The sequence below is a fragment of the Melanostigma gelatinosum genome (assembly GCF_949748355.1).
Source record: "Melanostigma gelatinosum genome assembly, chromosome: 3".
In the NCBI taxonomy this organism is placed as follows: domain Eukaryota; kingdom Metazoa; phylum Chordata; class Actinopteri; order Perciformes; family Zoarcidae; genus Melanostigma; species Melanostigma gelatinosum.
Genome location: NC_136636.1, coordinates 7,040,355 through 7,111,243, shown reverse-complemented (window position 1 = coordinate 7,111,243; position 70,889 = coordinate 7,040,355). Strand labels below are relative to the sequence as shown.

The 70,889-nt window shown below is 44.0% G+C and overlaps 4 protein-coding genes across 10 annotated transcripts; 1 reads left to right on the top strand and 3 right to left on the bottom strand.

The window, feature by feature from the left end:
- Positions 1-22,508: 22,508 nt before the first annotated feature.
- LOC306775574 (potassium channel subfamily K member 15-like) lies at positions 22,509-24,839 on the bottom strand (the record flags this gene model as incomplete). Its single annotated transcript, XM_079266031.1, has 2 exons — positions 22,509-23,482; positions 24,557-24,839. The coding sequence occupies 2 exons, from the start codon at positions 24,837-24,839 to the stop codon at positions 22,509-22,511; spliced, it is 1,257 nt and encodes a 418-aa protein (XP_079122157.1).
- Positions 24,840-29,137: 4,298 nt separating this feature from the next.
- On the top strand, positions 29,138-32,155 carry LOC306797553 (opioid growth factor receptor-like). The gene is made up of 8 exons (XM_079296891.1): positions 29,138-29,647; positions 29,925-29,987; positions 30,082-30,117; positions 30,222-30,276; positions 30,675-30,753; positions 30,831-30,897; positions 30,986-31,134; positions 31,237-32,155. Exons 1-8 carry the CDS (start codon positions 29,141-29,143, stop codon positions 31,604-31,606), a joined length of 1,326 nt encoding a protein of 441 aa, XP_079153017.1. The 5' UTR covers positions 29,138-29,140; the 3' UTR covers positions 31,607-32,155.
- A 1,039-nt stretch (positions 32,156-33,194) lies between these two features.
- Positions 33,195-53,762, bottom strand: dido1 (death inducer-obliterator 1). 2 transcript variants are annotated; one of them, XM_079265446.1, is made up of 17 exons: positions 53,692-53,762; positions 52,195-52,289; positions 51,085-51,203; positions 49,892-50,966; positions 48,638-49,025; positions 47,255-47,605; positions 45,326-45,572; positions 42,266-42,869; positions 42,008-42,167; positions 41,738-41,854; positions 41,477-41,599; positions 40,981-41,143; positions 40,379-40,883; positions 39,991-40,138; positions 39,792-39,881; positions 39,495-39,690; positions 33,195-38,209 (listed from the first exon to the last, which is right to left on the bottom strand). In XM_079265446.1, exons 3-17 carry the CDS (start codon positions 51,164-51,166, stop codon positions 33,771-33,773), a joined length of 8,688 nt encoding a protein of 2,895 aa, XP_079121572.1. In that variant the 5' UTR covers positions 51,167-51,203; positions 52,195-52,289; positions 53,692-53,762; the 3' UTR covers positions 33,195-33,770. The 2 variants fall into 2 exon arrangements, with proteins under 2 accessions (XP_079121572.1, XP_079121573.1); XM_079265447.1 differs by having other exon boundaries at positions 41,525-41,599.
- An 873-nt stretch (positions 53,763-54,635) lies between these two features.
- zmynd8 (zinc finger, MYND-type containing 8) lies at positions 54,636-68,601 on the bottom strand. 6 transcript variants are annotated; one of them, XM_079296978.1, is made up of 22 exons: positions 68,511-68,597; positions 66,078-66,393; positions 63,796-63,863; positions 63,515-63,666; positions 61,288-61,509; positions 60,963-61,076; positions 60,475-60,540; positions 60,186-60,278; positions 59,999-60,086; positions 59,658-59,713; positions 59,494-59,571; positions 59,259-59,374; positions 58,662-59,173; positions 58,449-58,583; positions 58,130-58,285; positions 57,453-57,983; positions 56,799-57,305; positions 56,419-56,615; positions 56,009-56,089; positions 55,824-55,902; positions 55,474-55,713; positions 54,636-55,314 (listed from the first exon to the last, which is right to left on the bottom strand). In XM_079296978.1, exons 3-22 carry the CDS (start codon positions 63,818-63,820, stop codon positions 55,139-55,141), a joined length of 3,624 nt encoding a protein of 1,207 aa, XP_079153104.1. In that variant the 5' UTR covers positions 63,821-63,863; positions 66,078-66,393; positions 68,511-68,597; the 3' UTR covers positions 54,636-55,138. The 6 variants fall into 6 exon arrangements, with proteins under 6 accessions (XP_079153104.1, XP_079153105.1, XP_079153102.1 ...); XM_079296979.1 differs by having other exon boundaries at positions 66,106-66,393; XM_079296976.1 differs by lacking the exon at positions 66,078-66,393 and having other exon boundaries at positions 68,511-68,601.
- Between the last annotated feature and the right edge of the window lie 2,288 nt (positions 68,602-70,889).

Here is a 70,889-nt window from a genome sequence, read left to right as displayed (position 1 = left end):
GAAGAGGTGCGGTACACGGCTATAGGCAGGCAGAACAGGCAAAAGTACGGTAGAGGGAAAAAAAACAGGCAGAGATATCAAAAAGCAGGAACATGAAACACAAGGAACTCACTGGAGCGTTTGACACCGTGGACGAAGGCGAACTGGCACAGAGACAGGGGAACACAGGGTTTGAATACACCGGGGAGGTGTAGGTGATTAGACACAGGTGGCATCAATCAGGGGGCAGGGCAGACAATCACAACAGTGGTGGGAAAAAACACACACAAAGGCAGGAAGTGAATTGACCTGAAACGAGGGGAGAGGTAAGTAAAGCAAAGTAACACAGGAAACACCGATAAATGATTAAATAACAAAAGCATAACTGAGGAGACAGGACAGTTTGTTTACTTAGCTGGTCCGCTCGTGTGTGCATGTTAGTGTATGTGAGTCCCTCTGTCATGTCCCACTGGCTAGCTGTTTGCCGCCGCTCTGCACAGCACTCATAGAGCGGTTACTGCTCATAACACCATCCCACAGCGTTGCCACAAAGGAGCAGCGCTTCACCCCCAGGTTAGCGCTGTTAGCACTGTCTGCACTGTTGCTGCTGTTTGCACTGTTCGTCCCGTTACCACCCGTAAGTCACCAGCTCGGCAGTCGCCATGTTGACAGCCGTGTGGAGGCAATCCCCCGATCGTATAGGTTTGCTCTGAATTTTTTATTTATCACCTTTAAACTCCTCACATTTACTAAAAATAAAATCAACAAAAACAAAGATACAATTATATACAACTTCTGCCAAGAGCTAACTGTGCTGACGGTGAATACAGAAACACGAAATTCTTTTTGAAAGAACTCTTCAGTGCTGTGGGTGAAATGAGTGGGTGGATCCTGGGATTAATGCTGCGGTGAGACGGGGCAGAGAGGGAAAATTTCAAAGCAATTTCAATTACTCATTGACAGGCACTGAAACCAGCCATGAGTTGTGCATCCTTGGCTCATGCACAGCTTCAAGTATCTTTGTCCTCTCCTCATCCTCCTCTCAATCACATGGTGGTGTCCTCACTGTAAGGCAGCAGCATCTGATTAATATGCAGCTGAAATTAACAGCTCTCTTCGTCAGAGAGCATCACACCTACATCTGGAGTTATTATATTTCTCGCTTTCGGGCAAGTATGTTATTAACGCAGATCCCATCAATACACTGGATGTGTAAATTACTGTGAGATAACGGTTGACTCTTCGTTTCTAAATGATCACACTTGTTGCGTTTACTGCGAAGCAATTTATTTACAATTAGATAAATCAGCTGTTATGAAACCAAGCGAACAACATTTCAGCCCCTTTCAGCAGGAGAGCAGCATTAATCAAGATACACTTAATTATGTCGGGCTTAGCCTCACTTTAACTGCTGCTATGAGTAATGCAGACAGATAATGAACAAACTCATCAACGCATTGTACCTCAGAGGGCCTGTTATCAGGAAATGAGAACCCCAGAACTATTTGTAGCAACCTGTTGACATGGTCACAGCAGGAGATGGAGTCATTTTGGTTTCACACTGTAGGCGCCGCTAAGAGGGTGAAACCTGCATGAAATCAAGCTGTGTGAAACAGAAGAATAGCAGGAGTCACACCTTCCCTTCAAAAGGCCCTGAGTCAAACTGCACCCAGCAAACTTCGCTCAGGTGCCTCCGACCAATCTGAAGAGTGAGGGCAGCGTCCGGGGGAAAGATGTGGTGAGGTTAACACATACGACCGTTTGGCCACAGGCATATCTGCTGCGTAAAGTGGTAATAATATAATGGGTCCGAGCTCAAGGTTTTTTTTATGGCAGGACATAAGTTTGCAAACGAGCACACGTGTGCATTTGTTCCAGGCCTGAAGCAGGAGCGGAGGAGCGATGATGTGTCCTGCAGGAACAAAAGACAGGAGACGTCAATTGTTTTTATTTGGAATGCTGTTCTCGGTCTAAACGAAAGTCACCTCCTTTTCTCGCACCGTTGAACCTTCCTTTTCACGTCTAGTTATGAGGGGGTTCACATATCAAACGGCTGAGATAGCTGACATCTTACAGCTTCTGAATATGTGCAAATCTGTTGAACAGTGATAGTTAACTTATCAAGTATTGCTGTAAGGCTTTGTGAATCACAACTCACATTCAGTTATCTCCATGAAAAGCTTCCTGAACGTTCTCTCTCAGTAACACTGGTATTAAGACTGATGTAGTAAGCCAGCCTGTTGACCTATCTATCGTTTTACTGCATACATAAACAAAATATTAACAACAATACATACTGTCGGCCTACATTATATAAACACTTTTGACCATTTAACCTCATAAAAATATAATTACATCCTGTTTTACTGCATTACTTTCGTGCAGTCATGAAACTAACTCACTCAACCACACTTTGCCTCGTTGTATTTCACACAAAACACAGTCAAACGGTTGTGTTCAAGCACAGATGTCACAGTGACAATAAATAAAAGGTTTCTAACCTGACCGAACACGATTAAAACGTCTTAAAAGTCTTAAAAATATACGGCGCTGAGATGACACACATACTAACCTGTTTGGTAACACAGGAGACGTTAGACGTGGAAAAGGACGGATGCTTTTGAATGAGAGGCAAAGTGTGGAGAATCAGCCTGGAGGACACCAGAGACTGTCCAGTGGTTTGACTGATTTTTCTCCATCTCATCAGCAAAGCAGAGGGGACCCCCCTAGTTGCCCATCACATCATGATTACTGCAGAAAAATAAATGAGAAAAAGAGAGAACATGACCCCTGATATCGAGCAAAATGGGCTCCACCTGATTAAACTGAGCATGTAGATGCAAATTTCCAGTAGGGATAAGGAGATAAGTGAAGCGTAAAGAGACCCATTAGAGGGGAATCTCAGTGTGAAATAGAACAGTAAAGTGTCTTATTATCCCAATACATATGAAGTATTGAACATCTTCATCTTGTACACATTAGATCCCACTCTATGTTGCATTAATGCAGTCATTACAGTTCTCTGCAATGATCACAGAACTCACAACTCCTTTAAAATGGCGAATAAAAACACAATATGTCATCTGCACAGCCAAGCCCTGTTAGATGTTGGATTTCAATGTTTTTGGAAATACACATTTTCTTTCTTGCAAAGTGAGAAGTTGATGCCACGCTCATGTCTGCGCCATGAATATACAGCTAGAGAGAGCAGACAGTTAGCTTAGCTTAGCATAAAGATTGGAAACAGGGAGAAACAGCTCGATTTGGTCTGTCGAAAGTTACCCACTAACATCTCTAAATCATGTACTGTTGTGGTGTTACAGGTTTAATATTTCTTGGTGGATAGGTAGATGTTGCTGCCTTTGGTCAGAGTCGAGATTCTCTCCGTTTCCAGAGAGAAAACAGGCTTTGGCTTGTAGCGTCACATTTAACACACAGATATAAGTGTGGCTTCAATCTTTTCATCTAACTCTCAGCAAAGAAAGCACAAAAGCGCATTTCCCAAAATGTCGTCCTCTTCCTTTAAGACTGGCATGTTTACTGCGGCTGAACTCCGTGTAGCTGCTCATTATTTTCCTGGCTGACAGGGCCAATGAAGTCTATTCAAACCAGCCATCACAAAACAGTCTTTTGCAATCGCGGATTAAAATACATGGCAGGCTTTAGAAAGAAAATCATCTGCAACAGACATAAGAAAGGAGCACTTCTCTGTGGCAGCATGGAAGCCAAATAGGGGAGGCACAAATCGCTCAAACGGCAAAAGCCTTTGCACGGTGGAAACGCTAAACAAACACGAAAGTGAAATTGGTGCTCATAATAGCACCAAATAAATCTTCAGATTGCTGTTCAGATAAATGACCATTATATTGCAATACAATAACCCGTGATGTGTGCATGTACAGGATACATTATCACACTGGTGCCAACAGACAACGGACAATAGAAAGACTCTAACTCAGGGCAGAAAGAAGTCTTTACTGACTAACAGGGTTCAGTACACGGGTAAAAGGTATCCCACTACACTGGCCGGAGTCTAAATAAAAGGAAACAAGATCTAAATCACACAAGGTACACACAAGGTACACACAAGGAACAAACGGCTGAACCGCTAACGATGAGAAACTGGCAACAGACATGGGCACAAAGTCTGAATACACAGGGGAGGAAGGGTAATGAGGAACAGGGGAGAGTGATCAGGGGTAGGTGATCACACAGGTGGGGAACCAAAGAACAGACTAGCCGCGGAACGTAAATTGAACTGTTTTCCCTCGTCGTTTGACGAGTAAGAAAATGGAGATTGTTGTTCATTGTTGTCGTGACAGCACACGTCAGTGGGGCCGTAGAGAGAGTGGATGCAGCTCCGGAGCTGCAGGGAGTGAGGCAGAGGAAGCATTGACCACCAGCCCGCTGTTCGTCATTTTCTGTAACCAGTGTAGCATTGAAGCAGCGCCAAACTAGCAAGACAGCTAACTAGCCAGCTGTCTGCTAGTTAGCTAACAAAACCGCATCAGTGTGTCAGCGGCTTGCCGTAAGTCGGTGTAGTTCGTACAGAAGCTAGCCCGCTGCAAGGTTGCAATGGCAAAAGTACAAATAACAATGGCTGCTTCATCCGGCTACGTTGATTTGAATGGGAACGTATGCCTTCTCTCCTACTGCAGACCCTCCCCTTATGTAGTCAGTAGTAGAACGTTTTTTACCCATACTTTCAAGTTTATGAAATGTTAGTGTTTCAATAAAACGTGGTTTGTTTATTAAAGCTGTTCATTAGTTCTGTGATTGGGTGTTTCGTTTTGTAGTGACTTTAAAATGTCATTTCTTTAAAATGTTTTATTCATTTCATGATTTTCTCATTTGTTTCATGAAGTGCACTTCAAGCTGGCCGTAATATTGCGGAGACAACTTTCATACAAAATTGGAGACATAAGAAATATTGTTCACGAGGCCAACACCAATATGAGGCAGATGGAAAAACTTTTTTTTTTCTGCTTTTGTTTTTACAGAACGTCTTTTCATCCAAACTCAATTCCTCCCAATAATGACCAGGTTCATGCTATCATGACAGCAGCATCATATTCATCAAATGAGCATCACTCAGCCAGTTCATCGTTGCACTGAGTCGAACAGAGGAGGAAGAGAAAAACAATAATGTTTCTCAGCTCTAAATTGTGTTTGCTGATAGCGCTGCTGCTTGGCTGGCTGTTGATGGATATTACTTTCCATGCTGTTCCCCAGGCCGCTGTGTGAAGCAGTGCCTTTTGAAATGAGCGATCGTGTGATGCTCCTCTTAAACTAGTTCAGCATGGCATCATTCATCATCTGCGGCACAGCCAGCAGGGCGCGGCAGCGTCCCCATGTCTGCCAGTCACAATGGGGTTACAGGGAGAATTGCTGTATGCAACCTCGCAATGCTGCACTTTGCACTGGGCCACTGGGATAGCGCTACTTCCACATTTCACATACGTCAGAAACAACTGAACCACAGCGGTAGCTGTTTCAGGAGCTGTTTCAAAAGAAGACATTTCTCCTGAGGCCGGAGAACAGTGCAGCGGCAATGTACCACCTACGTATGTAAAAACTGGGACTTTAACAACATAGTGCTGTTCTTGAACACACTTAGCCTATACTGCTTTTTCACAGTTATGTCAATATATATTGAATGGCGTCCAAGTCAATCATTCAAATGGGCATGATGAAGTTTTTCCTCATCTACACCTGCTGTTTGCCTTTTCGGTCAGTTTGTTCCTGCTCCAGTTTCAGGCTGCTACTACTTTTTCTGCAAGCACATTTAAAATCCACACCTGCCAACTCTTCAGTTTGTGTTTATGCGAGTGTTGTAGAGGAAATGATTTGCATGGGGAGCAAACATATTGTTAGCAGTTAATTCAAGGCTGACTTTGGAATCCGCTGCATTTTGGAAAGCGTTACCCACAGTGTGAAGGGCAAAGCTCAGTGCTTCTCAGGCACATCGGAATTCTTTTTTCCAAAAACCTTTTCAAGTGACTTTTTACCACATAATTGTCTCTGAATTTAATGGACTCAACTTGAAGTGCTTTCTGAAGTGCAGCTGCTGCGCCGACCACTTTGTACCTGCTGCATACATGGAGCTGCAGCTTTGTGGGTGGTTGTTGGCCAACGACAAAAAAAAACGACATAAAACTGGCCACCTTTGGAATGTAAAACAGTTTCAGAGTAGTTTAAAAAGGAACACCCACACTGTTTGTTCTAGTACAAAAAAAGTAAGGCCTGGTTACACCTGCATTTAAATTAGATTTCAGTGGAATTGCCGTGACCAGTAAACCATCTTCACTGACCTTATGGAAAACATGGAACCTGAGAGTCCAAAACAGCAGAATCGCTTATTTAACCACACAAAAGATAAATACTTTACAGACTGTTACGAGACTGAGTCAATGGTACAAATAAGCCTCTTGAATTACATGTGTGAACTTATTGGCTTGTTAACTGAGTTAATAGCTTTCTAAATGGGAGTTAGCGAGCGTTGTACCTCGGAGCGCTATTGTGAATGATTTACAATCGCCCCATATTCCCAGCTGGCTTGCACATTAGCGGTTAGCTTGCCAGCTTCAGTCGTTTGCCAACCAGCTCTGCAAGTCACCACATCACAGAGCTTCTAGAGCCACACATTTCACAAAGACACATTTCACTGTACACTGGGATCTAGAAGGGAAGGAATATAATATATGTATTCATGAGTATGTTTTCATTGGTGTATAATCACCTGAAACTGAGAGTAATTGTGTTTTGGTAGCTTAGAATGAGCACTTTATATCTACATTGGTTGTGAGTCCTCTTCACAGCGTCTGCATGTTGCACCGCCATGTTTCTACAGTAGCCCAGAACAGACAAAACAAACACTGGCTCTACCGAGAGCCTTTCGTGTGTTGACACTTGAAGGCCACCTTAGTGCTCCTTCATGCTTGGAAAAGGAGGGGTGAGCAGAGAGGCACTCAGTTGGTTGCAATCTGCACCCTCACCACTAAATCACACACACCATACCTTTGAGCTGTTATTAAACCCTAAATTATTAATTGCGTTGAATAAAATAGGTCTGGTTCTGTACACACGAACACACGTTTGAGCATTGTCATATGAATTGCCCACAATAAGTATTAAGCTCAGTTCTTTTGTTGAGCAGTTATTCCTCAGGGTGATAAACAACACAGTATTTTATTCATGATTCATTCACTAGTATTTACATTGATGAACCACTGATAAATGAGCTTGGTGTTATTTAGCGGCTTTTGTTTGACGTAAAAAAGACAAGTTGCGGGCACAGCCTTATCCTAGCTTGATTATGGTTTATTTAGTTCAGTGTTTTCAGTCATTAGGCATTTGTTAATTATTAATTTTACATTTTTAATTGATTTCTCACTCACTCGGTGCCTTTTGACTCACTGGCTTGAGTGTTTTTTGTTATTTCTTGGAAGTAGAACGCTTACTACAGTGTTTGCTTGTTTTAGCCAATTTACATATACTTTAATGCCGCCTTTTTTTAAAGCGTGATTTTTTTGTGGAATACCACATTCAACTCTGGTGGACTTGGCAGGAGGGCTGCATGTTCGACAGATAAGCAGCAAAAAAACGCACTTGTGTATGATGAAGTGCCCTCTAGGGTGCCCTTCTAGTGGAGAAAACAACATGCAGTGCACTAATGGGGGCCTTTAAATGGAGAAAACATGATGCAGTGCACTAATGGAGGCCTTTAAATGGAGAAAACATGATGCAGTGCACTAATGGAGGCCTTTAAATGGAGAAAACATGATGCAGTGCACTAATGGAGGCCTTTAAATGGAGAAAACATGATGCAGTGCACTAATGGAGGCCTTTAAATGGAGAAAACATGATGCAGTGCACTAATGGAGGCCTTTAAATGGAGAAAACATGATGCAGTGCACTAATGGAGGCCTTTAAATGGAGAAAACATGATGCAGTGCACTAATGGAGGCCTTTAAATGGAGAAAACATGATGCAGTGCACTAATGGAGGCCTTTAAATGGAGAAAACATGATGCAGTGCACTAATGGAGGCTTTTAAATGGAGAAAACATGATGCAGTGCACTAATGGAGGCTTTTAAATGGAGAAAACATGATGCAGTGCACTAATGGAGGCTTTTAAATGGAGAAAACATGATGCAGTGCACTAATGGAGGCTTTTAAATGGAGAAAACATGATGCAGTGCACTAATGGAGGCCTTTAAATGGAGAAAACATGATGCAGTGCACTAATGGAGGCTTTTAAATGGAGAAAACATGATGCAGTGCACTAATGGAGGCCTTTAAATGTAGAAAACATGATGCAGTGCACTAATGGAGGCCTTTAAATGGAGAAAACATGATGCAGTGCACTAATGGAGGCCTTTAAATGGAGAAAACATGATGCAGTGCACTAATGGAGGCCTTTAAATGGAGAAAACATGATGCAGTGCCACTGGCTGCCATACATGCTTTACACGCTGGTGCCCTTTTTATTTATTTTCACCCCTGCCCCTCTGACAGCCTGAGTCCGCCACTGATACATAATAATGCGAAATAATCTAACTTTGGCAAAATAACCCACACATTATGTGTAGGCAGTGGATTGCCTAAATATCTCAAACAACCATCTGCAAGTCGTTTTTCATATTGTGAACACACTTTACCAAGGTGCAAAAACTGGCTTTTGATTATTTGTCCATATTCAGCACCTGGTGTAAACCTGTAAGATAAAAGCCAAGAAGAAAGGCTGCATTTGGCTCACAGCTCTGCTTCTAAAGGCTGCTAGCACACACCTGTCTTAACACTCAGCTGGCACTGGTGAGCGGGAAGCATTTGATCATAAGACATAAGACATAAGACATAGATGTGCCGTTCAAAACTAAACCTGTGAGATGAAAGAGCAGCAGGAATGGAGCAACGCCACCTCAACCTGCCTGTAAAAAGGCTTTACAGCGTAGTCTAAATGTATGTGCCCTGTTTCATTTGCAGATCGGGATTGTGGTTCTGGCTAAAATATAGAATGTTCTTTCTTTTCTTTTTTACCACACCCCCAATGAATCTGCTCTGCATTTTCACTTCTTGTCGATGTGAATTCTGGCCGAGACACTTTAAAACAAGTATTGCTTGGCATTGATCCATGAGGGCCTGCAGTTCAATTTCTTGTAAGAGTCAGCATCTGACAGCTGTTCTATGAAGAGAACAACACACACACGACATCCCCTTACATAGGACTGTTCCTCTAAATACCACAGAAGTAAACAAGAAGACTGATATAGAGATAGTGGGATTATCGGAAAAACAGACTTTAATCACTGGCAACACCTCTTTGCAACATCAGACCCAATTAAAGGAGCAAAGATTATATATATATATAATATATATATATATATATAGATATATATATATATATATATATAGATATATATATATCTATATATATATATGGTGCCTTTCATTTGCAGATATCGCAAAGCGCTTCACAGTTATAAGATTAAAGTGCATATAACGTAGTAAGACAATGAGATTTAAAACAACCACAAAGTGTTCTTCAACAAGCTATAAACTTGAACAAAAGCCAGTCTACACAGGCTGTGAGCTGTTTATTAAAAGTGTCTACAGTCCAGTGGGAGTGAGTTCCAAAGTCTGGGAGTTACAGCCTCAAAAGAGCGATTGCCTTTGATGGTCTTAAAGTCTGGAGTTTGATACACGAAACTCGTCCTGGCCGGATGACCTCAGTGACCCGCCGACAAGCTGCAGCACTGTAGTAAGTCAGTAATGCGAGAAGGAGACAGGCCGTTGTGTTGATTCAAAAGTGATTAAAAAAAGAGGATTTTTTCCATTTCTGAATTGTGTAATAATACCAATTTCTGGCATCGCAAATGTATCAGCGGCAACCATTTGTGAAGCGTGACGCTGCCACCATTTGCCATCTTCGTTGGAGCGGCGCTTGCTTTTCTGAGATAAGCGGCTGGTACGAAGCCCCGCAGTAGCCCTGACCACTCGTAAACGATCAACAGATGTCCCGAGGAGTCAAGTAAACAGATTGTCAGCTCATATTCCACAGGTGGTCGAGCAAATGTCTGCGCTGTGCTGGTAATAAACATGTATAGACAGTGAGTCAGCGTGTATGTGGGACGTGTGGTTGATATCAAGCAGAACAGCGGCATATACGTATTCTGCTGGACTCCAACAGAGAGAGACCTCTGGCTCTCAACTCTGTTTAATCACCTCTCCAAGGAATACACAGCTCCACTGAGCAGCAGGTCACACACACACACACACACACACACAAACAGCAACTTCAGTAACAGAACCTTTAGCTACATAACACAGCAGTAAGCAGGATATTCTGCAAAGCAATAGGGAAGTACATTAGTGGCTGCTGACTGGTGAAGTTACCCCGCTGATTGTGATTCGGAAACATTTGAATGAAATGAAACTGCGGTCAACATAAATGAAGAGAAGCCTGTGAGCGACTTGAGTTCACCATTGTACTTTAGTGCAATATTCTTTAAAATGTCCACTCTGTGGGGTTTAAGGGGATCTACCAGCAGGAATGTAATATAATATGCATCACTATGTTTTCATTTGGGCATTAGTGCGGCCGAAACTAGAAATCGGTGAGTTTTCGTGAGCTGAGAATGAGCCCAGGGAGTTCGTCCTCTTCATAAAGTCCGTCCGTTGATATGACGAACTTGTTAAACAGTTACTAATATACACATCCAGCAGACACGGAGCAACGCCGTTATTCATCTGGACTTATGTCTCTGTCTCTGTCTTCACTCTGTTTCTTCTTCAATGGCTAAATGATGTGTTAGTTGTTGTCTGCCGTTGCTGGGCAGGTTAGCATACAGTGGGTTGCCAAAAAAAAGGTGGCGGCTGTGTCACAATCAGGCTTTGCCTTATGTGTTGTGTGTGTGTTTTTCTACAGCTCCTCACTCTTCAACTCAGTCACTCCCTCAGCGCCAGTCCAACTCCCTTCACCTGTCCCTTATCTGTAATCAAGCACTCCCTCGGCAGCACAACTCTCCGCACCTGTTCGAGTCACTTCTTAAAGCCCCGTGTCTCACTCACTCACTGCCAGGTCGTTGTTTTTCCCCTACCTACCCGGCCGTGTTGCTCGTCCTGTTCCCAGTTTCCCAGTCTGACTGTTCCGTCTCGTCCTTGGATTCCCTGTTTGTTTTTGGGTTTGTTTGAATTAAACCTTTTTTCACTTCACCTGACTGTCTGCTCCTGTGTCCTCATTATGTCCCGTGACAGGCTGCTACTGAAATGACCCTGGCGAGAGCTGCTTTGCATTACAAATTGCCATTTTCCCCCTAATGATAATCGAAAAATATGAATTAGTACAGCATTAAATTGGATCATCTTTATTCCCCGGCTAAGACGCTGGGTTTTAAAACAGTTGAGCAGGATTTCATCACAATGACAAAAAAAAGGTCCAGTTGTGGGAACATCAAATGGACAATTGAGTGATTGACAGTCATTCTCATTCTTTTGGAGTTGTGTTTTCATGGTCGCCTCCAATATTCACTCTCTGTTCCTTTCATTGTTGATCTCTACCAACTCCTGAGGGAAATATCTGGCTCTGTAGCCGCAAAATGCGCCGCTATTTCCCCCGGCTAGTCTCTAACTGTTTGCTGTCTGCAGTTTGTTGCTGAGCAGGTAATGTAGGTATGAATGAGAGCGGTGAGAATGAACGAAAACACAATGAGCTGAAACTTACTATGACGCTACGTAAAGGCATCGGGAGTTGCAGATTTGGGTGATGATTCTCTGAAGGTTTATAACTAAGAGTGAGCCCTTTCACGTTGTCATTGATACATTATGATAAAAATGTTAAAGATTAAGATTGTCTGGAGCGAAACTGGAGAAACACACAAAAGCAGCTCAGCACTTAAGCAACTCAATAAGTGAAAATTGTCCACTTAATCTGATCATCTGTGTGAAATCACAACAGATCAACACGAGGGATTCAGTCAACATTTCTTGGGATTTCATGTTTCTAGTTCCCGTCACATTTTGGAACTGTTCTTTTCTCTGCTGCCATCAACTGTGATTTCAGTGTTGGATTCATGCAACCCTCCCTCCACCTCATTCACCTCCAGATTTCATCACCGATGGGTCCTTCTGCTGAGCTCATCAGTATTCCCGCTCCACATCACATCCATCCAGATGTTCAGCCATTGCTCTTCACCCCTTCACCACCAGTGCTGTCTGGACTCCATCGGGGAGATATTCCTGCTGAGCTCACGGCATCACCACCCCTTAAAATAATGTCATCATGATATAGACAAACATTTATTATTAATTCATTGAATTACTCATAAAGCCTGTTTTTAATTAATTCCCTCTTGATTGAACTACATTAGCTGTACACATCTATATGCATTGCTCAAAACAATATACACAAATGAAAAACATGTAGGCCTATTAAAAATGTAGCAACATCAAAAAGGATTTTTACATTTATCGTAATTCATAAACGTACAAAACATACGGTTAATAAGCGCTCCTCAAAGCCACCAGACTTCCAACCCTGCATGGTCTGGTCAAAAAAAATTCACAGTTCGATGTGAAAATGCTTGCTGGACCCCCCCCTGCCTCTCTCTGCTGTTGCTCAGTGCTATTCCGAGTCCGCTGAACTGGTCTGCCGCTGTGCGACAAAAGTCTGAACAAACTTTTGAATGACGAGCCCTTTAGATCTCACAGGAGTGAAGATTCAGCAACTTTCTCACCTCAAATGTGATGTTGGCAGACTGCTGAGGTGAAATAATTCAAAGTTCACTCAAATATTCCGCCTGTTTCCTAATCGAGGGAAAGGAAATGCACCGTACGCATAGGATTGTGGGTGTTTTAAAAGCCCTGAGGACTCAGTCCTCGGAAGGATGCTCGGAACTCATTGAACAATCCTTCGGCGTGACTCGATGGCGAAGCATTCTTGACATTCAGCCATTGAATGTCATGTGTATATGACAGTAAAAATGGTTTCTTTCTTCTTTCTGAAGGATCCTTCTTTGAGACTTTGACTTTGCCCCATTAGCTAGCCAATGGACGCTGCTCAACACTGCGCTGATACAGTGTTTACCGCAGACAACAGCATCTTAACACTGTTAGTTCTGTCAGCACTGTTGCTGTTGTTTGCACTGTTAGCACAATTAGCCCTGCTGGGAGCGAAACCCGTGTGGAGGCAATCCCCCAGTCATAGATATTGTCAGAATTTGGAATTTAGCCCCTTTAAAAAAATACATTTCAAGTGATTTGGATATAAAATAAAATTATAATTTTGATTCGCAGATCCGCAGTGGCCTTAAATCTGATGTTTAGCGCTCTCCGTTGCAGCGCCGCTCATCAAAAGGCTGCAAAGAAAGACGGCTAAACCACGAGACAAAACCCAAACCAAGGCATGCTTGCATTTCTTTGGTGTTTCAAAGTGTAAGATGTTTTTTTTTTATCTCTTAATGACTTGCACCTGGTGAACAACTGGTGTTTTGTGTGTTCTGAATAGCAATTATGTGGCGTGTCAAAGAAGCTATTATGTAATAAGTCATTTTCCATAACAATCAGGTTCTCTGTATTGTTTTCCCCTGACACGTTCACACATTCCTCTCTGTGGTTATCACAGATAATAGCTGGGCACTGACCTTGTGCTAAACAAGACCTGATTCTTATTCTTACTCTCGCCTCCTCCACAAGACGACATGTGTTAGTGTCAAATTCAAGTGCCATTATGCAAAACGTAACAAAAATATCTCTGAGCCACACATTTAAAAACACAAAGTCAGCATCCTCACCCCAAATTACAAGATCTCAGCTTTCCTGAGTTTCTTGTGGGTTCGTCTTCCTGTTCGAGAGAGTGAGTGACTCGGAGGATCTCTGCAGGTGGCGGAGCCGTTTTGGGGACGGTGAGCGATGGTGTGTCGTGGGCCCATCTTTAATTCAGATGTCTCACGGCTCGGTGGTGGAGAGAAAACAAGAGACTTAAGACACAAGATTGATGCTCAAGTGGGAGGCATGCACAGCCAGTGTGAGTCACACAGCTGAGGCGTCATGCAACAAAACAAGCGGTAGATTTGCGGTTCGTATGTCATTCCGAATCGATGGCCGGGCTGTCTGCTTTGGTTGTTTTTATTCGTAAAATCACATCAGACGCTGTCTTTTTATGGGTTTGGTTGTGCTGAATTGTGGCTGACATATTAACATCAAATACAGGTGAAATCAATATTTGAGAATTTGTCGAGTGAAGGACACTTTCGACATGGCTGCAAACCTACAAGAGGGCCCTGGGGCAAACAAGAGAGCCTCTTCCTCTTCCTCTTCCTCTCACTCTCTGAGCACTGGGTCAACTTCAGGGAGCTGTCACGACGACAGGCAAACACGTGGCAGAATCATTTTGGAGCCCCGGAAACCAACCACTTCTGTGTCAGTTAGTTGAAGAAGCATAACAACTGTATTTTAAATGACACATGCTACAGCCTAGTATATGAATATGAAGAGGGGAACTACCTTTAACTTTAGTTCATCTATCTAGAATCATCTATTGGGGACTTTGAACATTCATAATTGCCATTCTTTGGCCCGTCATACAGAAAGACAAGCCCTCATAGTTTACACCATAACACGCCACCGATACAAGCCCTCATTACCACAATAAACACATCAACTCTACAAGGCTGGATCCCATGTTGTGCGAGTCTTTAGCGTTTTGTACATTTTTCATGGCGAAAGCATGGAGCTTATAGAAATGCTGTGTATGTGGACACTTACCAACACGGTGTCTTGTATTCTGGTCTTCGCGCTGAAGTGTGTGTGGCCATCATCCAACGCTCCCGAACCGGCAAAACAAAGACGTCCTTCAGGGGGTTGACGGAAGGGAACTGCAAGGAGAGGTGTGACTGGAGCGAGACTGCATGTGCTCGAATGAATTGTATGTACAGCGGTTCCCATGTTCCCCCGGAGACAGCACACCTCAGAGATTTAAACACAAAGGAAGCACATGAAAGAAACACAAATCAGAATAAAACGTGGTGTAATCTCATTTGCCTGCTAAATCTGATTACTCCCAGCGTCACATATTTTCACATTTTTGCAATTCCATTTGAATCCTGCTGTTCCAAGTCCACTGGCAAAAAAACTATTATAAAAATGAATTGAAGTCGAATGGACGCCATCAGTACAAAAACACGATGAACTGGTGTTTTTGTATGATGTCCTTCAAGAGACATGGTTAATCACAATACCACGCCCTGAGAGGCTCGATTCATTTTAATGGAGTTTAAGATCATTTCCCCCCCTTTGTTCCACCACTGTGCTCATACCACAGTTCTTCTCTTTCATTTGAAGTTGTTGTTCAATCAAAGACAAACGCTTCCATGAATTGGTATTACTATTATGATAAAAAAAAAAGAGAAAACAAACAAAACACCCTCCGATTACTTTGAATGAGCGGGAGAGTTTATGAACTCAAGTCAGAACTTTACATTTATTTCTGATCTTTTAATAGCAGCAATATTATGATAACGCGATAAGAAGTGCCTGTAACTGACATAATGTCCCGTATGGGAGGCACTTAAATAGAGTCATTACACACCGCATGTTTTTATCTTAGACAGCAAGAAGGAATAACGACAACCTGCGAGTGACATCTTGTGTTAAACTGTAAAAAAATGGGATGGATGTGTTGTATGGCAGTGTATACAAGGTGCTGAAATGTCATGATGGTGTCTAATAGTATCTTAGGTGTGTGTTTCTTTTTCTGTGACAACCTGTTTGAGTTTAGTTAAGCCGCTTAGTCCTCGGGAACACTCCCTTGTCACATTCCAGATGTTGAGATCATCCGAGACGGACAACAATCGTGTCATCCAATATCTGGCTTCGCATATCCAAACTTCCACAGCCAAACTAATTTACTGCTGCCACCAGCACTCTTCATAGTTGCCTTGGAAACGAAAACTTGCGGTAGCTTGTCTGTTTAGTGAAAGTGAAGTAATTGATGCATTATATGCTAATCAGAAATAACAGTGTGGGTAGGACGGCGCGGATGTTCACTCAGTTGGCATACCAAGCAGATGCAGATGAGTGTAAAGCTGTCGGTTTCCTGGGCAGACCTTTGATGATGAATGCCAGACGCAGCGCTGCTGATGGAAACGTCTGCTTCCTGCTCAGCAGACCGGCAAAAGGCGCAGTCAATGGAATATTAAAATCATTCTATGAGAAAATGAAAATAAAATAATCGAGTGTCGGAGGCGGGGAATGGTGGTGCGATAGACAGCAGTGATTGTTCAAAAGGAACCATTTCATCCGCCCCGGGATCAGATGCTGCTGTGGTCATCGCTGATCTTCTCAGTGCAGGTCAAACGTATTCGTTGGTGGACGATTGAATGTTCTGCTGGAATGTAAGATTATTTTAATTGGTTGTGAGACTCAATAAGGTCCTAATGGAGGAACACATGCAGGGAAATCTGCCACAGGAAACCGCATCACTTTTATGTCACCGTGTGGACGGAGACTTGAATGGCTAAAAAGATTATCCCTCTTTAATGTTATCATCCACTCCCAAAAGTCTGTCCCCCTAATGAGCAAGGCTCTATATGGAAAAAAATATGCAGCGTTTCCTCGAGATACAGTAGCAATGCTTTTAGGCTCCTGACAGGGGGAAAAAAGAGATGAAAATGGAATTAAACTGAAGTGCAGGATTGTGAATTATTTAGTGCAGAGGCCGTAGCAAAGATCTGACTACTTGCTCATTTAGGAAGATGAACAGATGTGGCAAATCACTTTGCTGTCAATCTTTTACAGTTCCGAGCTGAAGAACTATGAATAAATCGGATGTCATATCTCCACTGGGAACTATTCTTTATATCTTCCTCTTTCCCTCTCTTCCCTGCACAGTATGTCTAAAAATAAAAAAAGGATGCATTTGTTATCCAACTCGACTGAGGGCCATTGTGTTGCACTTTTCTCTGTGGCCTTATCGCCCCGACAGCAACTTCTGAATCAGTCTTACTGATTACAGGAGGAACACACATTTGTGCAAGTTCCATATAGAGCTGCACATAATGAGGAAAAATATGCCGCCGCTGCCGGACAGCAGATAAGTGTGACCTGTACGACAATGGGAGGGTGCCAGCCACAGAGTGAGTCAAATAGACAACTGTCCTCATCTCGCGATGACGTACCTCTTCAAACTGGACATCTGTGTAGTTTAACATTGCTGAGGCTCTTGTGTACCTTCTCTGTCACGATAAGACTTTGTCCCATCTGTCCTCGAACTGAGGGCCACTCAGACCCAAATGAAGACACGTTCACACAGACATTAATCTGCCACTGGTCGCAGCCTTGCTTTATGGGCACCGACATACTGTCTAAGGAGGATGACAACCTCACTTCACCACCTCCTCCCATCTCTCTTTCTCCCATCTCTCCCTCCATCTCCGAGCCACTGTTTAGACAGGAAGCCGTGTGCTCAGAGAAGCTGTTGTCTTGTTAAATGGTGCATCTGAGGAGGAAATGGATAACAGCCAACCTTGGTAATTGTACGGACTCAATCACTGGGAATGATTTGGCTCAAAGAGGCCACTCTCCTTTCAGGCGGCTTTATTCGGTAGCGCTGTCGTGCCTTACAGAGCTTTGCTTCAAATTCCCCATGATGTGAGAAACAAGAGTCCCCCCTAGAGTCCCCCACAGACCCCCTAGTTGCCGCGTGAGGCTAAATGCTAACATCAGCATGTCAACATTGACTGCTAACCGGCTGAGGTGTAGCAGATATGTTCAACATCTTAGTTTAACCTGTTAGCATGCTAACGTTTGCTTTTTAGCGCTCAACACAAAGAACAGCTGAGCTTGAGAATGTCATTCCTTTTGAAGCATGGCCTTGCATTTCATCCTGAGGGGTGCTTGAATATTTGTAGCAAATCTTTCGTCAATCCATCCAATAAATGTCAAGTCATTTCACTTTGAACCACAGACTGTTTTAAGAAGTGGAGGCAGTCACCGTGACGTCACCCATGGTTACAGTTTAGAAGCCTTGAGTTTGGCATTTTGGCTGTCTTGGTTTTTTGTAACCAAAACTGACATAAGAGGGAGAGATAAGTACAAACAAAAACTGATTAAGACATTTGTAAGCGACCAAAATAATAATAACAATACATTTTATTTATAAAGCGCTTTTCAGAATACTCAAAGACGCTTTACATTAAAATCATCATATAAAAAAGCTATACACTAAAAATGTAAAACACAATATTGGTCACACATTAAAAGCAGTTCTGAAAGGTGAGTTTTGATTTGGGATTTGAACATGGAAAGATCGGTGCCGTCTCGGATGTGTTTGGGGAGAGAGTTCCAGAGTTCCAGAGTTCCAGCATACTCTGCTTTATGGTCTATTTTAAAAGGGACCGTAATTTACTAAATGATTTATTGAAGAAGACTCGAGCCCATAAACTCATGTTTACAATGTTTACTGAGGTAGTAAATCAAGTGAGGAGTAGGGTCGTTTTCTCATAGACTTCTATGCAATCTGTCTTTAAAGGCACCTCCACATCGGCTCTACTTTTCAGACCCGGAGGTGACCGTCCGCTCTGAACCACAAATGTCAACCTCAGGGTGGCGCTAGAAGAAGAATCATTGATGCACATGAATGGCTCTGCAAAATGATATTACAATGAACCCAGGAGTTTGATATTTGAGTCTGGACCAACCACTGCCAAACATACCTGTGAAAACACTTCTTCTGCAGGACATACATTCAGTGGAGCATTTTGCATTGAAATGGAAAAACGAGGGAGTGTTTGAGAGTGTCTTGTTTGATTCGTAAGTCAAACACCCGACGCACACTAATGTGCTTACATGAAGGCTTGCGTCTCGTTGCTGGGGGGTGACATGGACATGATGAACAAACACAGAAAGTGGTTTTATTCACTTTACTGATGATAACTGTTATCAAATTGGGATGTCGTTATTGCAGAGATGTCGGCCCATCAATTAGAGGCTGATTCAACCTCTCCTCTATATCTGTATATTATCCTCAATTAAACTACAAGTGATCAAGCCGCAGGATGCTTTTGACAGAAAATGGCAAAGCGACACAGAGTCAAACACAGCATCTGATTGGAGAAGACAACCACGGAGTAAAAACAGCCTTTATTACACTGTTCGACACCAGCAGCAAATTGGCTGGAAATTAAAACTAATGAGTAATTACCCAACCAATGAACTCCTATTCATGTCTGTTTTCTCAATGCTCTCCAACTGAATCCTAATTTCTACTTATTTAATCAATCTGAATAAATACGACACTTGTTTTTGGTTCCTTAATCTTTCATTGTTTTCACTGTGAGCCACGGAGAATCTGCGTTTGCATCCTGATAAACATCCAGGAAAAAAATCTCCGGGTTCCTCTTGAAAGACTGTGAACGCAGCGCACGGCAACATATTTCTCCATTGTCAAAACATGGCACCCGCTATTGGTTCAGTTTATTTATACATTCGTGAATACTTAATATGCATGCGGCTTGTATTATGAACGTCCTTGCCCCCTATTTCTGCCATATGAAATGTATTATTTACCCTTTACAAAGAGAAGAGTTGCACTCTGCTTGAACCGACGGCTTGTTTCCTGTTTATTCTGGTATCCCTTACCATGCAACTGCACATGAAAGGCCCTTCAACACGGGCCGGTAATGACTTAACAGGGTGTGTTCACAAAGAAAAATCTTTAACAATTTAATCAATTATTCCCCCACTCGCTCGGCCCTGAACAGCTATGATACAGCAGAGGATAAACATGCAATGCTTTGGTGAATTCAACACTGTAATCAATGAACAGCCAGGTAAACTGAAGGTTATTGTTGTTGTTTTTAATGAACTCGAGCATTGCTGTGTGGGCTTTAACATTTTGAATTACAAGTTTATCGATTTTCAGTCACTTCCTCTCCAACAGAGCTGAGCATAATGTGGGGGCAACCTCAGCAGAGCTATACTGAGGAACCTGTGTGAAGATTCATCGTTAAAGAAAGCAAGAACATAATATCAAAATGACCGGACTTCCCGCAGGACTGCTTTTCCGTAAATGTGAACAGATGGCTTGTGTGTGTGTGTGGAAAGCAGACTCACCGACAGGATATGTTTAAAGAGATCACTACCACCACCCTCAGCTCACCACCTGTAACAACATACACAGGTCTTTGTGTCACAGTAAAGCCACTCTTTCTGCATGTGAAACTCATTTTACACCATCATATGCCTCTTCTGTGTTGGGTTTTTTTTGCAAATCGGCCTGTGTACAAACTTTTTAAGCAGCAGTCACAGATATGAGGAGGCATATCTTATGCCTCACAACGGAATAAAGTGAAACACCATCTGCAATAGTAACGGGGTAATTATGTAAATTAGACACCAGCTTTTCATCGTTTACAAAATAGTGATCTTTGTGTTCGTTGTTCAGGCGTATCCTTTCTGGTTGACAATGGAAGCTCACACGCGTCTTCACGCTCGACTGAAAAAGCGTGTGCTCGTGTATCCAGCATCCGAACATCTATTCCCACTGAGGTCAGAGTTCATGCTGTCAGATGAAAACAAGGTCCCGCTGTCGTGCTTTAATTCCTCTGAGGACAAAGTCCCATCTCCTGTGTGCTGAAACACACACACACACATATGAGAATATAAGGCGTTTTTACATTACTGGTGTGGTTCCATAAATTCCAAAAGAATTCATCATCACTTTATCATGCAAAGACAAAGCAAGCAGGACTGCCTGTGTTGCAGAAGTCCTCCTGGTGTTCACATAGACCAATGCTGCCCCCTAGTGTCAGAGCTGGGAACAGGAGGAAATTAAACGCAAGTCACTGCTGGTTACCACTAGAGGTTCCTGTTAATAATACAATGAAATGCAAAACTTAAGTGATCCTCCAGTTGACCCTCCACAGGGAGGTCAAAGTACAGGTCAGATGCAGATTACTGGAATATTAACAGGAGCAGATAATAATTGCAAATGAAGCCATCTTGGGGAGTTGGCAGTCGGCAACCTCTTCTGATTTTAAAATGAGCCGTCGCGCTTCAGTGACTTTTTGTCAGTGGTGCTCTTCATCGGGGCAGATGTAGATGCCTACAGTGCAGGAACATGGCTCCTCGTGTTAATGGACAGTCTGTAACCACTGGTTCTTCTTCACGGCGCATCAAATGTGAATGTAAATTGGTTTGTGATTTGATTGTTAGAATAACAAGCAGCACAGTTGTCGTAATTGAGGTCAAGAACCTGAGAACTGCTGCTCTCAACAACGTGTCTACCCTGCTGATTTAAGTGGAAAGAAAAGAAATGTTGATGTGATTCTGCAAATATGGCTACAACTGTTAAAGTGTGTTTTCAAGACCGGAGATCAAACTATGAACAATTAACATACTCCTCTTATTTTCTCTTGTGCCAGATGAAACACGAAGCTACAAATCAGAGATTTAACGGGTCACTGACGCACAATTTTAATATTGCATTTCAGGAACGTTGGGTAACTCACAAACTGTTTCCTGATTGTTCGTCTAGCTCCAAAAACAGAGCAGCCTACATTTCCAATAATGCAACCAATAGCATTGTTTTGATTGAGCCTCCCTGCCTGGTTCATGAATGCCCACCTTTTCCCACCCATCTCCAGATTGTAACGCAGGCTTTCTGTTACATATTTTCAAACCTTAAGCCCAGTTCAAGTCAACCCTAATGATGTCATCAGCTGATGATGTCATCATGTTTTTATCTCAGACCTTACAAAGCTCCTCCAAAGCCACAGAGGCCGTTTTCACAGGCTGAGTAGCATGAAACGAAAAAAAGAAAGTTTTTTGAAATCTAAAAAAAGTCTGATTAAATTCACAATTTCCTTGTCTCGTGGTTAGAATTAAGAATCTAGTGTGAATAATAGCGCTGTGTGATTCAACCGCACATCTAAAAAAAAAGGCAATTAAACACTCATTTGGAGACATTTCTAATTTGCGAATTTGCTTTGTTGACACACTCGTTCGTCACAGAGAACGCGGCCTGGACGGGATGCCGCCTTCAGACAATCACCGCTCACTGTACCGTACGTGTCAGTGTCCAGTTTTCCACTGCACTGAGCAATGAGGATGGAAATGTTACCACGGGAACCAGCTCCGGAGCGACGGTGTGTACGCTTCTAACGGGAGACGCTGATAATTACACAGTGGAAATAACTGAAGATCACAGGTGACAACACGGCAGAAAGTATGACCCTTAAATGCCGATAACACACATTTCCTGCAGCTTTACATAACACGGCTTTTTGGGACAGTAATAGTGGAAAACATGGGTAACACACACTTTAATCCTTTTCTTTAACACATTTCTCTTTACAATAACAGTTCATGTGAAAAAATACATTACAAACTGCAAAGCATTTTCATGATATGCTACATTGCTACATTCAATGCTGCATTCATGACTACCAAAGCCATCGAGCAGAAAACCAGAGGTCTGTGGTGTGTATAAAAAGTCCAGAAGAAAAGGCCACTGAGTCAAAAGGTCCAGAGAGTTATAACGACTTCCTCCTGGTGCGAGGACGCTTCTTGCCCTGACAGAGAGCGACGCTGCTCGGGGAGGCCGGTGACGAGGCGGTGCAGGCGCTGCAAGAGGCATGGTCCACCCTGTAGGAGATGGAGTTGTAAAAGACGGGGTTGCTGTGGCCGCCGCCCGCCTGGTCGCTGCGGGGCGGGGAGGGGCTCTCGTAAATGTCCGGGCCACAGCACACGCAGGAGAACAAGGCCCTGAGTCTGCTGGGTTCTGAGAGCTTTGGGTGCTCAGATAAAACAAGTCTGCGCTCCTCGAGGGGAGAGGCGAGGAGATTCATACAGCTGGTGCCCGCCTCCATGGGAAGGCTCAGGTTGCACAGGCTGCTGCGTCCGTCTTCGCCGTCGTCTTTATAGCTGACACCGGCAGTTTCTGCCTCCTCCCCCGACACCTCCCCATCCCCCTGCGTGTCCTTAGGCTGCGTTGCCTGCTCCTCTACCACGGCTTCAGGCCTCGTGTCAGGCTCCTCCGTGCTGACAGTGAGAAACCTCAGGACCACCAGGTTAAGAAAAGCCCCAATGACCGTCAGCCCCACCAAAATGTACATGAAGCTGAATGCCACGTAGGGGGGTCGCTTCTGGAGGGCATTTGTCTTCTGCAGGGCCACAAAGTCCCCAAATCCGATGGTGGTGAGCGTGACGAAGCAGTAGTAGTAGGCATTAAAGAAGGTCCACTCCTCGAAGTGGGAGAAGGCCGCGGCTCCGATGCCCAGGGTGCTCACGCACGACAGCAGACCCACCAGGACCATGTTCCCCATGGACACCTCGGTCTTCCGTAAACCCAGGCCCCGCTTGGCTCTGCGCAGGAGGTAGCGGACAACAGTGTTGATCCTCTCGCCCAGGCTCTGGAACATGACCAGGGTCAGAGGGATGCCCAAGACTGCGTAAAACATACAGAAGGCCTTGCCGGCGTCAGTGCGTGGAGCAGCGTGGCCATAACCTACAAAGTCACAGCATATTGCAGGTCACATAATGCCGAGTACTACTGCTGTTTAATGTCTAGAAGGATTCACAGTCACCACCAAGTGTCAAAGTAGGTCTTAAACACTGATCAAACCAGAGCAAGTTTGATTTACTACATGGAGCTGCTTCCATGGTGAAACCTTCACGAATCAATATTTTCACATCATCACACGCCTCTGCTTAATGTGAACCTGCTCATTGTGACACAATCACTGCGAGTTTATCACCAAACTAATTTTTTCCCCCAGAGGACGGGCATTTCCAAAGCTAGCACCGACTGTAGCTGGTGGAGAAAGACGAACAACGGTCTGCGTGTTTTGATGCTTTTCTGCCCCCTACTGGCCAAAACGTGACGACTGCAGCTTTAAAGAAGAGTGTATGGTGGGAAACGCGTAGATGTTCCCACTTGTTCAACTTTTATCGATTGGAGAAGTGATTTTTCGATCACATTTGAACACCATGTTTCGTACATTATCACGCCACCAAACCACTAACTGCATTCCCATACACTGTTTACAGTTTAAGATCGGTCTGATCAACATTCATTCATTCAAAAGTATTGAAAAGTCCACAGAAACGTATCAAAGTTAGTGTACTTTCTCAAGTTTGAGGTTTAGGACGCAAACAGTGTATTTTTTGTTTCCAATGTACGCATGCGGATGTAAAGAAGAGAAGCGAAACATATTGAGAAGTTTTGAGGAATTTATAGAAGTTTCATAATGTTTTGATATTTCACAAGAACAGATTTTTGGGTGGAATATCCCTTTAAGGGAGCGTAAATGTCCCTTAAAGGGATGTCGTTCCTTGTTTACAAGGTGCTAATGGATGGGAAGTCGTTAAACGGAAAAGCCAAAGTTCAGTTCCTCGCAAAATCACACACAACTTGCATGTTGCATCATGTAACACCTAAAGTTTCAATCTGCTCCTCTAATAAGTGGCCCCTTAGGGGCCCTATATCAGGGCTCCGCCTTTAAACAGCGGACAAACACAAACACGCTTCTTGTTTGTTTGTTTTTCAGATCAGAAGCGGGAATGGAGAAATCATAATTACCAATTGTTGTGATAACAGTGATGGCAAAATAAAAAGAGCTGGCGAACTTCCACTGCCTCCCGGCGCGGTGCGGCTCCGACTGGAGGACCAGTCTCTCGATGGCTCTGTAGTCCTCCTCCGTGAAGCCGAACTTCTTCTTCAGCTCGATCAGCTTCTGCTCCAGCGCCCTTTTCCTGGAACTCTCGCTGTCCGACTCCAGCGCGTCAAAGACGGCGGCTCCCATGAGTAGGTAGCAAAGAATGGAGAGGATGAGAGAGAGGGTCCTGATGTTCTGCGTCTTCATCCTCAACTCCGGAGTGCCTCATTCACTGAGGTCCAGGTGGACTCGCTCACGTGGAGCCGGTCTACAGAAGTCCGTCCCTCTCCGCGCAAAGTGTGTGGCGCTTCCTGTTATACGTCACTCTGATGGTTGACCCTCACCGCGCACAATGCGCACCGTGCAGACACGAAGAAGAGGGAACTGCGCTCACCTTAGACCCTGACTCTTAAGATGTACATGCACGAGGACGATTTTGTGACATCACAACACAATACAGTGCCATGCAAAAGTATTCAACCCCCCCCCCCCCCCCGCATTACCAGCTGGAATTAAAATCCTATTTTATTTGGATTTATTTGGTCAAATTTGGTAAAGTGAAATAGAAAAGAAAAATAATTAAAAATTGTTTTTCAAGGTACTTCATCTTTGTTTTTAGCAAAAATATTGCATAAATAACTAATAAATAAGTAAAACCATTTAGTCATTTGATTGCATGGGCATCTAAAAGGACAGTGGTGTCCGTGGCATTATATTCTTGGTATTCACAACACAAGCATTGTCAGTGCTTATGAATTTGCAGAGAGCTTTTACAGAAATAAATAAAGCGTAAAAATGTTAATGGCCTTCCGTAAGCAAAAATAAATCAGTGCCGGCTGGCTGTAGAAGCCTGGAGAGATTTTTCCGCCACTTTACTCCTCTTGCACTGTTAATTCAAACAAATGTTTTCCTTTTCTATAAATTTACAAGGCAGCCACAGTCAAATAAAATGTGCTAGTTCTCAATTATCGTCCCTTTCTGTCCCCCTTTATATAAATATTGTGCATATGTTGTAAAGTATTTATGCTGCAAACTTTTCAGACTGACTCCACCAACTGTTAATCACTGATCCTGTGTTTGGAGAGGTTTGGGATCCACAAGTGTCAAGAGTGTCTCTGTGTGTTTGTGGTGTGTGTGTGTGTGCGTGTGTGTGTGTGTGTGTGTGTGTGTGTGCGCGCGTGTGTGTGTGGGTTGTGTCTGCTGTGGCTGCCGTGGAGATCACAGCAGAAACAGCTGTGCTTTCCAGACTCTACTCTCTTGATTATTTTGCCCTGTGAAGCATTCATGTGCGGAGTATTCACAATAAACGCTCGGCTAAAGTGTTACTCTGAGCGATGAAGCGTTAGCTGGTGGAGGCGCTGACCTTTATGGCGCACACTTAGTCCCTGAGTGATTCAGCAAGCCTTCGTCATTAACTAAGTCCACCACACAGACGGAGCAAAGACACTAGAGACCATCTGAGTGTCTGTATCCGTGAAGACGCACAGAGGCCTGGTTCATGGAGGCTCTCGGTGGCATCTGCTGGTTTGTTTCGCTCAGCGTCACAGCAGAGAAACCACAAAATAGACTGACTGCTGTAGCTCAATGCTGCAAGATATTTCAGTTTCATATCCTGCATGAAGTTCCCATCTATTTCAGGAAGACATTCCAATTTGTGGGACCCATTCATGCACTAAACCAGGCCATAAAGAGCCCGAGATCTGTCATTTGAATCCACATTTATTGCCTCCATTCCATAGAAAACATATGGCTATCTCTGCGCTGTGTTTTTATCTTCCAGGGACAGCGCATGGACCTCATCCCGCTTTAGTAAATACAAATAAATCTATTGCCGAGCAGATGTTAACAGTGCAGCATGCAGACAAGTCTCGATTTTTTCCACTGGCGGTGAGAGCAATTAACTCCTTTTGAAAGGAGTCCCTGGGAGATAATAGCCTTGCCATAGTCCACTTAATGAGAGCACACGGTGCTTACAGCAGTATTATTCAACATCACTTCTTTCCGTAGATTTCACATGGTTTGCAGGAAACAAATAGACCCACAGAAGAAAGAGTCACATCAATAGGATTGGCGATAAAGTATTTTGTAGAACCCAGAAGTTAGCATTGCATCGGTTGCCTTGACAAAACGCCAATGGGATTTTCAATTGGATTTTGATATATGTATATATGTTAAGCTTTTTTGTCCAGCAACATAGCCTAACCTTCACAATGAAACCACTATTTTTCTTCGCATAAATGCAGAAAAAAATATAATAAATATTATATAAATAAGCACCACAAGACTTTATTCAAGAGAAGGTCGACATCTGTATGGCGGCGATAGCACTCCAGCTAACAGCAAATAAATGTATTTTTAATTATGAACTATCCCTTTAAGCTTGTGTTAACCAAAGAATTCCAGGCATCCAACCAAAAGCCCATTCAAAAAACCCCATTGACTTCATGACGAGGGAACCGGAAGTGCTAAAATGCTCATTTCCGTGTTTTCGGACTCATTCCTGCAGCACCCCATTCAGCAATATAGGCTACTGTGCAATCACTGCGAAGGACAAGAGACTATTTATTGAATATGAATCCCGTGGTTAAAACAACTCTCCAGCCATGAAGTAATGATGCTGCATTATCTGATGTGCTCATCTCATATCTCTCTGCTCTACAGGACATTTCATACATCCCTTTATCTTCCACAGGAAGACATTAAGAGCAGGATGCACTGACATGGAGTCGAGACTCTCATCTGTCCAAGTGCTGTTCCCGTCGAAAACGAGGCGGGGCAATATACTGCAAACATGATACTATCTTTACACTGATAACAGCGGGTGACAGTGGAGATTACGGTCGTTATGATGATCATATATTACAGAGACTCTTGTCTATTTTGGTCGTAAATACAAAAACACAGCATCTTTTCAAAGCCTATTTAATAAAAAATGAATTTAAAAAAGGCTTTATGTGAGCTTGCAGGCGAGTATCTATATTTGGGTGTCAAGTCATTTGTGTCACAGGGAAACTTTGCAGCTAATGTGAGCAGTCCTTTGAGCCGTATTAGCCAAAAGGGCATGGACGTGGTCTTCCGTCTCCGTCACCTTAAGGGAGAGGGGCCTCTTTCAGCTTGAGGAACCTGGTGTGAAGCTGGAGTGCTGTATTTTGTTTTTTTTCATGTGCATCACTGTTTTCTCAAATGACAGTAAATTGTAGCCGACTGCAGCCTTTGTGTGTTTTGAATTGTAGTCATAGTGACATTTACTGTTTGAGTGTTTGAGTTCACAGAGTTGAAATAAAATAAATAAAATGTGGCCTGTGTTTTGGCACCAGGGTAATTTCTTCCTGTCCTGGTGAGTGGACCACATTCAACGTCTTTTACAAATAAATCTTGTTATGGTGAACAGATGTATTATTTTGATATCGTATTGGACGGCTGGCTAATGTAGAGTTTCACATTTAAATATTAGCCCAGATGGAAAAGAGGCAATGACATACAGGCCCCTTGCAGTTTTATGCTCTTTTCTAATTAAATGATAAGCACTTACCAAAGGTCAGAACGCTCACGTAATTGTTGCATCAGTGATAGAGGGACAATTAGAAAACATGTTCAGACTCAAATACAACTAGAGTTGCTGAAGTCAATTTTTTTTTACTTTCCATGAATGAGACCCAAGTAGTAGGTTTACATGCACACAGATAATCAATTTAGAAAGATGATACAAATCAGTTTGAACAACATTTGGAAGGCTCATATGTGATTTTCCTGAGTGTTGACTCGTGTACTTGACAAACAACAAGACGTAGTTCTAAATTTACCCCAGAAAATACACCAAATATCTAAATCAAGGAGTTTTGTATGGCTAGCCAGAGATCCTTTCCATGGATCCATGGATTAAAAAAAAGAATTAATTTAAGAAATATATATATATTCCTTGATAAATGACAAACGGACAAGTGACCCCTTTTTTGTTTGTGTATTGTCAGAGACCTTTTCACGTCAAGAACAGGTAGCAAGTGAAGGAAAGGTGAAAGGTTACGTCAAAGACAGCTGTTGTGGCTCCACCCCTTCGGAGTGTTTTGATATATATATAGATATACACACACATACACACATATACAGTACATATACACATATACACACATAAATAGATATATAGATATATATATATATATACACATATATATATATATACATATGTGTTTTAACAGCATTGCAGTAGAATAACTGCAGCGTGGCAGCTGTTTATGTTGCTAAACAACGGGAATACAGCTCTTAACGTCTGTAACGTTTAAAGCATTCACTTTTCACACATGTTAACCAGCAAAATACCAACAATAAGACATTGATAGGTCTCTAAGTAGTTCTGTTTATTTCACGATAGCCATTTCTCCCAGAAGCCAGCAGCCTGAAGCTGCCGCTGGTGGGTGTTACTCAGATGTCCACAAAGTTTCTGTTTTACGCAAAGAGAAGTTCAGAGAAAGTGAAAGTGAAAGTAGCTACAGCTCGTCCACCCGGTAAAGATGCAGAGTGTGTCGCTGCTGTGTTACTTCGTCAAACTGCTCGTGCGGCTCTTCGTGGCCATGTTTAACTTCAACAGGCTTTATTCTGCCTATGGGTGGTTTCGGCGCACACTGTGTTTCTTTTGGCGCTTCACGAAAAGAATATTCAATCCAATATGCGAATATTTATTGTTACGCATACCCTGGCGAAAGGACACCGGAAGCAAAGGGGAGCTTGGAGTAAACGCCGAAGACAGACCGACGGAGAGACGTTTCTCAGACCAGGACGAGGAGTCCCACCGCCCTGAGGGTCAACATGAGGCTGCCTGCAGAGAGAGGGCCGCGGACTCCCACCGGGAGCTCACCTGCAAGCCGCCGAGGTTTGAGGAAGACGGCGATGACTTTGACGGTGACGAGTATCGAGTTGAACCCACGGACGAGTTGTACTGTGGTTATGACTCGACATGGGAGACCGAGGAGCCTCAGAGGGGAAAGGTCACGAGGACCAAACGACCAGCAGCATATAATGTGAGTGAACCAGAGGCCTGCTGCTTTTTTAAATCACTTCCTGTTTGATGCGTCTTTATTGATCGAATTGTGACCTTATTTAGTTTTATATATAATCTGTTTTACATATAATATAATCTCCTTCTAACTCATGTGGGGTATTACTTCACTGTCATTTTAAGACTGTTTAAACACTTTTTTTGGTGGCAATATTTACTGCAGTGTTGGTTGTTAGGCCTCCTATAACCATTGAATGTCTTGAGTTTAAACTGATCTTCGTTTATTTTCTGTGTACCAGTACATGTTCAACAGATTTGAAAACGCTGCAAAAGACATGCAGAACTACAGGCATGACTACCCTGTAAGTACACACACACGCACACACACACACACAACGCACACACACACACACACTGTCCCATGTGTAAGTGTTTTTCTCATATCTTTCCCTACAGTCTCCGGTCAGGCAGCAACGCAGGAATCAAATATCTGTAAGTACACAAATGATGATTGTGTGTCTATGTGACTTATCATATGACGTGGTTATTTCTGAGATTTAAAGAATGTAAGTGCAACTCTCTCTTCGGTTGAGTAGGACACCAAGCCTAATCTGCAGTTCTACCTCGGAATGACGTGCTCAGTACCTGACGGTAGGCCGGCAGTTACAAGCACATGGCTCAAGCAAGCTCTACATTTGTCAAATCATTATAAACCTGCATTATAAATCTGCATCTGAAAAACCAAGTTTTAAAAAAAATCAAGAATAAGGATTAATTCAAGCTGTGGTGTCTGCATGTCCCCACTCATCACAGGACAAGTCCGTGAGCATCTCACATTGTTACGTTTGATTAACTTTTAGAGCCCTGAAGATGTAAAACAGTTTGTTATTTCACAAGAGAGCAGCAATGACGACGATAGAAAAGTAAGGAAAGAAAAATCGTAATCTTGTACAGCAGGAACATCAGCCTGGATTCATCTCAATCTGTAAAACTATTCTAACATCCATCTACTCATGGATTTCCTCGTGGTTCTTTGTATGTGTCATCAGATGTCTCTATAGGCAGTTTCCACACAGACTGGTATGGCCAGTATAACAGCCTGGAGTCTGTACACTCCTACATTCAGTGGTAAGTTACTCTACAATCACAGGTGTAATTTAAAATGATTACTTCCTGTTCATTCCAGTAATTTGTCTCTCTCAAAGGTTGTTCCCACTGCAGGAACCAGGGATGAACTATGAGGCCACTACGCTGACAAAAGAAGAAATAACGGTAAACTGCTAAAAGCTATATGGCGAGTTCAAATCTCAAAAAGAAATTCTTCACATATTCTGACAAGGAGTTCTACTTATTTCGTCAGGAGTTTTGTCAAAGCGACACCGCGAAGGCGAACCTGGTGAAGTCGTACAAGCTCATGTTGGACTTCTACGGTATCGAGTTGTGCGACGAAGAAACCGGAGAAGTCAAGAGAGCGTCAAACTGGAGAGACCGATTCAACAACCTCAACAGGTGATTTTTAATCAAACAAATTGTTCACTAGAAGTAACGAAAGCATCTAAGAAACGTCTTTTTTTTTTTTTTTTTTGCCTTTTTACTGTTTGTCATTGACAGTCGATTGCATAACAACCTGCGCATCACCCGCATCCTGAAGTGCCTGGGAACCCTTGGGTACCGTCACTATCAAGCCCCCCTGGTCCGCTTCTTCCTGGAGGAGACGCTCGTCCGCGGGCAACTCCCAGATGTCAAGATCAGTGTTCTCAACTACTTTGTGTTCGCCGTCCTCGATAAGAGAGAACGCAGGAGTCTCATCAAGTTTGCCTATGTTCGCTATGACCGTAAAGAGGAGTTTATATGGTGCCCCAAGAAGATTCAAATGATATGGTCACAGCAGGGAATGGAAGGCAGGAAAGAGGCTTGTGAGCTCGACCTGAATCGTGTGAGTCGAAGCCAGGATGAGGAAAATGAAGCTGAGACAGCATAATCTGCTAATGTATACTCTCACTGTACAGCATGTACGGCATACAGATCGTCACAGATACAGGAAGAGGAAATTGTACAATACATGATATTGGTTGTCAATCAGACCGCTTCACAAATAGACACAAACATGTTTTTTTTTCCAGTTTGTAGTTTGGATTTGGGACACGCCTTGTGCAGATTAAATATCCAGCCCTGAAGACAATGTCACAGAGATTCAAAGCTGCAAAGGCAGACTAGACGGGGGGGCAGTGATGATTCATTGTTATCCAGCGATGAAGAGGCCGATGCAAATACTGGCTGATCTTCCTCAGTAGTTCATGCAGTGGTTTATTGTGCAATTATGTATGCAAATTATTTAGTTTACTTTCATTCTCACAATTAGGTTTCCGGACTTTTCTATTCTTGTTTTATTCAGTTTCATTCTCTCTTTAATCTTGAATTTCACAAAGAAAAATGTGCAATATTCTGACCTGTAAAAAGGTCAATTGTAAGAAAGGGGCTTCTGTCAGGGTGTGGATAAGTTGGGCAAATGAAGAATTTGAAGGAATTGCTCACCAGTTTGTGGTTAATAAACTGTAAACAATTGTCCGATTCTGTCGTCTGATGAATTATGTTTTCATATTCTGTCGGGTATCACTGATCTCTCACCCTTGCATTTATTCCTAAAGAAGTAGCATTATGCATTTTTACTATGATTAGATTCACATAACACTGAAATACAGATAGCAAAAAACAATGGCAAGCAGTGGTTGTGTACTGTGGTAGTACCTGAAAGAGAAGGTAGATTCTACCATCAGTTCTGTGTTTGGGGGACTTAAAACTGCTTAACTGCAGTAAAGTGACCTGATGATTTAGGAGTTTTGATTCATGTAATAATCCTGATAAAAGATTTGGTTGTAGAAATATTCATGTCTTCCCCTCACCAGGTTTCTCCACCTTTCAGACGTAAGGTTACACATTATACGTCTCCTGAGGTTTCATTGCAGACGGCTCACTCTTCGTATGATGATTGGGTTTGTTTTGTGACCCCGCCTGCATGTAGATATAAACTGCAATTTAAGTATAACCAGGAAGTCAAAAAGCAGCTAATTATATTGGCGGCGCTGCAACAGCCTAGACCAATTGCCATTGGTCTAACTGGATGTCATGTGACATCTTACAACCATGAACAGCTCTGAGCTGTTACAAGTTGCATTCTCTTTGTACAAACTGCAGTATGCATTTAATTAGGACCTACTACCTTGTCATTACACCTTGAACTTGAATCCTGGTTGCTCATATATCTGCTGTGCAAAGGATTGTGGGTCAGAAAACCAGGCTGGATTGCATACTGCAAAATGCGATTGGATACAGTAGAACATCCTGGTGTTTTTAGCATACAGCATTTTACGCACTATGCGTCAGGAATACACCTTTTTCAGGCATACAAAACAGTATAATAGAATGGGTATTGGAACGAAGAACTTGTACGAGCCAATCACGATGTGAAAGCTAAGCAATTTCACATTACTTAGTGACCAAACCTTGATTCACATTTTACCATTTAAAAAAATATTATGACAACAGAAACACGCATTTCATCAACCGTGTTTAATTGGTCGAGCTCAAACAAAATCAGGACATTTGATGAACAACCATAGATGGGATGTATACTGTAGATAGTTGGAGCCTTTAAGTTCAATGCTGCTGGACATATAAACACACATCTGTGTGCAAACAGTGTTTCCTTAAACATCACATTATCCATCTCAGATATATGGCTTTTATTTTCTCTACTTAGAAAAGTATGATTAAAAACATCAGTATATACACAATTACATTCATATTTACATATTGCAAATGGTGCGTTACTCGGTTACATTATGTTCTTAAAAAAAACCTGCCTGGACAGGAGAAAGGTTCATAACAGGATTCGGTAGCCTACTTATTACATTTAGTAGACAAGCAACTTAGATGGCCCTCATTTTTTTTTCTTCAAATGTGATAAAACTAAGTTAGAAACCTTTAAGTGACAAAAAGAATACAAACATTATCAATGTTTTTTTTTTCTAGTACGAACACAAATGTGGAACTTTAACGAAATACTGCTCATCTACATTTACAGTGATACAACTGGTGCTAGATTGAAGTGTCTCAAAACCATTATGTAGTGTCCATAAAACAGGCTAGGACATGTTGTCATTTTCTGCAGTTTTCTCTCCCTTCCTGGTTGTATCATTTTTACTGTCTTTTTTCTCCTCTCTCTGTTCTCTGCTTCTGCTCTTGTCCCGACGATCCCTGTCTTTGTCCTTGTCCCTATCTTTCTCCCTCTCCTTGTCTCTGGCCCGGTCTTTCCCACGGTCTCTGTCCCTGTCTCGTTTTCTGCTTCGGGATCTGTCCCGTCTCCTGTCTCGTTCCCGTTCTCGATCCCGGTTTTTCCCTCTATCGCGGTCAGAATCCCTCCTGTCAGAATCCCTGACTCTGTCTCTCTCCCGGTCTCTCCTCTTATCCGTGTCTTGATCCCTATGTCGCTCTCCCTCCGTCTCCCGGTGCCTCTCGCCCTCCTTCACTCTGCTGCGGTCTCTCTCGCCCTCCTTCACTCTGCTGCGGTCTCTCTCTCGGCCACGCTCCGGATCGCGATCTCTTTCTCGAGTGCGCTCCAGATCGCGATCTCTTTCTCGGGTGCGCTCCTGATCGCGGTCTCTTTCTCGGCCACGCACTGGATCGCGGTCTTTCTCCCGGCTACGATCGTGATCTCTTTCTGGAAGACGCTCCGAATCTTGATCTCTTTCTCGAGGACGCTCCGAATCTTGATCTCTTTCTCGAGGACGCTCCGGATCGCGATCTCTCTCTCTGGTTCGCTCCGGATCGCGATCTCTTTCTCTGGTTCTCTCCGGATCGCGATCTCTTTCTCTGGTTCTCTCCGGATCGCGATCTCTTTCTCTGGTTCTCTCCGGATCGGGATGTCTTTCTCTGGATCGCTCCGGATCGGGATGTCTTTCTCTGGACCGCTCCGAATCGGGATCTCTTTCTCTGGTTCGCTCCGGATCGGGATGTCTTTCTCTGGTTCGCTCCGGATCGGGATGTCTTTCTCTGGTTCGCTCCGGATCGGGATCTCTTTCTCTGGTTCGCTCCGGATCGGGATCTCTTTCTCTGGTTCCCTCCGGATCGGGATCTCTTTCTCTGGTTCCCTCCGGATCGGGATCTCTTTCTCTGGTTCCCTCCGGATCGGGATCTCTTTCTCTGGTTCCCTCCGGATCGGGATCTCTTTCTCTGGTTCCCTCCGGATCGCGATCTCTTTCTCGCATTCGCTCCGGATCGCGATCTCTTTCTCGCATTCGCTCCGGATCGCGATCTCTTTCTCGCAGTCGCTCCGGATCGCGATCTCCTTCTCTCATTCGCTCCAGATCGCGATCTCCTTCTCGCATTCGCTCCGGATTGCGGTCTTTTTCTCGGCTACGCTCAAGATCGCAATCTCTTTCTCGGCTACGCTTAGGATCGCGATCTCTTTCTCGGCTACGCTTAGGATCGCGGTCTCTTTCTCGGATTCGCTCCGGATCGCGATCTCTGCCTCGGCTTCGCTCCAGATCACGGTCCCTTTCTCTGGTTCTATCCCACTCTCTCTCTCTGCTCCACCGCTTGCCGTGTTCCCTGTCCCATGATGGCCTCCCGGCGTGGGGGACTTCCCGCTCTCTTTCTCTCCGGCAGTCCTCGGACAGCTCCCTCTGTCTCTCTTCAGAGGGTTGAGAAGGAACAGGAGCAGGTTCTCTGTGCCCTCCTTCAAAGCGACTGAAGGGATCTCCGATGCGTGGGTCTGATTCCTCTCGGGTGGTGCTGCTCCTCCTCCTCATTTCAGGAGTGTGACGGCGCCAGGGGTCGTCCCGGTGCATATCAGGACTATGGGCTCCCATGCGACTTGGGGGACCTATGGGAGCCTCTGGAGGAGTTGGCAGTAGGGGCCCACTGTGACGAACAGGTCTAGCCTCATCAGAATGCCTATCTAAGCGGTACCGCTCTGATCCTCCAAAACGCTGTGAAGGGTGGGGTCTATTCTCCTGAGGGAGAGGACCTCGGTGCTCATCAAAAGATCCTCGATGTGGTGGTGAGGAGTGTGGTCTGGGGCTCTCGTACTGGTTATGTGGATTGAAGTGCTGTCCGCTCATCTCGCTGCTAGAAGGTGGGCCTCTTCTGTCCTCATACTGATTAGATGGAGGTCCTCGGTATGCTGGAACTGGCAGGGGACCATGATTGTCTTTAAAAATATGGAGAGGGTTTGGATTCTGGTCCACACTTAGCTTGAAAGAGTTAGAATTGTCTCTGTTGTAGTGTTCTGCAGGGCCTCGAGGTTGGTCTACAATCGGGGGTTGAGCCCCATGGTCACCGTACTGCGATGGCGGGGGACCCCTGGGCCCTGGGAAGTGGGATGGGGGAGGGAGTCTGTTTTCAAAGTGACTGGGAGGTGGCCCCGTGAAAGGTGGAGGACCTCTGTTTGCAGGGAAATTAAATGGTGGTGGAGGACCAGTGAATCTTTGTGGAGGTAAACTGTTCTGTCCATCAAAAGAAGGAGGTGGTGGAAGGCCTGGAGGGAGGCCTTGCTGTCCAATGTGCTGTGGGGGAATGGAGGGGTTGAACATTTGAGGAGCAGGGCCCCTCTGGGCCATTGGAGAGAATGGTGGTGGTCCTCTGAGTGGCATGATATTCTGGGGAGGTCCAGGAGGAGGCTGCTGCGGTGGTGGTTGGGAGCCTGGCCACTGGTTCTGATAGGGACCGTATGCAGTCGGAGGCGGACCGTATTGCTGGCTGTTGTCAACCTGCATGGGGAGAGGACCACGTACAAGGGGAGGAACATGCATGGACGGAGGGGGTCCCTGCATAGGAGGCGGGCCTGACATTGGAGGAAGACCTTGCATTGGTGGAGGCATAGACATCGGAGGAGGCCTTATTATCAGGTTTTGTCCCTGTATCAGATGGTGTGGGGGGAAGTTGGATGGTGGGGGAATGTCAGCTGGAGGTCGATACTCGCTGTCACAGACTGACGCCGACATGTGACGCGGCATGTGATAAGGCTCAAGCGATTTGGGAGTGTCAACCATTGCTGTGCTCTGAGTGAGTACTGGGATTGTCAAAGGTATTGTGTTTGTTGGCTCATCATAATAACTAGCGGTTGATGCATCTTGACTATTCTCCTCATAATCGGAGTCTTCATTAGCTTTTAAAATACTGGCAGCATTCGGCCAAATACTATACATGTCCATCTCGGTTTCTATCTTGATCGGCTCAGCTTCCTCAGTTTTCACTTCTGTGTCATCCATGTAGTTGACATCCATATCAGGTTCCACCTCCTCTCCTAATAACGGAATTGCTACATCCGACTGATCCGACTGCAGAAAGGGTAACATCTCACTTTTAACTTCCTCATGAGGCAGTGATGTATCTGGGCCTTGTGAGGAGTCTGGGAGTTCAGTTACATTAGACAGCTGAGGTTCCTGAACCACAGCTTGTAAGAAAGGAGTCGAATCCACCAACGGGCCAGGCGTCTCCTCTTGATCCTCAGGTTCATCAGTCAGTTTCTTGCCAGACGCAGCCTGGCGAGGATCCCTGCTGTGTCGGGGATCTCTGTTCTGGTTGATCAAGGGAGAAACCGATGAAGACTTCACTAGTTCCTCAACCTTTTTGCCAAGCTGCAGGAGCTGAGTATTGGCCAAAAGAGATTGGGTAGTTTGAGTTAGGAGTGTGTCTGAAAGAGTCAATGAGGCAGCAAGTGTCCCCGTAGAAGATGTCTGCTGTTCTCCCTGTTTCTGGAAAGCCTGTTCCCCGATCTGTTTAAGGCTTTCCAAGATTTTTTGTGGATCAGTTATAGATTCAGTTGCAACCTGAACTTGACCTGGTACTACCGGTTTGACATCGTCAAAAATTAAGTCATCCTCTGGGTCATACGCCACATCATCACCTTCATTTGTAACCATATCAGACTGCTTAGAGAATTCAGGTTTGCTTACGAACTCAACAGGCTTCTTAGGCCCATTGTAGCCCCTACTGGGGTCATACTCCTCTTCTGGATCATACGGTCTGTCATCTTCATCCTCCTCCACCTGTTTCTCTTTAGAAATCTGTGCAAACTGCTGCACAATAGGGTCTAGCATTGTAGTGCTCTGGACAGAGAGTTCACCACCCTGGTCAGATGGAGAGTTTGATGTTTCCGTGTCATGCTTTTTCTTCCCAAAAAGAGTTTTGAGGATGGTCTGAAGAGGAGTTGCTGCAGAGGAAGCAACAGAGCTGGATGAGGATGGGGAGTCCCTGCCGGCGGTCGTGGATGTGCTTGTAGCTTTGAACGAGGGAAAAAAGGAAAGGACAGAGGAGGTTGCCACACTGCTGCTTGAGGTCTCAGAGGAGTTGGGTGGCGGTGACCCAGGAGGAGTTGTGCTGAGGGGGATTTCAATACTCTGTCGTGTGCTTCTTTCAGTTCTGACTGTAGGAAATGGCTTTGGAAGGCCAGTGTCATCGGCTTCTTTGGTTTGAATCTTGGACCGTTTTTCCTCACTTTCCAATGGAGCACCGGAACGCTTTCTGTCTTTCTGGCAGATCAGCAGCCCCAAGAGGAGGTTGGGACGAGCTGGTTCAAGTCCTGCAAAATGGACAAATCAAACAAGGATCTTTTAAATCATTTGCATGTGAACAGATACAATTTAACAAAACAGACGGACATTCTTTATATTAAACTACGAAAACAAAAGTTTTGATTGAGTATTTCTGACTTGTGAAGACACAAAAACAGGTGAAATGAGAGCCTCTACATGTTCTCCCCCCAAATACATTTTAAATAATTAAGAGCACAAAAGGTGTTATCAGATTAAACCAAAGTTCTCCCAAGTATATCCTTTTATACAACAAATGGCAATGGTAGAAATGTGCAGTACTGCAGTTTAGTTAGTACGGTAGTCATTAAACTTAAAAAAATATGCTGACATTAGTAAATGAGCGCCAGCTGCAAAGAACCATTTCTTGTTTGGCTTGTGTTTGAAGTGATTATTTTGTAGATGTCCTGCCAGATGTAACCAAGAGTTAAAATGAACAAATAAAATCACTCTAAATCATTCACTGACATCACTAGATTGGATCTGGAAATTGCTAAAACATGACTGCAAGAAAAGGCCGCAACATGTAAACTGTAATTTAAATTCTGGTCATTCTACTGTCGGGTGCATACATGAAAAGTTGATATAGGATCATAACCAGCCTGGTCACAGAAACGTCAGACAAAATCAAGGGGTCCAATGTTGTTTTTCTGAAGCTACTCAATTAATAAAAAGGAAAAAACCTCTCGCATCTAATATTCTCTGATGTACAACCTTTTTACTTACCACAGCTGTAACAGCAATGTGGGTACTGTTCACAGTGTTGCACAATCACTGGTTGCAAAGTTGACATTAAGCGCTTATGCTTCATTTATTAGGACATCTTAAGCACCAGTGGTGCAGCATGCTACCATATGAACACCAGTGTGGTATAAAATGATTGACGTTACATCATTGTAATTTTTTGGATTACACAGTTGTTCAATTATGTTTATGTAGGAGCCAAGTTTTAACAAACAACAGGCTGAGACTGGACTCAGATGGCACCAACCTGCGATGCAAACTTCCTTAATTAGAAACGTGTGATACAAAGTCAGATACACAGCAGCTGTTGTGTGCACAGAAGTGTGGAACTCAACAAGGAATATGAGTGCCCCCTACAGTACAAACCCATGAATCAACAGGCTCTCATTTCAACCTGAGTCCATCAACACAACGTACACTAAATATACTCACCGCAGGTACGAAGACAAAAAAACCCACAATTTAAATAAATAAAATGACACTCATGACACCAAACAAATCGTATATTTGTGTTTCCTTGTAGACGCTTACCTGGCCCATCAAACGGTAAGAGTTTGGAGGGTAATGGGTCCTTTGAGCTCAGTGGGATGAGATAGAGGTCTTTGATACGACGGTTGTTGTTGGCCACCACACCGAACTTTTTCCTGCTGCTAAAGTAAGAGAACAGAGAGACGTAGGCCACCTCCTCTTCCTCCGTGGCTGGGTGGAAACGGATCAGACACAGCTCCTGCGAACACAAAGAGAGCAAAAACCAGTATGTGAGTGATGCAAAGGCCTTTAGAGAAAGCACTTTTACACAAATCATTTTTTTCCCCCCACCGAACAAACCTTGGAGAGAGAGGTTTTGAGTTTCCCGACATAATCCCACACTGTGCTTGGAGATATCCGCCCTCCGACATGAATGGTGTCCGGTAAATCCTGCACAACATTGATAACACCAAGTATGACACTCTTTGCTTTTATGTATGCGTAAAGTTTTTGAATTAAAGTTTGAAATGAAGCCTGATCACCAGGCTAAATTGCTAACCTCCTTCAGGTGCTCAAAGGCACCAGACACCAGATACGCCTTGGTCACAAACTTGGCCACAGACTGCATGTTGATTAATCCTTTCCAAATCTTCTCTTGACCGTGGAGGAAGATTGCTGTCTCACCAGCAGGAGGCGGCTCAGAAGTACTGTAAAAACCAAAAACAGTCTTCGTTTCAGAGAAAACCCAAAACACAAGTCTCAGGCCCGTATTATTGTACACAGGGCTAATCAGAAAGATTAGAACAATGAGCTGTGGAGCTGCCCCATCACACTCTACTGTAGCACCACCAATCCACGTACATTCATGCAATTTTAGCATTCAATGTAAAAAGGTATCGCTAACAAACGTTTCAATGTAGATGTATAAAAGCGTGATGATTGAGCACCTTGTTTTTGCCGCTTTGGACGCAGCTACTAAAGGCGGTGGAGCTGGGGGCATCGGCAGCGGTGCCTTGGGTGCAACTTCCACCAGGGCAATGACAGGAGCTGGGAGGAGTTCTGCCGAGTTGATGATGGGCTTTTCCGGAGCAGGGTAGGTGACAGTCACAGCGGAGCTGTGCCTCGCCATGCGCGGGTCTCTGCGGGTGATGCTGACAGAGGACATGGTGGGGTTGATGGGTGCGGGGGCCTGTGCCGGAAGTGCCAGCATGTTGAGGTCCAGCTGCTGCTGCTGCGATTCTGGGACGGCTAGCTCCATGTTAGTCGGGTAGGATGGAGGGATTGGGTAGGCTAAGGGGTCTTGGTGCTGGTGAGCTGTGGGGACCTGAGCATGGCCCGCAGGTGAGACATCCCCCGACCTCGACAAATGCTGCTCTTGTCTGGCAGGCCGAGTTTCAGGCTTCTTGGTCAGTCTGGCTTTCTTAGCTGCAGGCTCATCTTCTGTCTTCTGACCTAGAGGGCAAGATTAAAAGAGTGATCTTTATATCTGTAAAACAAACTCAATCACCGGATGACTTTTAACCTGACACTTGTCGCGTGTCTCATATACCTGTGCATATTTTACAGTTGAGGTCAAACAGGTGGGTCCTGTGCTGAGAGGTGGTGTCTTTCAGCATGGTACCGAAGATGTCTAGCATGCCGCTGCCACTGTTGCCCTCCGCGGCAGAGGGCTGAGCCGAAGCGGAAGGAGTGGCGCAAGTCTCATCTTGGTCCTGTGGACACAGAAAAGACCTCCGTCAACACTTAGGTGAACTGGAACTGGATGGTCATTCCATTAAACACACAGAATTCTGGATAACTAATATGTACAACTCTGTATTGCGAGTAGGTTTAATGGCTAACAATGAAGAGAGAAAGACAAAGCTTCAGTCAGAAAGTGACCGCATTGGAAAAACAGGATAGTTGGCAAGATGAGGAACCTGCGATATCTTGGCTACAGTCTTTACTTTGTCAGACATGTGTAACAGTTTGTTCCTGAGCACCTCATGCAAAGAAGAAAAGGGAAAAGTGTGAAAGCTAGAGAAAGACAGCATGCCACCACTTACTGCAGCAGAAGCCATGCGAGAGGCAGAAGTGGCGGCAGAGATACATACATCCGTATCAGACGTTGGCGGAGCATCCTCCATGTTGCCCAGTTTGGAATGGGCCCTGGCACTGGGAGACTGGGCCTGCAAGGGGACAACCGTATATAAGCTCTAGCAATTGTGTGCATCCTGGAGAACAGTTTAATCCCAAAACTCTCAACAGTGAACTCTTTAAAGCTGACCCTGTGCTCTGTGTTTCAGCTAAAGGGAAGTAACACTTACCTCTGCAGTGTCGGGCTTCTTCCACTCGGATATCTCTTTGGAAAGCAACTCTTCCGCACTTAGTCTCACCAGTCTGAAGGGACTGACCTCACCACCCACCACCCTGTAGAACAAGCCCTGAGGAAAGCACAACACACGGTGAGTTGAACATCTCAGCATGAGGGACATCAACCTAAAGCTCGTCAGCCTGTAGGCATCCCCCTCCACATACAGACCTCTGCAAACACTTGACTGGAAAATATGAGTGCATGCATGTTTATGCTGACTCACTTTGTTTTTCGGATCTTTCAGGTTGAACATGAGGGACCTGTATTTGTTCTTGTACCGGCTGTCAGTGTTAAGACAGAGGTTGAACATTTCCTTCTCAATGGCGACCGACAGCCTCGCCACCTCAGCCTCGGTCTTCTTCAGATCATCGCTGTCGCTCACCCTGGTGGTAAGAAGCGGTTTTAAAAAAAAGGTGCCAAAGATTCACAGAGAGTATTTTAGAAACAAGTATCCTGGACTAGGTTTTCGTGAGACTCCTACCTCTTATAGATGATGTCCGTCAGCGAGCGGCGGATGTTCGTCCTCATCTGGTTGTTGGGGGGTGGCGGCATCGGGGACGCGGGGGGCACTGAAGCAGCCGAATGTAGAGGTCTGGAGGACGAGGAGTGGCCGGCGGGAGCGGTAGAAACCGGAGTTGGAGGGACTCTGGAGGATGGGGAGGCCTTGGTAGAGGATGGGGAGGACTTGGTGGAGGATGGGGAGGACTTAGTGGGGGATGGAACCTCCTTTTGTTGCGGAGCCTTCTTAGGAATGGTAAAGTTGGACTTGGTGACTCGGAGCGCTCCCGTGACGTGGATCGGACCAGGAGGGTAGCGAGACGGAGTATGGACCGGCGTCTGGCCTTGTTTCTTGGACTTCGCTGCAGTTTTACTCGGGGGTGTCGCGGATTTCTTGGACACCTTCGAGCTGGTGGTCTGAAGGGAAGGCTTCTTGCCCTTCGGGGGAACCTTGGCTGCTTTAGCAGTCGGGGACTTCTTGTTTCCTTTGACTGGTGCTGCGGATGCTGGTGGAGGATTCTCAGGAGCCGGGGCTGGATCCTTCTCTTTCTGCTCCTTCTCACTCGGCTTCTCTTCTTGAGGGGGGGCTGGAAACAGAGAACACAGATAACACATTCAAATAAATATGCCATCATTTACAACACATGTAGAGTGACAGTATTTGAACACGGCAGATTATCATGAATTTGGGTCTATAACTCAAGAGACTGCATTGTTTTTCGAGATGACCCCAACTTCATAGTTGATCAAAAAAAATGAACGTCGCACATCAGTAACTGTGTACAAGCTGAATACATCGCAATACACATTCTGAAATAAACACAAAGTGGACAACCGGGCAGTCAAACGGCCCTTGTTTATTTGTAAGCTAGGTTGTGCTGTTTATGCAGATCCATTTGAGAAAGAAATACATTCTTCCCACTTGTTATTTAATGGCAATAGTATTCATCACTCAGCTTACCAAACCCTACTTCTCAGTGCACAGAGATCCGAACAGGAGAGAGGGCGAACTGATGAGTCTTGTGAAAACGGACCAGCTAGATATTCATAACTCCCTCCTTCTCAAACTGACTTTAAACATTTCCATGAGTTTAACTACAAACCCTCACCATAGCTGATGAGGTGACGAGCTCCGACTACATCCAAATCTTAATGGTTCTTTCATTTCAGTAAATTAAGCAGGTACAAGTGAGTAATACATTTCTTCAAACTATATAAAAGAGAAGTATATCAACAAAGTAGCACCAACACCTGTATGACATCACACACTTATCAAATATTTCTTGCTAATTCGTCATCTATTGTGTCCAAGTTGCATGTTAAAGCTGCCTTAGAACAAGCACCAACCCCTCAAACACAAACGATACACCCACACCAATGCATAAAACACAACGATGTTGTGCAGAGCGACAGTACTGTGACCCAAAGCAACCAAAGTCAACCCATCTTCTGAAGACAGTCACAACAGACCAGATCAATGAGCCAGAATTTCCTCCTGTTGATCACAACAATCACTGGTCGTCCTGACATGAGAGCCATTTAGATTAACGCTTGATATCTTATCAATTAAGATCCTTAGAATGCCTTCAGTGACCCCTTATAAAAAAGGAGGGGTGAAACAAACATGTCCACATGTCATTGCAACAAACATTCCTCTCAATATACATCAGATCTCATCAGGTGCAAGATGTGTGTGTGGAAAACTGGAGCATGGTTCTTCTGAATGTGCTCAGCCCAGGTCTCCGACTTCCCTTCTGAACTTCACTGCAGTATCTCCGGGCGGTCTGGTCCCTGTGGCAAAGCTCCATTCTTTCTTTTTTTTCGGCTGTTCGCCATCTGGGGGGGGCTCTTGAGTGTCAAGTCTCCAAAGTGTGTGTAGATTTATCAGTTGTATGTGTTTTGTTTGCGCTGAACCGGCCAGGATATCCTACAGCAAGCCAACATTGCTCACATAATCAATCAAGGCATCCTAAAATCTGTTATATCACCTTTTATTTCAAAGCCAGTTTCCCACGAGTAGTATCATATTCAATATAAATCAAAAACTTTGAAGTCAGCCTGTCACCCACAAAATTATGGGTGGGTGGGGAATACAAAGTTGTGCTCAAGAGCAGCTCAATATGAACTGGTAACAGTAAAATGGGCAGATTCTGGGACACCTACCTGCTGGAGAAATGGAGCTGACCTTTTCTAATGGGTCAACAGCTGAGGTGATGAACCCAGGAAGTGCAGACTTGTGTGGGTAACAAGAAAATCACACCGGTCCACCCTTCACATCTAGACGCCTCATGGCCCGAGCGTTCAGTTTTTGGCCCTTCTTTTATCACTACCATGTGATCCTGAATACGTCTTCATCTGCAGCTCTGCATTCTAACTATGAGGTGTTCAAAAGAGGCTCTCCAGCAATGCGAGTGTTGCACTCACAAAAAGTTGTGGGAGAGTCCTATTGAAAAAACCGGAATGATCAAATTTGATGCAGCAACGGCCTAGATATCCTTACTTTTAGTCCTTAGCATGGGACAATATCCAAAGAAAAAAGGTAAATAAAGCTGGATTCTACATTTCCCATAATTCTTAAGTATCTTGTATTAGATGCTCCCGCCTTCAGTTTAAAAAGCAGGCGTTCTGTTGAAAGCTGGGCTAACTGGTGACATCGCAGCCGTAGAAGACGTTATGCGATGGTGTTCCCATGCTTAGTACCTAATGAAGCTATTAAAAGGATCTTGATGAGTGCGACCTGTAGAGTGCTCCTGTCAAAAATAAATGTTCTGAATTATTAAATACTTACCCAAAGCCACAAATAGCACTTACCTTTTTTTCTCAGCTGCCAACATTTCATTGAGTGACAAAACCTTTACATTATCCAAACCACGACACTTTGCAAAATACCTTCTTTTCTTTTGCAAACAGCGGAGGTCATCTCCGGAGCACTATATGTACGGATCACTGCTAAGTTACGTTAGCGCCACATGAACCGCATTTATAATGGCAAAAAAATAACAATGTCGTTTCAACAGCCCCAGACATTCAAAGAGATACATACACTTTTTGTTTAACACTGTTGGTGATATGGGTGTAGTCTTTTCTGGTGTTACTGCAATGTAATTATGGTCGCTGGACCAGGATGCAGTGGCCGGCGGGGGCGGGTGTTCTTCCGCGTGCTCATCTTCGCCGTCCTCATCATCATCCTCCTCCTCCTCCTCCTCATCCTCATCAGCACTGTGGTCTTCCTCGCTCTCCGACTCCTCCTGGGCTTTCTTCTGCGGCTTCCTCCCACCACCGGCGCTCCTCTGGGCGGACAGGAAGAAACACACATTCAGGCCTTTTAGTAGAAGAAGCACTCAGCAGGCAACGTTTGACAACATCACAGGCAAAATACAGAAATACAAGAATCCCTCAATGAAGGAAAATATGTCCGTGCTAAACAAACACCAATTAAATCTTACGGTCTTCGGTTTACCGGCTCTCAGTTCTTGGCCGTTCTAACAATCAAAGTAAATTAACAGTATTACTGCAGACACCGCTCTCCATGTAGCATGTTTCTATGAATAACGTACACCGTTTACTACATTTTTACAGACAGGTCCATTTTAATGGCCGACAACATGGACTTTAAGGACCTGTACAACAAAGCAAGCTCAACACTGTCAAGGCCAATAGCAGTTCATCAAGTTTACACCGTAAGAAGATAGTTTCCCTGAATGTACACGTGACCTGATACTTAATACTTAAAGATCGCAATGCATGCTGGGTAAGATATGCTCGTTTAGAGTACTTGTTTATCACTTGATGGTTTAATCCCAGAAGTCCATTTGGGGTTTTCAAAGTAATGAAACCACACGGTTATAAATCCAGCTCTGACTGCACAGGGGACGGTTGACTCCTGTGGGGTTTTGATGTGGTAGCTGAGGCAAAATTAGGCTAATAAAACAGTAAAAGGTAGAATACTTATTATAAAGGCTGTCCTATACAGTTGATATTTCCCCTCTGTACTGTCACCATTAACTAGAATATAAATATGAATCATACAGGACATAAGAAATGCAGACTAGGCATTAGCAGCAATATTCATTTCGTTTTTTAAAGAAAAACAGGCTCATCACCCGTCATTGTCATAATGATTCACTTATACAACAGATTTTCACTTCATAAAGTCACCACGTATTCTCTGTGACTGTGGAACATCAATAGCTCTAACAGGCTACAACATGTCATCTCATCACTAATAAAAGTAAATGAACTTGTAAAGCAAAACATTTAGTTTCATTGAGTTATGGGATGTCTAAACACATTTCTCGACGCCTTTAATCTGCATGCACGCTTTCATAATCCAGTGGAAGTGATCACTCAGCCGTTGATCTGATCCATTGAACTTGACCTGCTTCCACTGCCAGGCCCCAATACATACAGCTTACCATTGTGATCCCATCGTTAGCTGTGAGGCAGCTTCCTATTACCAAACAGCCTAAATTAACACCGAATTTAGGCTACTGACCCACTCTTTAATTGTGCCTCTTAACCATCAAGATGACATCAGAAAGTAGCAGCTGCCAGTTACCGTTTGTTACACAATTTCACTTCCAGGTAGCATTTTAGAGCAACAGTAAATCCTTCTGAACCACTTCAGTCAGGTCAAGATGTAGACTCTTGTAACATGATCAGAATCCAGAGCAAGGAAACTAGCAGAGACAAGTCCCACAGTGGGATTAACACCATTTTAAAGTTCAAAATATGACGAATAACTGTGAGAGTGTTCATGAGGTAATGACTGATGTGCACTCATTAATGTTGGTTGAAACCAGCCACCATTACAACAAAACATTCTAACACAAAGCCCCTCAAAGGTGACAAAGACATAAGATCAAAAAGTCTAATATCTACACCACTATGACAGAGATCTCCACTGTTATAACTCTGCTACCCTGCACAGCCACGACAGGCAAAAGGCAGCATTTCAAGTGGTCCAAGTTACCTTTGGTGCGGACTTGGTTTTCTGAGCCTCGTCCTTCCGATTGGGCTCTTTGACGTCGGTGATGGACTTCATGGCCGCCGCAGCATGTCTCAGGATGCAGCCGCTGCCGCAGTAGACTGAGTCCGGCTGGGCGTTGTTCTCACAGCCGGGCCCGATACATTTGGGCAGGGAGGAGTCCTCGTTGGCCTTCAGGGGCTCCGCCGTCGGTGTGGTTTTCACCTCCACGTTCGACGCCACTTTCTCCTCCGTGTCCGGCAGTGCTTTCGGCTCTGCTGTGGTGGTCGCCGCCTTCTTTTCCACGGTCGGTGCCGCTTTCTGGTCTGCTTTTGGTTGGGTTGGCTGCTGTAGGGCCTGCTCCAAGTCAGCACACAATAAAAGTAACAGCTGATGACGAGCGATGTCATTTTTGGACTGTTTAACAATACCAGCTTCCTGAATTTACCGCTCATTCTACTGATAACAGGGATATTAAAAAGTGTGTTCAGTAGTAAGTGTCAAGTTGCGATCGGCTGCCCGATCCCATCGCCAAACCTTTCATTTGTCCACAAAGAGATTTAGAATCTGAAGCTACTTTTTGGGACCTAATCTGCATTCTCTAAACAGAAAGACTCAAATCAGTCACAGCTCCGCACAATTAATCGAAATCTCAATATAGCCTATGCAGAAATGCCCCTGCTTACACATCATATTCAACAGACTTAAGAAAGCATAATTGTTTGGTACAGATCCCACATAAAAAAAACATACCATTTTTATTGATTTTCAATGAAAATGGTGATGTATAAATTATCCATCCCTCTAATATCGCAATTGCAGTATCAGAATAAATAATAGCAATTAGATATTCTTTCAAAATTGTTGAGCCACACAGTAACAGTTTGGAGTCATGAAGCATACTGTACTCCAAGTCAGAGATTGGGGAATGAATGACAATGTACTTTTAAACTACACATTTAAGCCCTTTAACAGTAACGGTGGTGAAATGGACTTCAATTTGGTTGAAGTATGAACTGTTTACAGCATCAAATATTTAACAATGGCATCATATTCACTTAGAGACAGCACTTGCCATGCCACATATGACTAGAACTTCATTGCCTTTATAGAATTTGTTATGAATTCAATGAATAATGTATATAGGCTGTAGTGATACTATACATCCTAGTTTTTGACTGTACTTTGTATCTGACTGTACCGTGTTAACTATGTGTTTTACGTCATGCATTATGTTTTGTCCTGTACTTTGACCCCAGGAAGATAAGCAGTAAATAAACAGTAAACATGCACTGACAAAACAATAAGCAGAGCAAATACGTCGACGATTTAATGGCTTGAATCGTAACACAGTTCAAAGCCTTTAAGTTTAGATCAGTTGTAACCTACCGGCTGAAAGATCTTTATCTTCTTCTTCCCGGTTGGATTGGTAGCTTTCTCTATCCGGCCTTTGATGCCCATGTCCTCTGTTGCCTTCTCTTCATCTCCGGGAGTGGAGGGGGCCGCCAGAGCCTGAGCAGCCGACAGGCCGAGGTCTGCCCCGCTTGGGTTAGTTTTCTCGGCAGAAAAAGCGAGAGTCGTTGCTTTGGTCTTCCCGATGTCTGTACATGCAGAGAGGATGGTTGTGGCGGGTCTCACCACCTGGTTCTTCTTGGCGGTGCAATTAGGGCAGATGTAGTCTTCGCCATTTCTCTCCATGAGGCGCCCGCGAGCCTCCGTGATGCCCACACAGTCTCCGTGGAACCACTCCTCGCACCGGTCACAGCAGATCATGAACCTGGTGAGCACATAACATTCACAGAACATTCACAGAACCACATTTCTTCAAAGTCAGGCTGAACAACAACTGTCGTGGAATCAGACGGTGGTTGTAGCTGACAACAAGGGGGAGGGGGACATAAAATCAAAGATATGTAGAGTTGAAAGTGCAATGATATGCTCATTAAAATCTCATTTCATCATTAACACTTTAAAAGGTGCAACATAAGGGATTCAGAGCATAACTAGTGCAGCTAACAGCTACTTGCTAAGTAAAGACATCGTGGGAGTAACGGTGCCCTGAGCAGAGAATTAAATAATTTTTGCTTGTTGTAATCCAAGCTTCTTCTTGCTTTGTTGACATAGCCCGGCCGGCAGCATGTGCTTTTAGTGCATGCGAGCGTGCCCCACTGGCTAGCTAATGGCCGCCGCTCTGCACTTTGCTCATACGGCGTTGACGGGTGATAACGCAGTCTGTCGTCGCATGTGCGTTGCACCCGCCCTCAGGGTAAACACCGTTAGCTCTGCCGGCAAAGTGCCGTAGCGTGCACTGTTAGCACCGGTAGCTGCGAGCCGCTGGCTCGGCCCTAGCATTGTTAAACTCCAAATCTCATGTATAGCACCTTTAAAAAGGGACCAGTGTGTTAGATTTAGGGGGATCTGGAGGCAGAAACTGAATATATGTTCATTAATGTGTTTTTATGTGCATATAATCAACTGAAACTAAGAATTGTGGCATCTGTCAGCTTAGAACGAGCCCTTCACGTTGGGAGCGAAACACCCTCTGTAACCTCCACGCTAGACGCCACTAAATACTACGCAATGGTCCTTTAAACTAGACACTGATCACATTAACACCAACAACAGTTCAAAACAATACGATACCTTTTGTTGTGTTTCTGGCGACAGATGCAGTAAAGGGCATTGGGGTCGTAACCTCCCTCGTCTGAATCAATGGATGACGACGACGACGAGGAGGATGAAGATGTCGAGGAGTCATTTTCATCATCATTGTCCTCTTGTGTCATTCCAGCAGCTTGGGTAGCTTTGGCCTCCCTCTTGACAGGAGCAGCGACAGCAGCAGCAGCAGCAGCAGCAGCACCTTTAACAGGGGCAGTGCTCTTATTGGCCACCCTCTTTTTATTGATGTATGTTCTTATTGGTCCACGTTTGACCAACACTGCCGCAGGCTTGTCTGTGCTCTCCTCGTCAGTCTCATCGTCTGTCTCCTCCTCTGTCTCCACTTTGTCATTTTCATCTGCATGTTCGTTCTTCTCCTCCACGTCCTCTTTCCTCTCAGAGTCCAGCTCTGGCTGAGGCGGTTCTGCGTTCGTGCTCCCTAAATCTTCTGGACCGGGAGAAGTCTCTTCGTCTTTTTTCTCCTCGTCTTCATCTATTAACTGGTCTTTATTAGCATCGTCTCTGCTGTCTTCCTCATTCTCGGAGCTCCCCTCATTTTTGACCGTCACTCCACCTCCTCCTCCTCGGGTCTGTCGGCCGCGTCGACTTTTCCTTTGGACCTGCTTCCTTGCGCCACTTCTGGTCCTCCTCTCTGGGGACTCCACCGTGTAGTCTAGTGCCTTGGTGTCGTTGTTGCCATCGAAGCTGGCCTCCGAGGCGGTCTCTGCATCAGTTGGTGTTTGGGAAGGAGGATCTCCGCTCTCCAGACTAGGAGGGGCGCTCCTTCTTTGCCCTCTTTTGGCCGTCGAGAGGAATTCCTCTAGTTTGTCGGTGCGCTTCGGCTGCCTGCCACTGCGGCGTACGGGACAACGGTTATCATGGCTGTCGGTTGCTGCCTCCACGGGCATCTCTCGCTTTGCAACAGTGGACTGTCGGAAAGACCAAGTCTTCTTTACTTCGCTGTTGGCTTTGGAGGATTTATTATCTGGCTCCTCTAATGTCTCTTTGGCCACATTCTCACTTTCTGTTGGAATCGGCTCTGTATCCCCATCCCCAAACCCTGTGAACAAACAATCTAAATAAAAAGCTGTGGGCAAAACAGATGGCATGCAACATAACAGAGCCAAGAAATTACTAATGCCTTTATTGTGAGGGGAAAAGAAGCTCAGCCAAGGTACCTTGAGAGCAGGTATCCACAGGGTCCTGGCTCTGCTCTGGCTCAGGAGCTAGAGAGAGCTCAGGGCTCGCATTCTCCTCCATAGATGATGGAGTCAATCACTACTTTCAAACAGATGGTCTACAGTTAAAAGAAGAGCACAAAAGACCAGCTATGAATCACTTGTTTCATTTCTATAATATGGAAAATATTGAGGGCTGCCAGGTATTTATCAATTAAGCAGTGCTGGGATTGCGCCACTTCTTAACATAAATGTAAATATACTTTATATGCTAAAGTGTATTGGTACCATACAGCGCTAGTTCAACAGATATTAACTGGCCACGGTGGAACTAATTGAAATACCTCCTAATGCACACAAAATATTTCACATTATTCTGTGTATCTTAAATAAATAAAGTCCCCAGCAAGAGTATTGGATCTGTTTTTGACATTTGCACTACTGTCTGTTCTTTATAAATGAAAAGAAATGTATCCTCATGCATATGGGATTTTATTTCGCTGTACGCGCACCTATTCAAATGTGTGAGGACATTGTAGGATATTCAGTCTGTGGTCAGGTTCGAAAGCCGTCTGCAGCCTTTAAAAATGTGTGCATGAAATTCTTTAACCTGTAAATTTGCTTTTTTATTATTATGGCAGTATTTTCCATGTGAGTGTATGAGGACAGATGCTAAGTGTAGCATGTTTGTTACTCATGCGGACTGACAACAGCAACTTGTGTCTATAGTCACATCACATGCATACCCTCAATAGCCTAATGCTGCAATTTAAGGTTGTAGAATACAGATATCTTCTTTTTTTTTGTTGAACATTACGAGATAAGTTTTACTGAAATCACAGGCGTTCATTTTTGCAATTTGGATTTTTGGAGTATATAGACCAAAAATTGGGATGAAAACCAGAACACCATCTTAATATTGAGGAAACAAAAGTCTAACACTAAATATATATGGTGGCCCAACACAATTTAGAAATGGTTACGGTTGATTGTGATTGGTTAATTAATCCTGTTTAGTCTTATTGAAAATGAGAATCAAGTTAACTTTACTGGCCAAACTTGCCATCCTTTAATTTAAGAGCAGATAATGAAAATAGCAGATGTCTTTACCTGTGGTTCAGCAGTGATGAGTAACAGAGCTGTTTTTCAAACAAAACAAAGGCCGTGCACCAGTAATCATCGGTCTTGGTACAAGGTGAACGGATCTGCCAGAGTGGAAAACACAAGTTAACATGCAGTGAGGTCAAGAACAAGATGTGATGTTCATTGAACTGGGACATTTATCAATTTTACAACTGCTTAATTTAAGGTTTAACTTTATGTGATTGACGTACAAAATACACCAAACAGATGGGAATTTGGACACAAAAATGTAACCGAACAGTGTTTTTAAAAGTAACTGCAAACGGTTAAAATAACCAGAACGTGAAACAATTTGTTGACAGCAATTAAGAAACTTCAAAGAATAATCGAAATCTTGTAATAACAGAAAAATTAATATACTAATAGTTAAAAGCATGCATGTACAATTATGAGATTATATCTGCTTCTAAATTAGCCTTGCACTGTGAACACCCAAACAATCAAACCAAAAACATAAAGTGATTAATCAGGATTCTCCCACTGGTGTCACGACACCGTGCCACGTGAATGGCAGGAGAACTGTTGCCATGAGAGATGAGAGGTGGGAGGGGCGCGGAACGAGCATCAGATGTAACACCAAGAGTATAGCAGACAAACAAGGAGAAATCCACTTCATAACGTGTACAGATTCAGCGATGTAACATGTTGACACGGTTTGTAAGTGGCGTATTGAGGTCCAGTAAGGGAGGCTGCACGCGGGCCTTGGTGCGCATATTATAACGTTAGTCATAAAACATATTTAATCACACTGTTTTCACAAACGTATCCTGTTACGATGCATTAAACAATTCAGACTATATTGGCGACATCAGGCGACAACAGACTATTAAGTTACCTCCTGTGCAAACGACGCAGATCCAACCTGCTAAACAACACTCGACCGTTAGCTTAATGTCCCGTTAAGCATCAAGCACAGGGGCCTATATTGTGTTGCATTATTGGATGGACACACTCCACGTGTAAAGACAACACGCATTTTAATGTATCGGTACTTCTTTTCTCGTCGTTTATGGTGCAATATTCCGATAAACAGCGTTACAAAACCTGCACACTCCTAGCCAGCTAACAAGGCTAACGCTGTTAGCCACCACGAGCATGGGCAAGCTAACGGGAAACTCTACCTGTAGCTACAAAATGTTAAGCTAACGTTAACCCGCGACATATAAGCACATAACGTCCACTACTAAACACGTACAATGAGGGATATTCGTTCTGTAGCAAGAGCTATGTAAGACTAACCAAAGCGAATGACCAGAGTCCGAATTAATGGCGCAGTTTGGCTATAATTTACACAAGTTAATGTTACAAGCTAATGCTAATGTCAGGCGCAGCGTAACGTTACAACATAGCCTCAACCCCATGGAGTAGGACAACGCCTGCAACAGCAACACAACGGAGACCGTGTTGTACCCACGCAAAAATCATCAGTAGCACTGAAATATTAGATTTTTGCATTCTACCCACCTAGTTACATGCTAGAAATACCGATGATATGCCCTCGCTCTTCGGTCAGTCCTCCATTTTCCATTCCCGCTGGATCTAAGCTAGCGTTAACTGACTGCGGCAGATGGCTGACTGCTTAGAGAACACGCTCAATCTGTTCACAGCGCCCCCACTGGTCAGGAGGGCAACTGAGCAGGCACGGGTAACAATACTGAGTTTGGCTTCTGTGCACAGGCTTACCAGATACAAGTTAATAAATACACCGATTTCTAGCATTTTTAGGATAATCTCAAGGTATGTTGGACACTTTAAATACCCTAATATAGAGATTTACTTTACTTTAATGGAAAAAACCTTGACTTGAATGGGAATTTGCCTTAATTTCGATCACTTCAATTCGTTATATAGCAGACAATATACTAAATACATTTTAACATACTATTGTACTATGGGTCAGTTTTTTTGTGTTTTGAAATGTGTCTGTTAGTTAACAATTCGACCTTATGAGTAAGACGTTGCAGTTGTAAGATTAAATTAGGCAAATTCACAAAAGTCCGAATTCCTAACTTCCGTCTGCGGCTGTGGTTCTGATATGAGGCGCACAAGTTGGACCTCTCATAAGTCAGTATTTAACGTCCTGATAAACGTCCTCCTCAGGACTCCCGACATGCATAGTCCTGAAATTTCAGCTATTAACTTAAGAACACAGTCGGCATGAAGTTCTTCTAAGACGACTATGAGATAAAACTCAAGATGGAACTGCTTGTGAACAACAGCGTCTCAAGATTCAAGTTGTATCATCTGTTTCAGAAATGTAGCTCTCTGTTTAAAACCAATTTACATGCTAAACCTGTGGTTGAGACTTTGCTAACGTATTCCAGACTGCTTCATACCTAATTAGACCACAGTGTAACAACAGAAACAACTTGTTTAAAATGTTTGTATTTGTTATTTTCTTTGCAGTATACAGCAGGCAACATTAGAATAACAAATAAATTAACATTGAATACAAAATAAGGAATTTACAGACATTTCTGTCAACAGTCTAGTCTAAATCTGGGTGGTCCATTAGCATGGGTTACATTTTTGCAGTCTTAAACTATTTAACTGTTGTCATTTACACTAGATGTATGTTTTGAGACACTCAGGCATGCTTTTAAGATCTTTATACTGACAGCTCTCTATAGACTGCAAAGCAGTGCGTGAATATGCAGTGTACACTTTTTAAACTGCCCCCTCTAGTGGTTACTAACTGCTGTCAGTCTTGATTCCACATTTACAATGTAAAGACCACTGTGCACTGGGGGCAGTATGTGAGCCCTGAAAGGCAACAAAAATATATAAATAAAAATAATTTAGATTGCTCCCTTAACAGCTGCTTGAACAGAACGATTTACATAAGACATGTCCTTATAGTGAAAAAAAAAAAATCTGTACACATTTACATTTTCAAGTACGGTAAACTTGTTCAGGACAAAGTGACAGCAACGGTGTCAGAGCTCTTCTCCGTGTCACAGTCTTTGTCTGGTGGTGCAGAGACCGGCGTGTCTCTCAGAGAGTTGGGGCCACTGCTAGTCTGCCCTAAACCTTTGTTTGGGAGGTCGGCTGTCGACTCAGCCTCAGGCTCTTGCTGTGGGGCTGTGGCTACGAATAGAACAGAAGCGAGAAATATACATCACATCTATGGAAATTGTCAGGTGTCAAGTGGCTGGTGATTATGCAGGCGAGCAAAGGATTGGAGACTTGCAGGGTTACGAGCTGCCGTAAGAATAGGAAAAACAAAACAACAGCTTGTGCTGTTACCTGACTGAGTGCAGGACTTCATGTGTTCTGGCCAGTGGGCTTGCTGACACGGGTAATCACAGTAGCTGGTGTTCCAGCAGCAGTAGAAGATGGCCTCTTTCCTGCAGTTGGCGCACCACTGTTTCTTCTTCGTCTCGTCCACTGCTTGCTGCTTCTCCACCTCAATCTGCTTCTTCACCTCCGTCACCAACCTCTCTCTCTCCTGCTCCAGACTTTGCCTCATCTCTGCCATTGTCAGCTCTACATTGAAGCACACATGAACGTGATCAAAACACGAGCGAAACTCATGACACGGTTTTAGGTGATGAAGACCACGAGCTTAATATTTCGCTGATCGACGATGTTCTCACCGAGATTGTGCTTCATCTCTGACAGCTCTTGTTGATGAAGCCACTGTAGTTTTTCTATTTCGATTCTCAGTCGTCTTATCTGGATTAAAAAGCCACGGGTTAGGTTCAGTAAAGGGTCACATGCAAAGCCACTATTATGATCTGAAGAGTATTTCATCTCTACGGGGCCAAGAGCAAACACCTACCTCTGCTATTGTATTGCCTGAAGTACTCTTAGAGAGGTCATTGTAGATTTCAGTCATTGTACCTTTGATTGCATCCATTATCTGAAAAGAGCAGAGCATAATATTCAGATTGAAGAAAAAAGTACTGCGAACTACCAACACTTATTTGGTTTTATTATTACTTGTCATCTTCAAGGTTTGTATGTTATTTTATGTCAAATATGCAGTTTGAAAGCATAAAGAACTGGTATCAACTAAATCTCTTATTATTATTATAGAGATCTATAATTTGTACATTTCACTTCAAGAGAAATACACCAAACTGCTCTCAGGGCTCGTTTACATCTGAGTTATTTGGCCAGAGAATGATCAGTCGGTGCTGAAGTCCAGTGGATTTGGCACTCACAAAGCAAATGTAAACTTATACTAACTTTATTGGTGTACTTGGCAATGTCTGCAGCTACGTCCGCTGAGGCAGTGGGGATATACAGGTCTGTTACCGCGGGTGAAGACGTAGCAGCTGTGCCTAAACTTGACGCTGCCATCGTGGCAACAGAAGATGGGCTACTGGATACCAGGGTGATGGCCGACGTGGATATGCTGAGGGGAGTGTCTTTCTGTTGAACAGCTGGAATAAGAAAACACTATTCATCAGACACATTACGGAAAAACTGATTCTATGATCATATTTAGCTGAGCACTTTGTTGCAGTGTAGAGGGTAAATTGTCTTTTTTTTTCGAACCACCATACATGGAGGTATTTCGACATATACCGGCCCACACACTGTGTTAAGTCATACTTGATATCTACCTTTAACAGCCTGTCTGGTCTGATAGCGTGTGCTTTGAGAAGACTGCTGTGATGAAGATGAGGACACTGCCGTCGAGCCGTTCCCAGTGGCCTGGGTCAGCGCTTGAGCCTGGCCTTGCCTGGGAGGCGACGACGCCTCCGTGGTCTCCGCAGGTTGCTGGTTCTGTTGCTGACGCTGCACCTTCTGCATGTGCCACTTCTGCGAGGAGGTCTGAAACTTGGCAGTGGGATTCCACACCACGGCTCTCTGCACCACCGGCACCGTCTCTCTGGGCAGCAGAGGACGCTGTTTCTTCAACGGCGGCGTGGTGGGGGCTGAGGAGGAGGAAGAGGGGGGTGTTGCGGTGGCACTGGACACGTTCGCGAGGCTTATGGTTGCAGGTGAGGGAGTAGTGAAGGAGACCATGGTGACAGGAATGGCCATGGGGGACTGTGTGGAAACGCTGGATGGAGTGGACGGAGCTGTACTGTTTTGAGACGGTAGTGTCGGCGGGGTCAGGGTTTTCCCTACAAGGGAAAGTACACTATTTACCAGTTTCCACCTGTACAAAGTTGGTGATTTTTCCACTTTTACATGCGCTAAAAATATACATTATATTCTGTGTGTGTTTGATTATTTCTTGTGGGATCAACACAAAAACGTAGAACTCTCACCTTCAGTTTTACCAGCAGAAGACTCTTTAACAGTGGCATTGTCTTTCCTGCTCCTCTTCCTGTCCTTGCCGCCCTGTTCCTCTCCGAGGTCAATAACCAGCTCTCTCTCTGAGTCAGAGTCCTCCACCGGCACAGGCTGCTTTGCCTCTTCTTTCGCCTGAGCCTTCTCCCTGAGACTAGGTGATGCTGGAGGTGCTTTAGTCTTTTCTGGGCTCTCTTTTTCTGAATCTGTGCTCATTTTCTCTTTAGTCGAGGCATCTGATGCTGTTGCAGTGGCGTCGCCTGCTGTAGTCTCGGACGCCACGTGCGAGTCAGCTTTGCCCTCCTCTTGGCTCGGGGAAGGTTGGTCTTTGGCTTTACTTTCGGTAGAATCCTTCTGGGCCTCATCACTGGATGCTGCATCCTGACCATCCTTGGTTATCTGCTCCTCATCACTGGCATACTCACTGTCACTGGAGTCCGATTTATCAGAGTCCTCTGAGTCACTGTGTTCCACACCTTTATACACATCGACGGATATCTCATCTATGCCTGCAAAACAAAGTGAAAGGAGGGATATATCACACATCATCACATATTCACTTCCCAAGACGTGTTCTGTTCAGCGACTCTTCCAGTCGGGCAATGATTCTGCTGACTATCCTCAACAGAAATACTTCTATGCATACTCCACTCACCCAACTGTGCCTTGCAACTCTCTATGGTTTTGTCCAAGTTCAGCTGGAAACGGCTCTTGATCTGTCTTTTTGGAGAGGTGAGGACCGGTGTGGCTCCTTGTTTCTGTTGAACCGTTTCACTAAGCTCCTTCAGGTCCATTTCTGCTTTACTCCGATCTGTGAGGATACAACAGAAAATAGTTCCAAACCGCCACATCTGCACAAGAGAAAGACTTTATTTCTAGCAGAATCTTGTCCAATGGTGACCTGTATTTTGCTCACAGAGAATGGACATCATTACTCTTTCATGCGTATTACATAATTGCCATAAAAGATTCACCTAGATTGAGGTTCAGTATGCTTCCTGTCGGTGGTGTCTTCTCCTGCTTGGGAGCGCCAGGAGCTTGAGAGTGGAATGGTTTCGGGCTGTCTAAGGAACTGCCTGCGGGACAAGGACGAGGATGGCCAGGCGATGCTGTAAAGAGACATTCACTGTTAAATGAAGCCCCCTGCCATTCGACACATACATACTAGTTGCTACATTGGAATGCACCTGGTGAAGTACCTGTACAGTCCATGGACTCTTCTCCGGTACTGTACTGGCTGTTTGGAGCCTTTGTCTGGGACTTGTCTGCTGTCTCCGTTTCCCCATCCGAACCAGTGTGGGCAGAGGAGTTGGTGCTCATGGGGGAGCGAGGCATATCACCGAGGGGGAGTCGCCGGCCTCCTGCGCTCCCTCCCACCCCGGCCCCAGACAGCATGGTCCTGGCCAAAGAGATCTTGGGCGATGCCGTCATATCAAAGCTCAGCTTGATCTTCTCCTGTTTCTCGGGTTTGAGCGGGGTGGATGACGGGTTGGAGGGATCCAGCAGCATCTGGAAGTTGTTGTCGGGAGTGTACGGTGTCCTGAAGGGGGCATAGTTAAACACCCCGAACTTCTTCCTCATGTTCTCCACATAGACCTCCATCTCTTGCATGGCACTGTTGAAGATGCTCTTGGTCTTCTTCACGGAGAATGGAATCTCTTTGGACATGAGGTAGCAATTGTTTAAAGGCACCCAAGCCCTATAAGGGATAAAGATTCACATCATGAACGAAGTGTGACAATGTGCCAAAGCAACTGAGTAACTGAAGCACGCAGGGCTGATACCTGTCATGCTGACCAAAAAAGCGAGCATCCACTTGTCCATCTTTGTCCCGCAGAGCTTTAGCGGGCCAGAATGGAAATCCTTTCAGTTTGGCCCACACTAGAGGGTGTGGGTTACTCTGCAGACACACAGTAAAACACTGGAACTGAGTGGTTGTATATTAGGGATCTATGCTAAAAACGGGAAACAATCGGGTGAAATCATCAACAGAAACTTCAAGTCACTCAACTAGCTTACACAAGGCTCACAGAACCAGTTGTCTCTCTTTTGGCAAGCAGACAGATAACACTCGGGACAAACTTCAATCTCATTCATCTGCAATTAAAGAATCAGAAGTTTCAGCTGTCACGTCTAGTGTTTCAAATCAATCAACGTAAATATAAAGGGATTTTCTGACCCACCTCATGTTCACAGATCTTAACTATCACTTTGGCTGTAGCCGTGAGTTTGTGATTGCCTGAAACAAGGACATACATTTATGTTAAACTATTTAAATACACATAAGCCAATATTATTGATAATCATTGGACAATTCTGTTCTCCAAATTAATCATTCTAAGGATATTGTAATAAAAAACTCACAAAATAATGAACTGACATCTGAGAATCAACAGTGGAACACCGTTAATTTCATTGATCAATTTGATTATTCATGACATGTGTGTTTTCTTTATCAAAAGCATGACATTGATTTAAACAGTTGGATTATTCGTCAATGTTATTTCCACACAATGAAACATACCTCCATTGTATATAATACAGTTGTGCAAAATCCATTTTGCATCTGCCAAGAAGGCCTCGGTGGAGCCGTACATCTTCTTTTTAATATTCTGCGGTGCAAAAAGACAAGATGGTGCCCGACTGACAAACTTTTTAACAGTGTTACATTCATACTATCAGGGAAGAATATGTGATAGCTTGTGGTTTACCTTCTCAAGTGTGCAAAGATCCATCGCGTGAAAAATGTACTCTGCGTAATCTGGATGCTGTTCGAGAGAGACAGGTTTCTGGAAGGGTTCGGTCTGTAGGATTGAGTGGAGAGAAAAGAAACATGAAGGAAAATAAACTCTCACTGCACAACCTTCCCCTCTACTGCACATGCTACCACCATGCTACTACTAAAAATTAAAAAAATCTAAAAGCCGCTTCAAAGAAAAGCTGGAAAACCAGTGGAGGAAGAAATCATGATGGGGTCTTGTTAGTGTTGGAATTGATTACCCAATTAAAAGTCTTTCTCTGCGTGGAAGCTGCATGGGGGGAGCGAGATGACAAGCGGGGATGATCCTGAAAGAGAGTGAGAGGGGCAGCTGTATCCTCACCACCAGCGAGCATGTTTACCTTCATGGTTTCCAGCCATGACAGGCCCAATATAGCACATTGACTACGATTGTTAGTTATTGCTATTAAAAACAATTTTGCACATGCAAATCAATAATGTATCATGCTGGACTGAGAGGCAGATCTTCGGGGTGCAGATCTTAACATCTGGCACGACTGATGGGAATATGATGGTTGCGTAAGCAATCTAAAAAATTTGAACTGGCCAGAAAAAGAGCACATGCCAATATCTGAATGTACAATTAGAAAAAGGCAGCAATGAGAATAAACAGTGTACCCCATCTGTAATTAGACCGTCTGCCACAACACAATGTAATCAGTTTGGTAGCATTAATTCCCTAGAAAGACAGAGGGACCAGAGTACTTACACCTGGCTGTTTCATCTTCTGAAGGGCAAACTTTAGTAGGTAAGACAGCTGCTCTATAGTTAGCATCATCATGGCTTTGCTCTGAGTCTCTATACACTCAGCAACTGTTATTTTCTGAAAGACATCAAGAGGAAAATATTTCAAAACTTTGTTCTTGATCCCACAATTGCACAGAATGTTTGTGATCTCAACATTTTCTCACTTACGTCCAAACGTACTGAGAGGCCCCCCCGTTATTAAACAAACATCACCACAGGTTTTTGACTAAAGCCTGTGAAATATGGTTTACAACAAGCCTACACTGCACATGTTCCTGGGCGAGTACCTCACACTCCGGACAGAACCAGTCGCCCTCGGGCTCGGCTGGCAGTTTGAGGCACTTGGCGTGGTACACCCTGGGGCAGAGCTCACAGCAGAGCACCTGGCCCTCGTGGTGGCACAGCCAGCAGTAGAAGTCGTTCCTGCCGTCCTGCAGTACAACATCAACAGGGTCTGTGGTGAGTGCTGGCTGCTTCACGTAGTAAAAGGGGCCGTGTCTTAGTTCTGACTGGAATGCGGGCGGAAAAAAGAAAGACAAAGTTGGGGAAGGTCAAAATCAGAGCCAGAGATTAAAGCCAAGCAGACATGCACAGCATCAAAAAAGAAAAGAGGCACATGTGTGTTACACACTATCTGGTTTTAGAACACAACCATCACCGATGTGCATACGGGTAAACAGTGTGGACAGCCTGGCTTAAACTGGCAAGGGTTCACATAGTTCCAGCTGCTACGAATCATTTACGAAGGCCAACTTAATGCGTCATGTGTAAGATACTTGCAATCATTTACCCACTGTGCACTTGTGAACTACTTCACACACAAAGCAAGCTCAGCATGCATTTAGCACATTCTCAGATTACAGGGAACTTTACTAAAACACTGGCGACTGAGAAAAACATTCGTTAAAATTCGAGCTGCACCGATAGTTTTCTATCAGACCTCAGAAAATACACCAAGTTACTAGTTCCAGTAGTATCCAATGCGATTGAACAATTACATAAGAATGTACAACAATATGGATTCATATGAGCAGACAATCCTAAACATAACACTGTTAAACACAGTGACATAACATGCTAATAGGCTGTAGTGCAAGGAAATACTTGGATATTTAGATCTCCGTGAGAGGTGGAAATCACAAGGTAACCCCTGATATATTGGAATAATATCACAATATTTCGTCGCTGATAGTGTCAGACTTACAACAGCAGTAATCAAACATGTGTCACAGTGCAAAGAGTTTTAATGAGAATATTTTCCATTTTTCAAATGTCAAAGAGCCACAAACTACCAAGAAATCCAACCGATGCGATCAGTAAAAAGGACAAAACCACGGCTGCCTCAGGAGGCTATCACAAGATAATGCACCGTCATGTTTAGCAACAATACAAAGCAGGACACAATATCGCTTTGACGCAACACTGGTGAGAATGTTTATGACAAAAGGGGCTCATTTCAGAAGAACTGTCTACGTACAACAACATCTCCCTCTTTCTTTTTTTACAAGAAATGAAATGGATTTAATTGAAAGAACCCCTGTCTGCTCCAATGGAGCGGCCAACAGTTAAAAGTGTGGTTATAGCTTCCAGGTGTTGCAGCTTCCAGGTGTGTGTTGATGTAGAGTATCCCTACAAAAGAGCAGTGAACCTACCCTGGATTCAAATACTGACAGATTATGAATTACTGATCACACATGGCCTTTATCGGCACCGATACCCATGCTGTAGATTGTATCACCTACGATTATCATTCACTGAATTTGAGCGGCTGAATGTGACAGCTTCTATATTTTGATTTATTTATTTTTTATATCGCAGTTATAAACAATATAAAAGTAGATTGTTTTACACTGAATTTAACAGGATTTGGTATCCCAACACGTCCACAATATCTTGCTAAAACAAGACAGTATTGACCACAGTTTACAGTAAAGAAAGTTCTTCTCTGCCAACTAAAGCTAAGAAAACACTTCCGGTATAAGAGAAATTCAAAGAAAAGGAATACCAGCAGACGATGCAATAATGTCCTGCCAAGTAACAAAATTACAAAAAATAAGCAGGAAACTGAAAAAAAATATTTGTAAATCTATTCTCACCTTGGTGCATCTGGGGGTTAAACTAACCCAAAAGACAACAAACAATGTTAAATATGTTATAGTACTTAATATGATTCAGTTGTAATCACTGAAAATAACACATTTGAATTGAATCTTTTTGGATGCAGCGACCATCAGAGTCTCATGGTCGATGGCGACAGCAGACGTCTCAGTCGCAGACGTCTCAGACTTTCAGCAGGTTAAAACAAAACTCTCCACATTTGGGGGTAAGAGCAGAACAACTTTTATTGATTTGACTGAACTGGCCCTTTAAGACGACTGCATACACTGTATATATTTTAGGCTCTACCTCTTGATGAACAACTTTGAGAAGTTGTTGTCTGAACATCAAAAGGCAGTCGATGGATGAGGTTGAGAGTGGTAGCTGGTTTAAATCCTCTTTCTCGGGGACTGTTACCTGGTGTTTGCTGCTGCCAACAGCACCTGGTTTCTTCTTCTTCTTCACAGGGCAGGGGGATGTTTCAGCAGAGGAGTGACCATTCGATGAGTGAGAGGGACTCGGCATCTTTCGTTTTTGGGTCGTCCGTTCTGTTGGCCCCGTGTCTGAAACTGCACACAAAGAGGTAAAAAATGACACGAAAACAGTCAGGGCGCACGACTTTAATACCAGAGAGGACAGACCAGCGTTTTCCTGCACTCTCGCCACAAACAAACGCGTTAAGCACTGTGTGCTCTTACCCTTGGATCGCGTTGAGATCTCCATTCCTTCTGTTGTGATCTCAGTCTTCTCCTCTTCCTCTGCCACGCTGATGCAGAAAAGATCAAAGGGTTACCAGTCAAACACAACCTACAGCTGAAGATTTCTCGCATACATTACTAATGTTATTGTCATGAAGTTAAGTTATTTGGAATTGTTCTTTGGGACACCACGTTGTTTAGAGGTACGTTTCAACATAATAGCCTATTAGCCTAGTAAGCTAAACCGCCATTGACGGCTAATTGAAAATAGTCGCAAATAGTGTTACGTTTCCTCATCTAAGACCAAATCTGCATTTTATATTACCAAACACAACAATGTTGATCATTAGTGACCTCCATGTGCTACATGTAAATGCTCAGTTTTTCAGTCTTATGACTGTAATACATTTCTTCAAAAGTTTGTTATTAAACAGGCTCGTCCACTTCTTAAGGCACACTACAATGAGGTTATTCTGTACGAGAAAGGTCAATTTTGCCAGCAGGCTGTCTCTCGACATTAATATAATTCTGGTTAGATTTTGGCGCTCAGGTACCAGAAGCATCATAAAGCCTCTGTAAAAATTCAAACTACTACATCTGACAAAGTGCTGTGCTTATAGGTTTCAAAGGCTTACAGATATAAAGGCAGTGAATGCAGTTATCGCCAGTAACGGGGTGCTAGATCGTGTCCGTGAATGATCACATTTATTGTCCGGGACGTACTAAGAAATGTCGACTGTGTGCGGTTGACAAAAACACAGTTTTCAACGTCTTCTACTCTGCTGAAGGTTTCGTGATTTCAATAAACACATCCAAACAATTACCACAAAATAAAAGAACTACGCTGCATGACGACAACTATAAAGAGTCTCCAGAATACCTTATGCCAGACAAGTAATGTATTAGAAGTGTCGCGATAGACGGATATCGGCAATAACCACGATGTTTAAAAAAGATGTTTAAAATATTGATATCATGTAAAAGAAATACACATACGATGATGTGTAAACAAGGCAGAACCTGCTTTTGTACAGTTATAGTTACAGACTCTCTCTCCACCTCCCGAAACGCATAGTTTGAGTGTAATTCCTTTGCCAAATAAATCCCGATATTACCTTTATTGTGAAATCTTTTGGCCACAATAATTGTGTCGTAAGATCAGATATTTTGACAGCCCCATACTGCAAAGACAATACTGATAACATAGCAATGGTGCCACTCAAACCACGCATCAAAGGCTTAAAAACAGCTCCGAAGTAGAACTAGACCACAACTTGGTGTCTTCTAAATGTTGACAACATTTTAAAGTCAATTAAAGCAAAAGACGATCAGTCCTGAGACAAATGCAGCTCGATGTGCAGGGCATTCCCAATCCTAAACAGCAGGCACCACAGATCTATAAATAGTAAACATGACAAACACAGAACAAAAGAATCTGCAGTGGCCGAAAACCTTCTGACATCCAGAAAGTGAAACGCATGAAAATGAAGTGTTCCCTGCTGTTTTTCTAAAACAGCCACATAATAGTCATTGATCATGTGACCTGATAACAGGCAACATATCACAGGGGATTGCACAATCGCAGCCCGAGTCCTTTTAGAGAAGCAAGCCACAACGTGCCGTGAACCACCTTCTATTCAAAGTCTGCCCAACAGGTTTTTTTTCTCAGTATCAGTTCAACACGATTCACCTTGGTTCGCCCTGTCGTCGATCCTGTTATTATTGCCATTTTCTCTGATGCCACAGCAGATGCACCGGCCTCGTCGGTCGGATTGGCTTCAATTCTGCCAATTTCTATTTCACCCGCTCTCGAGGAAAGCCCCGTTTGAATGTTTTGCGTGAAGAACAGTCAGGCATTGACTGAAAACAAAAATATACTGCTTCCGTTTCAGTAATCTTGTAAGACCCCCCCCCCCCCCTTACACCTCCTGCTCCTCCATCACTACAAGAAGGATGAACATATCAGACAGGAACACAGCACATCTGCAGAGACAGTGTGCAGTGAAATGGCTTCACTGGCCTCCTCCTCTAACCTGTCTGGGCAGCCTCATACAATCTAACATCCTGTCACATCCAGGGCAGGAAACACAGCAGCAGAAGACAAAGAGAGAGACATGGGACAGGCACAAGGACACAAATCAATACCACTCAATCCTGACAACGACATTTCTGAAGCAAAGACCACAGAGCACACAAACCTATTGTAACCTACACACAACCCCTTCCACACCCACCATTGCCACAACATCCATGCTTCAACGTAGGAAATTCAACAAGCATACCTGTTTCTTTTCTTTCTTCCTTACTCACATACAGATTCTTCAGCCTATTCTTTTAATCTTTTTTTCAATTATTGAGGGCGTAGGGGGGATGAGGGGAAACGATGGGTCCAGGTTTCCCAGAAGGCCTTCTCTCTCCCTGCTGCTCTCTCCTGCAATTGTCAATCTTTAACCTCGGCTGCAGGCTGCCGATTGGCTCGAGCGCCACACGGAGGCGGCTGATTGGGCGCTCGGCTCGGTGTGCCACACGGGCTTCTCTTCTCCCCGCTCTCCTCAGCCACAGTGCTGCAATGCAGAGAGGACTGCTCCTGACTGTTGCCTAAAAAAACAACAACCAGAAAACCCGAGTCTGTCACTCTGTTGAAAAGCCCGTGCAGGCACACACCGGCCGTGTGTCTTTTATCAGACATGGAAGACGCAGCTCCTGACAGGGAGAGGATCAGATTCGCTCCCTCACTGCTGTGCTCTCAGCCGGTGTATGTGTGTGGCATCCATTTTGAACACACACTCTGTCTCTCTCTCGCTCTCTCCCCCTCTCTCTCCCTCTCTCTCTCTCTCACTCTGACCATTGTGCACACCGCACACACGGCACGTACACACGGCACCAGTCGAATCTGCTGTAAAAGACCACATGCAGCTTATTATGTGCCCCAGCATGTTGATATGCAGCATGGGCCTAATGCTGGACACAAAGAAAGGACTGAAAATGTCACAGGCCTCCCAGGCAGCATGGACGGCACAACCCCCCACCCTCCTTCCCTCCCTCTCTCTCTCTCTCTCTGCAATGCTTCTTCAACATATACTGTATCATAATCAATATCTGCCTGGAGATTCAAGTGTGAGCAAGAGTAAGCCGGCAAAAACACGCACAAACAACTGAGAGCGTGGCTGTACATTGTCCCATCTTTCTGTGGGAAGGTGAATCTGTTTGACCAAATGTGTGCCTCTCATTTAATCACCAGAGAACTCAACATTGGTACAGATTCAGGGCAACACAAGTATGAGCCACAGACACACACACACACATCAAGGCCAACTACATTATCTACGCAGGTCCAAGAAGGTCAACTGGTGGATATTTTCAAAAGGCAGACACCCAACTGAAGAGGCAGTGAGCGTCGGTCTACACCGCAGTGGAATGAAGGGATTAGACGAATTACCAAGCACCATTCACAAAACACTGAGGAGGGGGATTTTCAGTCTCAGCCAATGCAGCCTGCTTCTGAACTCTGGTCAAGCAACATTATGTGCGCCATTACGTCCAGGCCATAGTTCTCCTGGTTGTATTCACAACAGAGCCTTTATCACACATCCCCCACTAATAATGACAAAAACAACCTGGAGAATATCAAAATGTTCAAGAATAAAATAACAATTTTGATCATTAAAGAAATTCTTTATCTGATTCATGCACACAGAAAACCAAACACCAACATCTATACATACATATAAACATAATTCAATCCAACCTTGTCGACTTCAAACAGGCTGTCAAGCCTCTCTGGATGAGATGAGGTTTCTATGCAGAGCCTTTTCAGAGGAAGTCCTTCCCCTCTTCTTTCCTTCTCTCTCACATACAAATACTCAGTGTGCTTGGAGCAGAGGGACAGAAAGGGGAAGCTCTCTAAAATGGCTGACACTCGGCAGCAGAGAACAACACTGGGAGGCAGTGCACACCATTAGGCTCGGGCAATTCCCTCCAACCCGGGGATAAATAATATTTAGTCCGCCGATAATTGGTATTTTAGAGCTTACAGGTTTAGGTCGGTGAAAAGCTTCTTTTTTTATTTTATTCACCCAGTAAAAGAAACCTAATCGAGGTGAGGTGAAGTGGGTTTTAGGTGAGTGTGGGAAAAATTAAGACAACTAGGTGACCCTACTGTCGTTTTCCTCATTGCCATGTTGGCCTGGCAAACAATTAACGACCTGCCTTGCCGTGGTGCCAGATTGAGGCCTAAATTAAACTTGCTGTGCTGTCACTTTACCATCTGCTAATTCCTCGGGGGACTCCCCTCTGCTCTGCTCCCTGTCCCTCCCATCCTGCCCGGGTCCCTCACCAGGCCTGCCATCTTGACAGCAGAGGCCAGTGGGCAGCCACACAAACTCAATCCTCTTTTAGATCTTGAGAAAAGAAAGCAGGTTGTAGTTAGTATCCCATGAATCTAAAATGACCTCACACTTGACCTGTGGACCCCCGACTGTGTGTGTCCAGGCGGCCAAACCAGTTAGCAGAGGCAGTATATGTTGCACTGTGCCATGCTATGCTCTCCTTCCAAGCTCCACTCCTGTGCTGTGGGGTGACAAACACTCTTCCCCCTCCCCCAGTCTGTCAGACAAACCTGTATTATTGCTCAGGCACGGACCACACACAGTGGCTGGTGCCTTGTTGCCAGTGTTATGTGTGTGTGTGTGTAAAAGAATGAAAATAGGGCTTACCTCTGTGGATGCATGGCTACAAACTCTGTGTGATATGTCAATGCTTGTTAAAACATGGAGGACAGCCCTGTCAGCCCTTCACCCTGCTCACAGCACAGCCACGGCTCTCCAAGCTGTCCGACTCACCGCTCCGATGTAAGGCACACTGAGACTGGCCACGCGTGCTGGCAACATGTAAGGCGGCTGCTGATTGGCTAGTGCATTTCCTGGTTGCTTGTCTTTTGTTTAGCACGGGCAAGCTAAAAAACGCAGTGCTCAGAGCAAGAGGAGCTAGGCCCGGAGCAAGAATAGTCGGCCTCTGCACAACTTTCAGCTACCAAGAAGACTGCATACAGCTGTTATTGCTTCATAAACTTGCTATAAAGTAGGTGCAGCTATGAGGGGTAGTCAGCAGATGTGCACACAAAGAACAGGCCCGTGGCTGTGTTCCTAAGGAGGAATTTGCCTCACTAGTTCCAACCCTCAAACTCAAGCAACCGTCAATGGGCAAGATACAACCTGCTATATGAATAAAATCAAAGTGTAAACAGGCGAGAGGTGAAATGTTTCTTTGGCCTATAAAGGTTTAACAACAACTAAGTTACAGTCATGTGATTTGCCTGACACTGGCTCTTGAACTGCTGTGGTCACATGTTACCAAGGTGTTTCCACATAGGCCACAGTTCTACTGTTAAAGAAACAGTGACTTTCAGTTTCTGGTATACCGTTCCACCACGGGGCATTATTCAACTAGATTTTAAATGACTTGTATGGTACGGCAGAATATATTGTACGCACAGATCGCCTACATTTGTTGCAATTTTGTTTTGCCATTTTAGAGGCTTCTTGTTTTCTCTTTTGTTTGCCTTGTGTATATCTTTAGAAAATGTGATCTTATATCAACAATATTACAGATCAGAACTTTACTTTTGAAGAATAATTTCACAAAAGACAAAAAGTGTCTTGTTGGCAAATGTCAGCAAAGCTTTTGCAACATATTCTCACCAAATAATTTAGTTGAAAGTAAGCTATTAAAGTCATTTTTGACCGATTATCTGATATGATAGGTTATCACTTCATGCAGACATAGATCATGCTGTTGTTAATTCATGGCATGCATCATAGCAGGAAACGTTAAGATGATCCCTTATATATTAGGTAAATTAGATTTAGGGGGAGATTTATTATTGCTTCTCTGTCGGTAAAACATCACATGCTGTTTGTTTCACTTCACAGTAATGATAAGTACACTTTGCTTTTTCTAAGACTTGGCTGTTGAGAGGAACCTGCCTGCACTGTTCAGTTGGCTTCTCCTTCTATAGGAAGAAAGAGAGCAGCGACCTCTTGTGGCAGAACATTATAACAGCTCAGTACACACTAACCCAATTACCCAGAGATTCTCAAAAGTCTTCATGTCAAAGAACCACCGAATGAATAAGTTTACCAAGGAGCCCATTTGGTAGCATCAGTTTAAAAAGGCCCACAGATTGATACAAGAGGGGAATGTAAGGAGTATACAATGTGTGATGGGTTATAATGGGTGAAGCCTGGATCAATGGAGTCATCCTGTAGTTAATAACAGTTTGAACTACCTGTTAAATATTTAATATTACTGTAAAAAGCAAATCCTCAATTAACTGGTGTGAAATGGCCTTGGGCAGTCTGTGTGGGTTGTCAGCAAAGTAAAGGATATTTATTTTAGCACAACGTCTAACTAACTGTTAAACTACAAAAAGGTAAGATAGACTTGCTTTATAGCTAGTCTCTGCTGCTAGCTAACTAGCTAAATTGTAGCTGAAGTGAAAAAATGTGGCTAAGCTTATTAACTTGAAACAAAATAAACTAGCAACAAAGTTGCGTTTGTTACTCTCAGCCAAGGTTACTTTATGTAATTGGGACGCTTTTCACACCAGTTAATGGCAACATTAACATACCTGAGTTGTAATAGCATGAACCTTAATAAGCTGTTTGTAATTAGCCACGAGCTTCTGCACAAAACACACTAAACAGGTTCATATGTGTCGTCTAAGGTTCATTTACTGGATGTTTTAACGAGGAAATAAAATGACTCTGGTGGCACCACACATGTAAAAAAAGAAGCCTTACCAGGTTGTACCTGTCAACATTATGTCACCTTTGTCTGTCTCCACTGGGAGTTACCGTTTGGTGTCCAGTCAGTCTGCAGACGGTGAGCTTAAGAAGTTGTCGACCGGTAACGAGCCCCGCAGTCCCCAAGATGGCGCCCTATAGCGAGACTGTTGTCCGCTCCGGTCAGACCTTGAAGAGCTTTAACGCTTCCTTGCATTCAATATGTGTGGTTTTTGGGAGACTGTTTTCATATCTTTAAAACACTCTTTTCTCATTTATCAGTGTCAATATTTAATTATTTTCACGAAAAGT

What these genes read in the sequence shown, in the direction of transcription:
- dido1 (XM_079265446.1), bottom strand. Translation starts at nt 51,166, where the DNA reads ATGGAGGAGAATGCGAGCCCTGAGCTCTCTCTAGCTCCTGAGCCAGAG. An exon ending in ACGGACATCATCTATAAGAG is followed by an intron (nt 42,168 to 42,265) that starts GTAGGAGTCTCA and finishes TCTTACCACCAG; the next exon opens with GGTGAGCGACAGCGATGATC. An exon ending in TCAAAACCTCTCTCTCCAAG is followed by an intron (nt 39,691 to 39,791) that starts GTTTGTTCGGTG and finishes TTGTGTTCGCAG; the next exon opens with GAGCTGTGTCTGATCCGTTT.
- LOC306797553 (XM_079296891.1), top strand. Translation starts at nt 29,141, where the DNA reads ATGCAGAGTGTGTCGCTGCTGTGTTACTTCGTCAAACTGCTCGTGCGG. An exon ending in ACTACAGGCATGACTACCCT is followed by an intron (nt 29,988 to 30,081) that starts GTAAGTACACAC and finishes CTTTCCCTACAG; the next exon opens with TCTCCGGTCAGGCAGCAACG. An exon ending in CGATTCAACAACCTCAACAG is followed by an intron (nt 31,135 to 31,236) that starts GTGATTTTTAAT and finishes TGTCATTGACAG; the next exon opens with TCGATTGCATAACAACCTGC.
- zmynd8 (XM_079296976.1), bottom strand. An exon ending in GGTTCTGTCCGGAGTGTGAG is followed by an intron (nt 61,077 to 61,287) that starts GTACTCGCCCAG and finishes GATGTCTTTCAG; the next exon opens with AAAATAACAGTTGCTGAGTG. An exon ending in CTGTATTATATACAATGGAG is followed by an intron (nt 59,714 to 59,998) that starts GTATGTTTCATT and finishes TCCTTGTTTCAG; the next exon opens with GCAATCACAAACTCACGGCT.